General features: G+C 41.7%; 1 protein-coding gene across 7 annotated transcripts; it reads left to right on the forward strand.

Moving 5' to 3' along the window:
• The first annotated feature begins 19,738 nt into the window (after positions 1-19,738).
• AMIGO2 (adhesion molecule with Ig like domain 2) lies at positions 19,739-53,286 on the forward strand. 7 transcript variants are annotated; one of them, XM_061637829.1, is made up of 3 exons: positions 19,739-20,025; positions 28,470-28,552; positions 50,256-53,286. In XM_061637829.1, the coding sequence occupies exon 3, from the start codon at positions 50,326-50,328 to the stop codon at positions 51,886-51,888; it is 1,563 nt and encodes a 520-aa protein (XP_061493813.1). In that variant the 5' UTR covers positions 19,739-20,025; positions 28,470-28,552; positions 50,256-50,325; the 3' UTR covers positions 51,889-53,286. The 7 variants fall into 7 exon arrangements, with proteins under 7 accessions (XP_061493813.1, XP_061493815.1, XP_061493814.1 ...); XM_061637831.1 differs by lacking the exon at positions 28,470-28,552 and adding an exon at positions 39,094-39,293; XM_061637828.1 differs by lacking the exon at positions 19,739-20,025 and adding an exon at positions 27,123-27,244.
• Positions 53,287-70,901: the final 17,615 nt, after the last annotated feature.

Below are 70,901 nucleotides of genomic sequence, written 5' to 3' on the forward strand. Positions count from 1 at the left end.
GTTTAATGTCAGTAGGTAACCAACTGCTACAATTTGCTGGAATTAATACACTGACATCAACTGTAGGCTTTTTTTAATTGCACAAATAATGTTAGCAGAAAATCCCTGGGTTACACTTCTTTTTAAAAGAAAGCAATCTGGTGTGATAATTCAATGCTCTCCACTGAAGTTTGAATCAAATTATTTATATATCAGTTAGGCAAAAGGAATGCATACTTCAGTTTGCAGGTATTCTTCACATCTGAATAATTTTCTTCTTGCATAATCATCTATTTCTCCAATTATTATTATTATTATTATTATTAACAGCAACAAGAAGCAATCACATATAGCTTATGGAAACCCAATTCAGCAGGAAAATAAGGAGTAGCCTTTTGGGGTACTCTTTCCTCCTAGTTCTGGAAATAGTTCTGACAAATCACTGTAAACCAATCTGGTGTGGTTGGATGTTTTGGACAACTACATCCATCAGTTCCAACCAACAAGGCCAATGGCTAAAGGATGGGAACGTAGTCCAGCAACAGCTAGATAGCACCAGATTAGGAAAGGCTGCTGTAGATGCATAATGGGAGGTAATCTAATGGCACCAGTATACCACAGCGCCAGTGTAAAATACATGTGAGCCTATGCTCAATCAGCCAAAGAGTTCAACAGCATAATAGCTGAAGAAGAAAAAACCAAAGAAGCAACACTGACAAATATTCTGGGATCATCCTCCCTGGAAACTCTGTCACCCATCAGTCATGGTGCTACTAGCCAACAGTGACCCCACATTAGCCATAACAGAAGGTGCCATTCAGTATGTAGCACCAACCAAACAATATCATGATATCACAAAGCCAGATACATATGTGCACATCACAAAACATGCAGAAAGAGACCACAGCAACTCCCTCAGAACCAGCCATCATGGGCAGAAAGCCAGTACGGACACTTCATAAGCTCCCAGGAGAAGTGTTCAAGTACTGCTATGGGAGCAATACCTCCGACACAGAAGATATCTTTCACACTGTATAGTTTTCTCAATGACACTGAGTATATTGACAGAGAGAGGATCCACATGCACAAGGAAGAATAGATGTTATAACAACAGGCTCACATAGTCAACTGCTGTGTGAGCTACCTGGTACCTTAATGGAAACGGCCAACGCAATGCACTTGGAGAAGTGCATGTACCTGCACAGGGCGAAGCCCACCTCGGCTTTATCCAGTCTGATACCAACAATTATTCTAGATGAAAGAGGTGAATGCAACGGGTGATAAGCAGACTCTCTACTCTAAAAAGCAATGTCCTATCCATACAGCCACAGGAACAGAAAGAAGAGACTCATGATGGAGCCACTGTAGTCTTGCAAGCATTATCCAATGACCATCACCTCCCCAGTCATGTATGTACCCAAGGCTGTTTGATCCATTGAGCATAGGTTAAGGTCAGGTTGCAACTTGACAGGAGTAGAGAACCTCATGCCCAGGAACCAAATGTGGCCCTCTAGGCTTCTCTATTTGGCCCTCCGGACTCATCCCAGGCCACACACCCTACCAGAAGCCACACCCTCCTTGAATGCTTTTGCCTAGCTTGAACTGTAATAATATTCTTGAACTATAATCATGTATTTTGATTGCCTGGGAAGAGGATGGGTCTCTCTCTCTCTCTCTCTCTCTCTCTCTCTCTCTCTCTCTCTCTCTCTGTGTGTGTGTGTGTGTGTGTGTATGTGTGTGTAGACACTATGGATGGGGAAGAAATTTTATTCAGTTCACATTTAAGAACCTACCTAATGTGCACTTTCCAAAACAATACGCAAACCAAAACATACCAGGCCTTTGAAATGTGCACTTCTTTGAATTTTGCAGTGCAGCTTTCTGGCCAAGTAACGTACACAAAATGCATATACTCGGGTAAAGTGTGCATATTCTTGCATATATTAGTGAAAATAGCATACAAAATGCATTATATTTGGAGAAATTACTTTGAAAGAACATATATACTAAGACTGCATACAAAAATGAGTAAATTAGAAGAAATTCACACTAAAATGCTAATGAATTTTTATGAGGACTTTAAAAAAACAAACTGATGTGGAAATGTGGAGCACTGAAGAGCAGAAAAATGAGAAATTGAGAAAAACTGAAATTGACATATTTGGTCGTCCCTGATAAAAAAAACCTTTTTACATGGCAAGTATCAGTAGTGTAGTGGCAAATTCAGAAGTGCAGGGTCCCTTCGTGATAGTCATGCCACACACCCTCACAGCCGCACCCCCTTTTCCACTTGTCCCTTGTCTCCCTTGCTCTTCCTGTTGTTTCACAAATTCACATTCCACTACAACAGATCTCTCTAGGAGTTAATCTTCTCAGTGACTGGCTCACCTCTTTTCACTCTGATTGGTTCCAATCAGCATGAAAGGATGAGGACTCTTCTCAGTGGCTAACACCCTCCCTTTCATGTTGATTGGCTCATATACAGGGCTCATCCAGACGACTGTAAAATGTGTGACATGATCGCTTTGTGTTTTCATTATTTTTCGGTCGTCCATATGACGCCGCATGCTTTTGCGCATTTTCCCGTGGTTAAATCCGCTCCTGCAATACTGCAAATCATGTGATTTGCTTTTTTAAACTAGGATTCATCCGCTATACCTTCAGGCTCTCGGATGCAATACTGTGGACATTTGATGGGTGGTTCTAGGGCGGTTCCCCATATCCCTTCCCTCATTCTCAGCCAATCACATTATTTCCACTGTTGCGTATGTGCGCGAAGGTCTGGGGAAAGCCCAGGAAAAAGGAACCTATCAGAGCAATGGTGTGGTGTTGGGGGCCCCCCTGTAACTTCTAATGTGCAGATGCAAAAAAGTGCATTTGCGCAGAAGCAGCAACAGCGGTTAATTTTTAGCCAGCCTGCAAACTGGGCAGCCGTGCAGGGTGAGATCTGCAATTGTGGTTGTTTGTAAAGTTTTTCAAGGGAGAAAATATTTTTCTTTGCCTAACCTCCACCTCCCACCCCTCACCCCCGCATCAAATGCCCTTCTTGAACGTATTGGTCTTTGCTTCCAGGCATCCAGAGTCGAGGGGGGGGGAGAAGAGAAATAGAGGCTTTCCTCTTGGATTACAGACACTCACACACTGTTAGTCAATTTCGCTTTCCTGCCTGCAAGGCTACTCTCTTTGAGTCTTGTCAATTTCAACCACAGCCTGCAGTTTCTCCACAGCCCAGCTGAGCTGAAAAGCATACAGTGGCTTTTGCGAAATATTGCAAATACAAGCAAAAACCCCACAGGAATTATTGGCATATAAGTGGTTTGCTAGAGCATCTCAGCCACCCGCAACCATAGATACTAGTGGTCTACCTTCCTAGACATGACACATCGTTACTTGCTGTTCTGGAGAAATAAGTGGAATTGCAATCATGTGTATCTCCAGAAACGTTAAAGGTAGAAAAGCAAACAGTCGGTTTTGCGAAATATCGCAAATACAAACAAACAAAAATACAGGAATTATAGGCATATAAGTGGTTTGCATGTTTCTTTTATCAGAGGGAACACCGCAAAGCCTGTGCTGGTTGTTCAGCGCAGATTGACACAGCAGCACATGGGGCTGTTTGCCCGCATTCCCTGCCTGAGCCAAGAGCAGCCACCCGTAGGGGGGGCTGTTTGCTTCCCTCAGGGGTAGCATTCCTGCCGCCAAGCCACATAATGGTCCGTGCTGAACCCTGCAGTGAATGAGCCCAAGGGTTATGGGGGGATTCGCCCGGCGATTACAAGCGCTGATCCCTTGCACTGCCCACAATCCCCCTGGATGGTCAGGGGCACCTGGAGACAACCCCCCAGCCGGTGCTGCTCCAGAGTGGTGAGCGACAAGGAACTCCATTACAGCCACTACTACCAAACCATCAGGAAATTCAAACTTTCGCGCTCGTACGTTCAAGCGCATGTGCCTTGTTGTGCTTTGTTGCAAAGGGGGAGAGGAGCATATGTCATATTTTTGTGGACCAATTGGCTGATAGGGGGGAGTGTTATGGGTGGAGCTGGGAAAAAGTGAGAAGAAGTACGGATCTTCTCGCTGCGTGTGTGGGCGCAAAAAAAGCGGGGGTTTTTTATTGGGAAAGAGCGAACAAACAGGCAAAGTGAGGACTGTCAGATGACGAACCGGATATGGAAAATGTGGATTATCCCGTTCTGTCTGGGTGAGCTAATAGTGACATGAATGGGACCTTGCTTCCAAAAAACTAACAGGCCTACGACCCTCCACATCCCTGGACAACTACACCCCTGGCTGGTATACAACGTGCTATGGAAAGTTAAAGTCACATCCATTGCTCTGCCCACTTTTGCACTGGGGCCCTGCCCACTACTGGTATGCATCCCCCAGAAGGCTGTCCGCAAGGGAAGGCAGTTGTCAGGCTGAAAACGGTTCCCCACTCCTTCTAGATAGGTGAAGAATAACTGTTTTAATATTAATCTTGCCATGTTTCAAAAAGAGTTTGAAATAGCAATCACCTTACACCATTGTACACAGCTAACTCCTTCTCATTTGATTCAAAAGAGAGGGGGGGAAATCCAAACAAGACATTTTGGCAGCAGGCAAGGGAGACAATTCAAAGGGGTTTGTATAATGCCAGACAGCAGACTGTAAACAAGACATTAGAGGAGTCATAACAAAATCAGTTTTGAATACCACTTTTCAGACATGTAACTCTTATGCCTGTCTGCCTATGGAAACTTGCCGTGCACATTCATAATCTCAAAGGTTGCTCAAATAAGATCACAGTATCCGCAGATATCCAGAATTTAGTCACAAATCATTAGATTTTTCTATGTGTAAGTGTCATGGATGACTCATTTGCTGACAGTTTTTAATGTTACTCCAATCATGGGCAAAACTAGGGATGCTTCCAGATTGGGCATTTAAGAGAAGGGCTGTAACTGAGTGGTAGAGCGTCAGCTTTGCATGCAAAAGATCCTAGATTCATTCCCTGGCATCTCCAAGTAGGGCTGGGAGAGACCTCTGCCTGAAACCCTGGAGAGCCACTGCCAGTCAGTGTAGACAATACTGAGCTAGATGAACCAATGGTCTGACTCACTATAAGGCACCTTCCTGTGTTCCTATGCTCCCATACTATGCTTCATTCTCTGACTTTTTACAGCGCATCTATACAGCATCCTCATTCAATCATTTCCATCCTGTGTTTTCTGTGACAGTCTTCCACTTTTCTCAGTTCTGCAGAATAAATCAGTTCAGACAGAGCAGAGGCCAAATGGCAGCTCGTCTCTCATCTGACTTGATGGAATGAGGTCTGCTGTACATCTCTCCCCAGCCAGCTGGGCTTTCTGCGGTCAGGTGACATTTGGGGGAAAGGAGGAGCCAAACAGCAGCTAGTCTCTCAACCAAGACAACAGAGGAGAGGTAAACAACCCGGTTCCTCTGGGTGTGACTGGACTACAACCTCCAACATCCCTGACCATTGGCCATGCTGGTTGGGGCTGATGGAGTCTGGCTCCAATGCAATAGAGGAAGCCCTGCTATTCAGGTGGAGAAACATTTCTTCACAGATTTTTTTTCCAGGGAAAATTCTCTGCTTATCATTTTTTTCCATGTAAAGATGTTTGCAATAAATCATAACACAGATGCTCTTGAGTTATGGTTCGGCTCTACGCATGTTACAATATTCTTTGATAAAGCCTTTATTGTAATGTCTTGCATAAGAACAAAAAAGAATGGCTATCTTCTTAAAATGTTACTGTTGTTTAGGTTTACAAAACTTGTTTGGTATTTATGTTGCGTCCCCATTGTAGCCATTGTCCATACCATCTGGTGTGTGGGCTTACCAGCACAACCTAATTTGCCCTGAATTGTGCAAATAAATCTTCCTTTGTGTCACTTGCTTGCTTGCTTGAACGTTTGTGTTTACAAATAACCATCCAAAGTAGAAATTAGGTGGACATTTTCAACATTCTTCAGAAAGTGAAGAATATAGCTCAGTCTGGGAAGGTATACCTGGCTGCAATCCAGTGCACAGTTACGAGGTTTAATTCCCATTGGCTTCAGTGGGGTTTAAGCAGCCTATGTGCAGGACTGAAGCCCTGGTCTTTTATGCATTTATTTATTTTTAAAGTCCACCCTTTTTGAGATATGTTGATCATATATCCCAGACCCAAGCCCCCACCCCAGATCATTATAAGATCTTGCTAGCCTACTAATTTCATGATCCTAAACAGTTAGAAGTAAGCCCCATTGAGTTCAACAGGGCTTACTCCTAGGTGAGTGTATATAGGATTGGAGCTTTGTTCAAGGTGTTTTCTCTAGTTATGTTTAGTCTCTGTTTGCTGTATACTGGAACAATTTTTAAAAAGTTTGGGTTTGATTTAAAAAGAGCAATCACCTAGCACTTTCTTTGGCTCACAGCAGGTAGCAACAGTTTGACAACGGAAAAATTAAAATGTATTTAGCACCTTAGTCCATCTGGTAGTAGTAGGAGAATGAATGAATGAAATTCAAGCCACAGAGAAGTGTTTGCAACTAAAATACCTCCTAAAATACTTTTCTAGACACTTAAAGTTCAGTTAAATAAAAAGTCTTCTATCACTATCTAAGAATGCACAAGCTCATTTGTGGGTAGAAGCATATCTCCAGCAGGCAAACAGGTATTGAGAGCCCCTCTTTATATGGTTTCTGTTTGCCTAGGTAGAAAAGTTAGGTCTAGCCAATCAGTACAGATTCAGCAGGCTGAATACAAAGATGCATTCTAAACATCTCTACAAAACCTAATGTTAAAATATAAGGTTAATACATGCTGTAATCTATTACTCATGCACAACTACAGGGATGTTAAAAAATAAAGACATTCCTAGATCTGCTTTCCACCTCACTTTTATAATATTCACAGATGAAGAGACAGGCTGAGTGAAAATGTAACACTGCCTATGTGGATATTGTCATTATACAGTTTAGTCATTAGGTGGCACTGGACTTAGTTGTATCAGGGTGGAGTCAAGAGTTTCCTGTTGCTGCCATGTTCTTGTTTAAAGGGGACAGTATCTACTTTCCCAATTAATGTGTCATTTAAGGGTTCTGTGACACTGCCCAAGCACTGTCCTCTCCAGTCAAGCACATGTAGGACTGAAAGGGCACGTAGCTACCTATTGTCCACCTTCTGCGGTTCCACAGATATATCAAGATAAAAAATAAAGTGTGCAAATTGAGTGAGCATATCCAAAACAGAGAAAAAAATTAAGAGTTCATATAACTTGATTTTTTATTTTATTTTTTGCAGCATTGTGCTGCTTTCACTATTGAAGAATTTTGGGGCTGGCATGTTCATGACTGAAGCAGAAGCAAAATGATATCAAGGCACACCAGATGCAAACCCCTCAAAAAAGATGTCCTGATCCTCATATCAATACAACATACATGGCCAATGTGAACTGTCCTGATTAGTGTCACTGTGCTGGTAACATAGGCTATATTTAAACTCCTGGGGTGGTAGCTTGGACTTCAGACTAGCTAATTGGGTTCACAAAGACTACAAATATGAGCCTTTTAAAATAACATCCATGTGTGTGCTCTGGCATGTTGGTGCTCATTAACAGCAGTTGTTCTTGATGACCAGGAATGAGAAAATTAGCTTAAGTTGCTGGGGGTGGGGGAGAGAGAACTAGCTGGATACATCACTATGTTACACAGGTGCTTGCTTAACTTTCTTGTTAAGAAGTTCTTTTATTGTAGAAGCAAGCTCCAGAAATCTAGCCCAGAACTGGAGTTTAGCAATGAAAAGGCTGAAATGGTAATGGAGAGAGCAGGAAGAGAGAAAGAAGCATCATGATAAGTTAGACAGAATGGAGAGAGGCTCTAGTGCTTACTGGAAAAAAAGTTGTTTACTGTTGCATTGTCTACATGTTTCAAAGTCAAAACTCCTTCTTCCTTTTTATGCTTATGTGAAGGAGAGGACCATTCCAAACAGTCATAAATTGTGTGTTAGAACAGGAGTTGCCAACATGGCACCCATGGGCACAATGGCACCTTTAAAATCTTTCCCTGGCATCTAGAAAGCCCCTGAGCTCTCTTCTCACTGCCTCCTTCATCATGAGGTCATGAGGGTGGTTACCTTTTTCTCCCTTGAAAATACATAAAGCTGGAGGAGGAAATTGAAAGCATAACACTTTCCCACTTCCTCCTTCAGCTCTATGGCTTTTCAAGGCTCAGATTAATTCTACTGGATACGACTTTTACCCAGACCCTTTGGAAAAAGCAATGTGCATGTGCCTGCACTTGCTCCCTTTCTGTCTCGGGGGGGGGGAGAGCTGACATGGGGGAGGTGGGACATGAGTACTCTGTTAAGAGTACATGTACTCTTTTTGACATGGTGCAACAGCATACTCTTACTTTTCACTTATCGAAGCCAAATGTACTCTTTTTGAAATGACAAAATGATGGTAACACTAGACATGACACTTCCTCAAAAATACAAATATGTCCATGGGCCAAAAAAGGCTGATGACCCCCGTCTTACACAAAATATTGCAGAAAGATGTCAAAGAGTGAACAGGTAGTTTGTCATCCACTATATAATTTAATCTTGGGCTGTGAACACACTAGTTGCCTACAGCAAAGCACTTCCATTAGCCACACCTGGAGGGGGAACTGTTGATCAGTTGCAAAAGCTCTTTCAAGCTGAATTTTTAAAAAATGCCCTCAAGCTGATCCCATCAGGTTTTACAGTCCAAAGGGACAGGGTTTCACTAGTGTCATGTGTCCCCGCTTTCAGAAGAAAGAAGTGGAGAAGCACTGGAACCAGCAAAACAGTGACGGTGGTTCTGCCCTTGAAATGGAGCTTTATAGGGAATGGTTCTTAAACGTTGCTTGCCATGAACAAGTGTTTAAAGATGGCTATATTGTAACTGTGAAACAGTTGTGTTTAAAAGTATGTGTCAAAGACAGGTAAGCAATTTTGCATTATTCTGTTTTCAGAGGGCCACAGTTCTCATACAAAGTGCTAGAGCTCTGGAACAGGCCTATAATAATAAAGTTTTATTGGATACAAAAAGCTATTAAACTTTCTTGAAACAGCCTCAAGGCTTTGATCTGGTTTACAGAGGAAAATCATTACAGCCAATTTACTTAGCACTGACAAAGTAGTTAGTACTGCACAGAATGCAGAAAGGAACAGCCCAAATCATCCTATGAAGGACTAATCATTCTATCATTCTATGAAGGACCAAATGACAGCTTGGGAGAGGAGAAGCATCTAACACCAGCGCTCCCATATCTCTTGCAAAAGCTAATAGATGTTTCCTTCAGTAACTGTTTCCTGTAAAAGTGAGACTTGCCATAGGTCTGTCCATCTTGAAAACAGTGTATTTTACTATTTTAATTCAAAGCATCCCTCATTCTTTTAATCAAGCAATGTCTAAGTGACATTCTGTGAAAGTACTTACAAGACATAGACTGCCATGCTATGCTTTTATTTAATAGCAAATGCTGAATCATGCCAACACATTGTAACATTAGTTTGCCGGAAAACAGAATGTACTGGTAATAACTTAAGAGCTGTCAACATTCACCCTCATTTGAAGCTTTCCACTGTGCAACTGAAGTGAAATAAGTTGGAGATGCTGTCACCCACAAGCTGACAAAAGTTGCAAGAACTCATCAGAGCTTGAATTGTTTTCAAACATTGTCATTGTCAACGTTTGATTACAGGCCAGAACCCCAAGAGTTATTTTAGATATGTGGGGAATTGTTTGCTTTAATAGCAGATTCCCCCTGCTATATCACCATCTGTTTTCCAAAGTCTCTACTGCTTCAAAAGCTGTTGGTTGGGGGGGGGGGTCAGGGAAGTAGGGGCTGCTGTTCCAAGAAACAGAAGCCAAAAGCACCACCACCCCATTTTGGGTGTGTTGGACTACTTGTGTGGTTCCTTAGGTCCTAGTCTATTGCTTTGCTTTTCCTCATCAAAATTCTGGCTGCCATCAGATTCCTTTGGAGGATAGAGTGTCTTATACCCTTTTGGTGGAAGGATCTATTTGCCTACATATTTGCAGATCAAGGTGACTAAAAAAGGAAACAGAACAGGAACAGAGGGAGCTGCCTTATACTGTGGAAGGGCCATAGCTCCGGGGCAGAGCATACAGCATGTCCTAGGTTCAGTACCTGGCATCGCCAAGTAGGGCTGGGAATGTCCCCTGTCTGAAACCCCAGAGAGCTACTGCTAATCAGTGTAGACAAAACTTAGCTAGATGGACCAATGGTCTAACAAAAAACCTTCACATAGAGAATTAGCAGGAAGAATCTTCTGAGTTCGGGGAAGAAGCTCTCATTTAAACAACACAAAACAAACATGGACATTGTAGGATAAAAAAAGTCCACCTTCGGTCAAAAACAAGAATTAGTGTTCTTACGAATTCACTCATGCTCCAACAAGCATGAAACCTGTAAGTTAAGGCTCACACAGTAAGCAGGAAGGGAGTTGTATAGTCTCACATACTCATTTTAGTTATAAATAACAGAAGCCAGCATTTCATTTCCTGGTATACAAACCTTACATTTTAATCACAAAGCCAGAATTGCACAGCAACTGAAGAAATTGCTCTGATCTCTCTCTCTCACACACACACATACGTTAGGGATGGAAAGATCTGTCAATTTTGGTTTTATCAGCTTCTCATTTTTCCAATCTTAAATTCAGCATTTCTGCAGCAATTTGTGATTTTTTTTAAAATCCTCATTAAGGTTCTCCAGCATTTTAGTGCAAATTTCTCCTAATAAACACATTTTTGTAGGCAGTTTTGACAAATGTACACATTTTTGCAAGCCATTTCTCATTATATAATGCATTTTTGCATGTTATCTTCACTCATATATTCATTTTTATGCACACTTTCCACTGAATATGCATGTAAGCATTGTTTGGTTGGCGAACTGCATCACAAAATGCAAATAAGTGCAAATTTCAAAAGATGGCTGTATTCCAGTTCTCACATTGTTTCAGAAAATGCAAATTTGATAGATTTGGCTTGGAATGCAAATGAAATCAAAATTCTCACCCATCCCCAATACATACACACACACTTTTTTTAAAATGTCAAAGGGAAATATGATAAAAGGTAACCAGCAAATTGTGTTTTCATAGGTTGTCTCAGCCAAGTGAGGATTCTTCCAAATCATTTTTCTCAATGAAACCCTCATTTTTGTGTCCAACTTAGTCAGTTTAGAATAGTGGGTGTTCCTGGAAACATTATAAAGAGCAGCCAAGTGTTATATGAAAATCAGTTGAGTTGTTTGCCTTAGGAAAAAAAAACTTGATCCACACCAGTTTTCTGGAAAAACATTCTAAGAGTTATTCTCTAAACGGTGTGCCACATCTGCCATAAATTTATTTCTCCTGTTTTGTGCTCATGCACTCGCTAGTCTGCTGCTAGAAACCCTCTTCCAAAATATATTTACTTGAGGCTGCCCTTCTGCCTTCCACTGAACTTCCAAGAATCAGCCGCTTGGCAGTCACTTACAGTGAAAAATCCATTGTAAATATTACCGTGAGTTATGGGGGGGGGGGGGGAGAGAGAGAAATGACAGAACCAAATCTTCACCCTCCTGATGCATTACTATTTTGAACTACTATTTCAAGAATAATCTCTCTGTAAGACAATCTGGGTTCATAGCAATTATTCTGAAATATATCTTTTTATCATTTGATGGAGTCTTGTTTTGATAGACAGGCTTCGTTTATGGAGTTAGGACTCTGTTGATTGTCATCATTTAATTAACCAAAGAGAGCTTTTTAAGAAATTAAGACAAAATCTATTTTGTATCTATAGATCTTTGCATTTTATTCATGGCCAGTGGATTTTGTCTTTGCCAAGGGAAGCTGGGGGTGGTTGAGGGTGGGGACAGGGGGATGAAATCTGCACAATGGCATTATACTATCAATTCCAGTGCAATTTCCGGGATTAGAACCTTGCCTTTCCCTGTTTATATAACCAGAGCACTGGTTCCCTATCGGTGCCAGGGATTTAGGAAGCTGAAAAGCTTGCTCTGAATTGAGGATTATTTCTACATACTGAGGCAAATTTATCTTTATGGTAACTCAGATTCCTTCAGTGACGTTACCATAGGAATAGTATTGTCTCAAAGCATTTATTTCAATGTGTTCTTGTGGCTTAGGTTATCTGCAGTATTTGAGTAACAGCTTTTTTTTTCCAACATAGCATATGAAATCCAAGACCCTTTGCTCGTTTTCAAGGAATCTAAGGGAAACTAACACTTGCTCTATGTATTTAGTACAGATTGCTAATGCCTTTCACATGGTACATGGTGTGTGAATTTGATAAAAGCAAAATCTTTAATGGAAATATCAAGTTTGTTATGGGAATAGTGTAATGCCACAACCTGAATCAAAGTTAAATCCTTTCTCCCTGTTCTGCTACCACACGCACACACACACACACACACAGACACGCACACATGCACAATGTTTCTTAATCATGAGTTGTATTCCCTTAAGCAATTCATTAAATCTGCATACATTTGCAAATGCATTCTAAGAAAGAAGCATAACTTCTTTGTTTCTAAAAGAGGCACACACATCTTTTAGCTGGCACCATAAACAAGGTGTCCCTGTTTTCTCTCACACAGGAGGGAATGCTGCCTCTTTCAAGACAGAACTTGTCATCTGCAGTTTTCATTGGTACTTGCACTAAAAAAGATCTTAAATTTAATTGGCAGCCCGTTTTCATTCAATCACATGTTTTAATCAATTAATCTGCTTCACCAGCAAGAAATGTCTGTCTGTCCATATACTGTATGCATAAGAGATGGAAGTGCAACCAAAGGAACAGGTCAGTTCTTCTTCTATTGAAATTGATAACTGATAAGCTGTAGAGAAAAAGAGAGATCACCAAGTGGTGGGTAGCTATGCTACATGATGGTTTTCAAAACGTGAGAGGTGAGCCTTCTTATCACAGTACATATGACAGTGTCTAGACTGAAGTCAGCCCCACTGAGTTCAATGGAGCTTACTCCTAGGTAAGTGTGAATAGGACTGCAGTCTTTGTTGGGACAGAAGTGTTGTTCCCCACTGTGAGTCATGTTCAGAGGCCTAATCCTTAGCCCCAACCATTTTCAGTAGATCAAAATAAAAAAGAGCCATTTTATGAAGGAAATCCATTTTTCTTCTCAGAGATGAGACTGCTTTTAAGAAGGTTTTGCCTCTAATTGCTAGAGATATGAACTGCTGTTTATGGCAGAATGTTTCCAGTTAACTGTCCAAGTATATGACAATGTGGTTACTTTCCAGGAGATTCAGGAACTTTGCATTTGCAAATCTACCACAAAAGGAAGAAAATCCTCTCTTCCAAATATAATGGGCTGAATTCTGCTGCAGGGGAAGCAAAGATGGCACACAGGATGCTCCCTTCACTGAAAAGGGAATCTAGGCTGTTTCACCAGTAAAGCATAACACTCGTACCATTCTCTGAAAGCACCAAAACCAACAAAAACGTCAAGAGTCCCCACCTTCCTTTTTCTTGAGCAGAGGAAGAAATTGCTGCAGAACTCACAGTCTACAGTAACGATTATCTCTTTTTATAAATTACCTTAATACATGTGCAACCATGGCCGCAGAATGCAGAGTCACATGCAATGGCTAGAGACTATTTTCCATTTTTCTATATTTGGTTCTGGTTTAAGTCCCCACCCAGGAAAATCTGGACCCCCAAATTGGATAACTGCGTGGCTAAACCCAACACACCCAGCCCTGAATATAACCAAACAACAGTGGGTTTTCCAGATTAACAAACAGCATCAACAAAATAGTATCATAGATCAAAAACAACCACAATGATATACCCAAATTCAAAAACTTCCCACTTCCTCCCAAGGTTTATATGTGCTAATGAAAATCTCTGTCCCTTTGCCTTACTCATGGTTAATCCAAGGATGTAATCTATGAATTGGTATTCCTTGCTTGCTCTGCCAAGATGCAAAATATTGAGTGTGTTGCAAGACATGATGTTGCAAGTGGGAGCAAGCAGGATGCTGTCATTCCTCCCAAAACATTGCAGTATACCAGGGGTTCCCAAACTGTGGTCCATGAGCTTCATTCAGGTGATCCACGGCATGTCTATATTAAATATTCACATTGATTTTTAATTGTATTTTGATTGCTTCTTTCATTTCTTATATTTTTGTTGTATTACAATTTGAATTCTATGAAATGCAAACTGTAATACACAAAATACAATATACGACACTAGGGCAATTCTGTCCCCCTGCCTGCTTTGCTCACCAGCCCTCCACCATCAAACATACATAAACCAAACACACACACACACACAGAGGATCTCTCTCTCTCACACACACAGACTATGAAACATGCACACTCACAAATGTGCCCCCAGACACTCACCAACAACCCCCAAACACCTCACTCCCCTTGCCACCCTCCCACAATTAACTCCAGTGCCTCCAGGTGTTGGTGCATGGCAACCATCATGGGTCTGCTAATGCTCCTTGCCTGATCCTGCACTGTGTCACTAACCCTGCTGCTGTCTCGCACCACCACTTTTCCCTCAACAAATGACACTGCTGTGCAACTCCATGCAGCATACCAAGGCCACCTCCCCACCTAGAGCATTTCCTGCACCCCATCCAGGCTGCTGCAGCTGCTGCTACCACTTGCCTCCCAGCTGCCCACCCTTCCCCCCCAGTTGCTTGCCTGCTCATTCAACACCCGCCTACTCGCCTCACTTGCTGAACAGCCACCCACTTGCCTCGCACGCCCTACATTCCACTACCTACTTACTCGCTCAGTAGCCTGCCACCCTGCCACCCATCCTTGTTTCCCTCATGCTCTCACCTCACTTTCCGCCCTGCTGCACCCCCACATGACGCTGTGTGACAGCGTGACAGCTTATGCAAATATCATATAGTTAGATAAATGAAGCAATACAAATACAATTAAAAATCATACACCATCTAGCACAGAGCATTACAGTCACTACAACTGGCAGAAAAATCATTAAGTGGTATGTCAAGACCATCAGCAATTTTCAAGAGGTCTGTGGGGGAAAATGTTTGGGAACCACTGCAATATACTAAATCAGAAGGTGGCAGCAAACACGATCCTGTAATTTCCTTTGGTCTTTGCAGCTTCAGCCAACAGAAACACTAGACCTCCTGGTCTATCAAGACTAGAAAGCACTCAGGTATGATTGTAGCAAAAGATGGCAAAGCAAGATCCAAGCTGCCAGGGTTGCTCAACACCTCCCTTCCTCATGGGATGGGCTCAACTATTTGTGATGTCTTTTTGTTTTGTTTTTTAAGTATTTATTTATTTATAAAGTATTTATATGCCACCCTTCGCGCACAGGCCACAGGGTAGTTTACAATAAAACAAGTAAATAAAAATACATAGAATGTATCAAAAAAACAATTAAAACAGCAGTGACTAACAGCCGCTGCAATCATGTCTCTCCTCCAAATAAGATGTGTCCTTTTAAATAAATAAATATAGAAAACATTTTCATATCCCTGCTCAGCCATGAAGCTCACTGGGTGACCTTGGGGCAGTCACAACAGGGTTGTTGTCAGGATAAAATCAGGAGGGGGGAACCATGTTTATATGCCACCTTGAGCTCTTCAACATTTTATTAGGGAATAGGGAAGGGCAATACAGAAAACAGAGGAGAAACAAGCAAACAAAAGGTGGCGGCGGATAAGTAGTATATTAAAAATGGTATCTGAGAATATCATCAAATGTACAGTTCTCACAATTATTCTTGGAAGCGGTCCTTTAAGAGGATCTGACAGATTTTTGAAAACATAACTTCTAAAAGGGAAGTGTTGACTATTATTTCACAGCCTGCTTCTCTCAGCAAGCCTAGATGGAGTAGATGTAACAAGTTTCACTGAATTCAGTGCTACCTGCCTAAGTCTGCCAGTTGCATTCCGGGTGGTGGAGGACTCTGACCCTATGCTTGGATATTAGTGAAAACAATAAAATCATGCCATGTAGCCATAAATACATCACACCTACTTTGTTCATTTATAAGTCTTAGTTTATGGGTAAGATTTTCCAGTGATGCTCTATGCTACACTTGATGGTACCTCTAGAGTGACTCCTGAGAGCTCTTTCCATTCCTGACTATAATTACACTGGCTGCAGTGAGCAAAATGGCTCATTAGGTCCTTATTCATCAAATTCATGTTTCTGTCCATAAACAAATTTAGGAAGGCTAACTGAGGGGTCATTTGTGATTTCAATCAATAGAAGTTGCAGGATCCCTACTGCAATGTTTAGCCTAGCCGTGTATCAAGTATTCAGGCAATATGATAGCTGAGGACTGGTAGGCCTTGCGACAATGAGTTAGCACTACATTCTTCACTCCGTATAGAAAGGGAGGGATTCCACTCTCAGCCTCCTTTCCTGATGAGATCTTGGCCTTTCTGCAGAGCACTTGCTCCCTGCAAGTAGCAGCCTATTCATCTGGACCACAAGTGGGCAACCTTTGACATACCAGATGTTGCTGAACTACAGTTCCCATCAGTCCGAGCAAGCATAGTCAACAGGCAGGAATGCTGAAAGTTGTAGTTCAGCAACATCTGGAGGGCCAAGGTTGCCCTGACCTGATCTAGACCAGGGATGGGAACCTCCAGCTCCAAGGCTGGATGTGGCCCTCTAAGTATTCTCATCTGGCCATGGAGCCTATCATCTTCAGCCCTTCTCCTTGGCTTCTATGGTTACTATGGAGGGGAGCAACTTCTCTTCCTTTCTAGGCAACATAGAAATGCAGGAAATCCCGATTGAGACCCCGGTGGGGGAGCAATAGGGGCTGATTGGCAGTGGGTGTATGATGGCTGGACAGTGAGCCACATTTTGGCTTTTTTGTCCCTTCCATCTCTCTCATGTGGTGGCATCATGCACAGCTTGTAGTAGATAAGAAACTATTAAACTATTTTTTAAAAGCATAGCAAGATTTTGCTGTCATGATGGTAAGTTTTGTGAAACATGAATGTTTGCATACTTCGTTCCACAGCAGGAAGTGTCTGTATTTCAATTTCTAATGAGCTCACTAGGGAAACTGCTTGGGAAAATTAAGAGGCATTGCCCCTTCATTTAACTCCCAGGAATGTGGGGAAGCCCCTATCAGTGCAGGAGGCAATGCCTGAGTGGAAGAGTGACGGGAATAACAACAACAACCCTGGAAGAGAAACAGCCCACAAGACAGATGGTTAGTAAAATGCATCAACAGCACTGAAGTTCTCTGCTTAGCTGGGAAGGAAATTCTCTTGGCTTTGCTTCTGCCCTCTAGGATGACACTCGCATTAACAGTCAGAAGGCTTGCCAGATGGCCTTTAGTTTAAATGCTTGTACCTTCTTCTTCCAGAACAGTCACAGCCTTTGGAAACAACACGATCAGCCACCTATCGCTTGACAAAACCCTGTCACAAAATCAGAGCAGCTCTGTGGTATGCTGGGATCCGTTGTGACAAAGGGTGGTCTATAAATCTGCTAGAGAAATAATAAATAAGATTGTTTTAGCAATCTTGTTTTAAATCTGTCTTCTTACATACACTTATGTGGAAGTAGGGCCCACTGAATTCAGTGTCCCTCATTTGAGAACATCACAGTCCCTTACAGTACGACATATTTATTAAATGTGTGCAGCTTATTATTTTAAATTTTCATAATAATTTCTGCAGAACTTTTCCATGTACAAAGCAAACTGATCATGGAGTTAGTTACAGGTCCTACATACACAATGTACAAAGTCAATATGCATGTTGAATCTCATGAATTCTAGTGATATGCATGTCATCTGATTAAGGTCTAGTATATCCATGCTTCTAAGATGTACCAGTGCATACCAGTGTGGTGTAGTGGTTAAGGTGTTGGACTACAACCTGGAAGACCAGGGTTCAAATCCCCACACAGATGTGAAGCTCACTGGGTGACCTTGGGCCAGTCACTGCCTCTCAGTCTCAGAGGAAGGCAATGGTAAACCCCCTCTGAATACTGCTTACCATGAAAACCCTATTCATAGGGTCACCATAAGTCGTGATCGACTTGAAGGCAGTCCAAGGAGCAAACAGCAAAATCCTATACATGTCCACTCAGAAGCAAGTCCCACTGAGTTCAATGGGCTTTACACCCAGATAAGAAAGTGTAAGAGTGCAGCTTTCATTCCAAAACAGGTGGACACAGTGGGGGCTTCCTCCACAGTGGTGCTCCAGCGGCCAATGATGCCCAGCTCTCCATACTGCTTCCAACAGCAGAGGCAGCACACAGCCATGGTGTCTAGGAGCCACTGATAACCTTATGAATCTGTCTAATCCTCTTTGAGCAAGCAGAGCCAGGAAGTGAGAAGTGCCTGCTCCTAGAGAGTGGGCTACAGAATGGCTTCTCCCCCCGCCGTGTGAGGCACTATGCCTCTGCATGCCAGATGCAGGGAATCCCTAGCGGCGTAGAGTGTGGCTGTGCTCAGGTCTTGCTTGCAGGCATCCCATGGGCATCCAGTCGGCCAGTGTGAGAACAGGATGTTGGATCAAATGGGTCTTTGGCTTGATCCAGCAGGCTCCTCTTATGTTCTCAGGTGTCTGCTTGGGGGTTTTGGACTAGGCAGCTGCCACCTGGGACCAGCAGCGTAGTGGCAAATCCAAAGTGCAGGGTCCTTTCATGATAGTCATGCCGCATCCTCTCACAGCCACGTCCTCTCATTCACTTCCTTGGTCTCCCTCCTCATCTCCATACTCCTCAGTCCTTCCCCTGTGTGCCTTCTCCCACAATAGAAGTCCCTAGGAGCCAATCAGCATGACACGGGAGTGTTAGCTAATGAGAAGAGTCCTCTCAGTGGCTCACTATAATAATAATAATACAATTTTATTTTTAGGCCGCCTATCTGGCCGAATGAACGGCCACTCTAGGCGGCGTACATAGATTACCTCTAATCTAAAGGAGGCGTACCTCCTTTCACTCTGATTGGCTCCAGTCAGCAGGGAAGGACAAGAAAACATGTTAGAAGGTTCTTCTCAGTTGCTAACACACTCCCCTTTCATGCCGATTGACTCGCGCGACGCTGGAAACATAGGGATCCTGCTCCCAAAAAAGTAAGGGGTCTATGACCACAGAGACCCTGGACGACTACACTCCTGCCTGGGACCAGTCATCCGTGCGCGGTACCCAGAGCGGGTGAGCAAGTGTTAGGAATCAGGAGCGGCGGCTGCCTTCTTTCGGAGAGCTCAGAGGAGGCGATGTGTGGCGAGTTAGGGGCTGGTGGTCCTTTGTCACCTCCTCTTTCCCAGCCTCTGCTACTGCAGGGCAGAGGAAAGGAGAGATTCCTATTTTCTTACTGTTTGACTGTTTCTCCTTGCTAGCAACAGCTGCTGACTGGATGTTTTCCCTTCCGAAAAAGCCTTGGTTCTTTTCTCTTTTTCTCTCTCTGCTGAGACGCCTGCCGAGCATTGCCCCCGATACGCCTCTCCACGTGCGCACCCCCCTCCATGGACAATGGGACGGGCCACGAGATTCACCACTCAGGAAACGTAGGGGCCGGGCATTCGGCTAGTGGCTTTTGCTCCTAGCATTACACCGCATTGCCACTGAAGTATTGGGTCCTTGATGAGGAAATTGGGCGCGGGGGAGGGAGAGAGGTGTGCGCGGAGGATTGGTGGGGATAAAAACGCTCCCGCCGGTAGGAGATCCCAGCCTTTCCAGCTTGAGCGGTCGCCAGGGCCGTCGGAACCGGCTTAAGCCCCGCTCGCTCTTCCAATCCCAAGCCTTCTGGTTTCGATGAGCCAATCCGCCTTCAAGAGGTGGGCGGAGGCGACGGAGCAGATGCCCAGGGAATGTCTTGTGTGCGCTTAGAGCGCTCGGCTGCCGCTCCCACCGCTTCCACCCCAGCTCCCGCCGATCCCAAACTTCAGTTGTGGGCAAGGCAGAGGAACATGCACAGCGGTAAACTCCAGTCTCTGTCCATATGCCAGATCTTCTCTGGGATCTGCCATGAGTCACTGGTTCCTGCCCCTTCAGGATCAGAGGTAAGCTTACCAGAAGGGGCGATTGCTTGCAAGATCTGATGGTTGTTCATGCTGGGCTTTTCCTCAACAGTAAAATTTCACGCGGGGGGGGCGGGAGAGAGATGGCAGGGAGTTTTTACGATCTCATTCGCCTTAAAAAAAAGAACGAAACCTTAAGGATTATTCATGCGATCCTTTGCACGATCCTTTGGAAGCAAGGCCCCCCCCCGGTTATTTCAAAGGAATTTACATCTCAGTGTTCGGCACAGAAGTTTAAATCTTACGGGGGAGATCCGTTGCTCTAGGGCAAGCTTCCTAATGATGTGAAATTATGAATGAAATCAGATTCCAAGGAGAGTGGAATGAGTTCCCTGGGAAGCGGCAGAGAAGCGTCATATCGTCAAACTCTGGAATCTTGGGGGGGTGTTAATTACTTTAAGAGATGATTTATTCACGCTGGTCCATGAAGAGTCCAGCAGACGTCACAGCCTCCCGAAGCATAATGAATATGCTTCAGAACGTCGGGGCGCCACAATTCAGTAGGATCGCTTTCCTGTTGAAAGTTTGATGTTCAGGGCTCAACTGTGGCGATGACAGTGAAAGCCTCTGGCACCAAGGAAATGGGAGGGAGAGATGCAGGAGAGTCCAGGAGTAACAATGAAAGAGCAAATGTCAGGAAAGGAAACAGAGATGCATACTGTCAAGGACAGTTGGTATAGCAAAGAACAAAACCTCTAATAACCCCAAGGAGAACAATGGAGGGAGTAGGAGTAGATTTCAGTGAGCAACCAATTTTAAGGTGCAAGGTTGCAAAGACAAAACAGAAATGCAATTGAATCTCAGGTGGAAGCAAATCTCAGTAGGAAACTCTGTGAACCTGGCTAGGTAACTAGGAAGTGGTGTATTCCCCAGAGCTATATGTGAGTTAGGCAAGAAGGTGGAATGTCAGAATTCCATAGACGTGGGCTAATAATTGGACTCCATAAAGGAGATGGGTCTTCTCTAAGATGCTAGTTGGAAATAAGATTACGTTTAGATGGCAGTGGGTGGCACAAAGTTTGTAACAATTATACTGCTCGCCTAGGGCAAAATGAAGAAAGGCAAATATTAATTACTGACATATTTGCCTTTCTTCATTTTGCCCTAGGGCCTAGACCAACAAAATCATGCAAATGTCAGAATTGGCCTTTGTTATTTATGTAGTCCCTTTTTATTTATGTAAACCTGAATATATTATATTCAGGAAATATGGGGTTTATATCCATATATTGGTATAAAACTGGGAGGGATACAGTTATGAGTGTTTACATCTTTAACTCTCATCACTCACTTCAAAACTATTAGGAAAGATATCAATAATAATATAATCTTCAAACTCTCTTGTGTACATTGTGAGATTTCTTTGGTTTGTATCCAACTAAGTCATACTTAGAGAAAAACCACTGAAATCAATGGAACAATTAATATAAGTCCATTGCTTTCTATGAGTTTTCTCTGTATGACCCAGTTGGAAAACAGCCCTCCATTTCTTTGTATTTGTAAAATGTGAAATGATCCAAATTACTTCCTTTAGGAAACTTGCATGCTTTAATTAATTCTATTTGATAGATTAATCAACGAACACTGCGGAAAGCACATTTTCTTAGGAGCAGATCCCATAGATTCCAGTGGACCTTACTTTCAAGAAAACATGCTCAAGGTGCAGCCTAAAGTTTTAGTTGCACATTAAAATTTGTCCCTCAGTTAATTGGTAGGGCTGATACTGAAGAGCACATTACTGGGCAAACAGTACAGATTGATCCACTCTCTCCTGGTGCCAAAGTTAATGAAGGATCATCCACATAGATTTATTCCAGTTTTTATCCCAAGCTAGCAGACATTTTCTATCTTGGAATAAAACCATTGTTGCTTTTCTTTTAGCAAGAAAAATAGCAAGCAATTGAGTCTGACAGTACTCAGCTGAAATCAATGTCACTATCTTGCTTAGACCTAGATCTACCACAATCCTGAGATAAGGCAATGTTTTTTTATCCTGATCCCATAATGATGAAAAATAACATACTAAGATGGTCTTTCTTTTAAACATGGGCAGTAGCTTTTTATTTATTCAGGTGTAGGAGGGGCTTTCCTCATCAAGGTCCTAGCAATATGCAGCTATATTTAAATGTATTTGGTTAATTGATTAAATGCCATATGATTAATCAACTTGTGATTGCTTGACTACATTAAATAGATATTAAGGTTCCTGCATTAGAATAAAAAAAAATTAGAATCTTGTGGCTCAGCATCAATTTTCTATGTGACTGGATAACCAAGCACCTGGGATTTTTTCCATTGGGGATGATCACATCAGTATTCAGTCACCATATCAAGTGCAATGGATAATGACAACTTGAAAATTAGGGAGATTATTTTTCTCTCAACATGCTGAACTATTTACGTTATCATATATTATGATCATAACTAAATATACAAAAATCTGTCAAACCTTAATATTTGTCATGATCAACATGGGTACATAAAATCTATTCAAATAAGAACAAGTGGGACAGCAATCACTCTTTTGCAAAATACTTCAAATCAAACAAAATACAGAGTTCAAAGTAAGGCATAAAAATCAAACGTGCATGCAGAGTCTATGTGTGAGCGTATGTGCAGATAATGTATTCCTGAGCATAGAATTAAGAGATTTTGTAGGCATAGGATTTGCGAATGGGAAACAAAAAAAACTCACCATCCAGCCACAGCTAAGCACTTTAAGGGAGAGAGATTTGAGCATGTGCTTAATGCTCTTGTTGAAATCTATGAACTGATCTTTAACTTTGGCTGGGTCATGCTCAAGCTTGATAATGTATAGAAAATACTTGATTATCATTGCTACTGGCATCTGGTTAAATTCTAAATTGGTTCTATCCTTTTTAGAAGATGTCCCAAAGAGGAAAGTGCATTCTTATTGAGGCCTAGGTAGGGTGCATAATGATTGTTCTGTTTCCTTTTTGACAACATGAGATATAATGAAAAGAGCAGGATGGCTTCCTTTTGTTTTGTTAAAAGCAGTGGGTTCCTTTGGGAGGAAGTGCGGGATAGATATTTCATAATTATATAAATAAATAGGTTCCTTAAACTTCTGCTTATTTGTGAAGTTGGGTTTGTTTTGGGAAGTTCCCATCCAATCAATACTTTTTGGTAGTTTAATTCATTATAAGCGGTTGCCTTTCTGAATTTATGGCAAAGTGTGTGTGTGTTGTTCTTTTTGTCTCCTATGCTTTTTCCCATTTTGGTTATCACTGCATCTAAAATGTCATTTTTTCATCCATATCTGTCTTTTGGCATTTATTTAATATATTGGTCACTTTTCAACTAAAACCTCTCTCCAAGTGACTTACAAAGAAGAAAATGTGCTATTATTATTACTCTTAATTAACATTACTACACAGCTGGACTCATATCAGACATAGCTACTGAGGAACTTCATTTAGAATGGCTAGCTGATAAAGAGTCAGTTATTTGTTTTTCTACAAGGAATTGCAAAGGCATACAGAATATTTTGATAACAAATACATCACTGTTCTTGCCTTAGCATTGTCCTAAAATTATATTAGACTTTTCTTGCTGACTACTTAGGCCAGGAGAAGGCAACATGGTACCCTCCAGATGTTGGATGCATTTGAACTCCCACTAGCCTTAGCCAGTATGGCTAACAAAATCTGGAAGACACCATGTTGATTATATCTGCCCTAAGCTATTGGAAGCCTGTCTTTTGAAATCCATCTGTCTCATGGATGGAGAAGCTGCAGCCCTCCAGATGGTGCTGGATTCAGGGCTGTGGAGTTGGAGTCGGAGTCGTGGAGTCGGAGTGGGAAGCAATTTTGGGTGGAGTCGGAGTCGGTAGAAATGTACCGACTCCGACTCCGGCTTCAAAATAAGTTTTGACACATTTTTTAAAATATAAATTCAAAATGTCAAAGAAGCTTCCCATGAAGTCAGCTGTAGTTGAGCATTTCACCATAACTCAAGATGGAAAACATTTTGTGTGTCAGTGTATGACACAGGACCCAGATGAAGACAAATGCTGTGATGCCAAGATCAGCGCATATTCAGGTAGCGATAAAAATGCTCCTATGAGAGCTTCCAATTTAAAAAGACATTTACAGCCCTTTCCAGGGCTGTGGAGTCGGAGTCGGAGTTGGAGTCGGACAGTAGAAAAATAGAGGAGTCGGAGTCGAAGGTTTGTCGTACCGACTCCACAGCTCTGGCTGGATTAGAACTGCCATTATCCCTCATCACTGGCCATTGTAGCTGATGAGAGTTAGAAACCAACAACATCTGGAGGGCCACAGCTTCCCCATCCCTGATCTAACCACCTACTATTGTTCTAAAATTCAGCCACAGAAGTGGCTTAGTTACCTAACCCCCTGGTGCTGACTGATAATGCTGGGACCCTTGATTTACACTGGCATAGCAAAACCATGTACTTTTTCTCCTTTTTGTTTTCACTGCATCTAAAATGTCTATTTTTAAATCCATATATATCTTTCTTTTGGCATTTATTTAATAAATATATTGTTTTGTTTTGGCTACATGATGCCGACTAGTACAAGGGACAAAAATGGGCAGAGTTTGGAGCACTGCAGAATAGGAACAGGGGTTCAATTAATGAGTGGTCCCATCACTGATAACTGTGTGACATTATACCTGCAAACGTTTTGTGTAAAGTTGGGATAAGCTCCCATGAACCCCCCCCCCCAAATCACTGCTCTGCCTTTTTTCCTTCCCTGCCTCCATAGCCACAACTGAGGAAAGGATTACAACGTTGTCCATAGGCACAGACCAGGGGTTCCCAAAGTATGCTTCGTGAGCTTCATTCAGGTTGACTGTAGCAGTAACTCTGATTTTTCTAAAAGACGTTAGCATCTAACACAGCACATTACAGTTGCTAAACAACAAACAGAAAAATCATTAAATGGTCTGCCAACTCTCAGCAATTTTCAAGTGGTCTGGGGGGGAGTAGTTTGGGATCCACTGGAATAGACTAAATGCTTTTTCTGGGGGTTGCACCTGCTGGACTATCACCTACATGGTGCCCATCACTTTCCAAGTGCTGACAATCAACTGATTGTTAGTGTTTGCAGAGTGTTTTGTGCGGATTTTCACTGGTGCCACCAATTAGCAGTGCCTCAAAACTCTCCATTTTTTGGCCCAGCCACATCTTTACCTGCTCCACACCTGACATCATATAAGATGTCATATGTATTGACTTGGCCAAGCCTAATTAGAGTGACACACAAGCTGGATGTTCTCCACCGCTGCTCCACATTATGCATCCTAATTTAACAGACCCAAGCGGGAACTTGCCATCCCCCTCCCAAGATGAATAACAAATCAAGGATGAGCAGATCACTGACATTTGTCTCCTCAGAACATTTGTCCTCAGGGTTCCAGTTACAAACACCCATCTGGAATCCCACTGTCAGTCCTACATCTGGGGTGGCAAGCAGAAAGCACTCCACACAAAGAAGCCAGGGAAGAGAAGACAGTGCCACAAAGCCAGGCTCATACACACGCCCCACTCATCCCCCTTTTCCAAGCACCCAGGAACAGAACTCTCAAGCACCTATGGCAATGGAGTGTCTCACCTTTCCCAATCTCTATGACTAGAGGAAAGTGAGCATTAACTGAACAACTCTTAGGAGCAGCTTCCCTCACACAGAGAACATAGCAATAGTATGAGTGGTGCCATGAACTCCCAAATATAGGAAATAAGCTCCCACCATACAAGGGTGTTGTGAAATAAAGATCACTCCCCGCCCCCCATTGGTGAATGTCAAGTGCCATACTTCACATATTGCCATGGCTAGTCAAACATTGCTGGTATATTCTTCCTTTCAGGAAGAAAGCCAGGATATTTGAAGCAGAAGAAAAGCAGCAGAGTTCCAGTGCAACTCCAATGTGTATTGTTGTAATGGTGAACCTTCATATGTAGACATCAAGGGGACTACCAATGTGAAGAGAGTGGGCAGTTGGGTTAAAGCATGTGGAGCACTGAGATGGTAGCACCCTTTCTTGAGGGCACACTCAATAACTCCTAGTGGTTACATAGTCAGTGCAACTGTTGCAGCTGCTCCTCCTGAATCATCACCACCCGGTGTCTTTCTTGTCTCGCATTCAAGATGTGTGGGCTCAAAGATGCTTCATGCGTGTGATGCCATGCAGATCAGAAGTGAGATCTATAGCAGCAATGATCAATATGAAGTCAGCTGTGCCTCTGTGGGGTTTGCCCTGCTTTTGGTCTTCTGTTTGCTCCTGATATTTTCCAGGATACATGACAGAGAGCAATGTAACTGGTCTACCTCCACTGTTGGAGGCAGAATGCTGCTGAATACCAGTATCTGGAAATTGTAGGAGGGGAGAGTGCTGTTGCAGTCAGATTCTGCTTGTGGGTTTCCCATAGGCATCTGTTTGATCACTGTGAGAACAGGATGCTAGACTAGATGGGCCACTAGCCTGATCTGGCAGGTTCTTATGTTCTTATATTGTTAACTGGTGTAGCAGGATTGCCTGGAGAGGGCTGTGATGGAGGGACAGATGCCCATTATGCTGCTGTCTCTTGCAGCTTCTCAGGCACTGGGTACCTGCAGGGCCAAAGAGACTGGCTACCCAGTCCATATTGCTATCAAAACTCATTGAGCTATTCCTAAAGACCTCTTTAGGAATTCTTCTGCACAATTAACATTGTGTAGCAAGAGAGAGAGGTGTTGCATCCACTGGCCTCATGTGCTGTAACATCCTCTGCCATCCCACCTCCAGGCTGTCTTGATTATTCAGGGTTCCATCTCACAGGAACAGCCTACATATGTTTGGCCGGATTCCCCTCCATAGATATGCTACCCCTCAAAGTGTGGACAGTGTGAGTGTGAAGGTTAAGCTGGCAAGGGTTGTGGGGTGGGACCAGTGTGTGCAGGCCCATTGTCCATGCAGTGTTAATCATGCAAAGAGAGAAATGCCTGAACAGGTGCTAAAAGCTCAGCCTGTTTCAGCTGAGTCTCTCTCTTTTCTAAAAAGGTTAACAAGTATTGGCTTGTTCTCACCAGGCCCCCTAAGGAGATGAGGAGAAACAAGGGAGGGTAGCACAAGGGTATATTCAGGGTCAGTCTAAACTTAGAGTCCAGAGTATACATCAAAACCAAGGGAGTCAGACAAGAATCAGGGTCAGAAGCCAAGCAGTCTGCAAGCCACACAGGTAAGAGGCAAGGCAAGATACAAGTCCAGGGTCCACAGGCAATCTTTAGGTCACGTACACAGCTAAGTATAGACATTGTTCCAGCAGCTCTTCTAGCCTAGCTCTGGAGTTTTTATGCTGGAGCTGCTGAACCACACCCCAAACCTCAGCTGACTTCCATTGATTACCTGCAGCCAGACATTTACTCTAGAGGAGTCCTTTACTCCTGAGGAGACCAGGCCTTTAGTCAGGCACTCCTCCAGATTGGCAGGGTCTCCATCTGGTGTTGGGGACAGCGCCTCTCCCTTGGGCTCAGGGTCTGTTTAGCCTTGATGTCAGAGGATGAGCTTGCCCCAGGTGCAGATGACCCATCTTGGACCTTGTCATAGGACCCTGGCCTCTCACCCTCAGATGGAACCTGAACTAGACTGGAGCCTCCTGGTCTTCCTCTGATGGGGGCTTCTCTGATGAGCCTGGGATGGTATGGACCCTGGCTTATGCAACTAGTTGTTTACTTCAGCTGTCTTGATGAGGAGGCACAGAATTGGTGTGGGGAGGATTTAGTAACATTCATCCACCATCACACCATGCTTACATGTAGACTCTGCATGTTCTTCGTAGTCTAGCCCAGTCTTTCCCAACCAGTGTGCCTCCAGATGTTGTGGACCACAATTCCCATCTTTCCTGACCATTGGCAATGCTGGCTGAGGCTGATGGGAGTTGTGGTCCAACAACATCTGGAGGCACACTGGTTGGGAAAGGCTGGTCTAGCCACTGGAGCACCAGGCAGGCTCCAACAGCTCACTGTCCTGTTTTTCCCACCCAAGTTCCTACTGATGTAATGAACAACACAGTTGGACTCTGTTAAGGAGAGGAGAGAACTGGAAAACAAGGCCTGGTTGGAAGTTAACCAGAAGATACTGACAGTTGGCCAAAGTGTGGGTAGATAGGATGAAGGGGACTGGGCAAAATGAAAGACAGATTTGGATGAGAAAGCTACCAGAGGAAGACACTTGAGCAGTATTAACAAATCCTCTATCTCTGGTTGCATAAAACAATATTATGTCAGTACAAATATTTCTTCTTCTTAAATAGCTTGTCTTCTTTTGGCTAAGACATACATTTGCCAGAATTCAAATGGGCTACCTATAATATTTCTTTTTATTTGAAAATAATATTAGTGCTGAACCTGAAATAATTCTCGCCCTGTGTAAGGATAATAATCTAATTGAAATCTAATTGAAAGTCTGTAGGTGGATGTTCATTGCATAGCCCTGTTGTAAAGCCAATCTGGTCTCATCCTGTGGAAAAAATGGTTGCACACCCAGAGTAAGTATCATTCTGTTCCTACATTCTTGTCACTTAACCTTTATTTCTGAAGTCTTTTGGAGCTCTGGTATGAGGGATGCTGTGGGAATATTTTCAATAAATGAATCTAGATGTTTACAGAGAGTTACTAGAATAGAACCAGGCATTGAAAGAACATGTCTGGGAACATGTGTACCCTTCCCCTTCTTTTTTAAGCTGAATAATGATGATGAGGTAAGACAGAGTTCTCCAAATTAACACCCCCCGAATATTTTGGACTATCAACCTGCCCATTCATTATGATCAGCAAGTAAGGCTCTTTTGGTGGTCCCTGCTCTGAATTAGGTGAGCAGTGTGTGGGTCCATGAAAGAGCCTTTTTGGTGGTGGCTCTATGACTGTGAAATGATCTCCCTACTGAGGTGTACCTTGCCCCTACAGTGTTTTCATTTTGACAACAGGTGAAGATGCACCTCTTTTGTCAGATGGAGAAGTGGGATGGGTCTTTACCAATCTGTTTTAAGCAGGATGCTGCTGTCGTATTAGTTATGTATTTTGTGTGAATTTGGTTTGAATAGTGGTATTATATTTTGTTGCACACCACCCTGCAACTGTGAAAGGCAGTATAAAAATATCTTGATAAATGAACTTCCACCATTGGCCATGCTGGGTGGGGCTGATGGGAGTTGGTGTCCAGAATATATGGAGGGCACTACATTGTGGAAGATTAGTGGAGTACATGGACTGACTTAAATTTATGGAATTCCAGTGCCATCACAATCTGGAGTTTTGCCAGCATTATGGATGTAGGCTGCTTTCATACATGGGGCTTATTGCATCAAATTTGCAGATTAAAATGGTAGCACTTCTGTCCCAATTTCTAAAATTCCTTTCACATTGCAGTACCCCTTGTGTTAAGGAACTGTGGCTTTTTCAGCTGATATACCGGCATTTCATGCAAATGTCTTTCACACTGCTGCAGTGAACAATGTCTTGTTTTCATTCCTCACCCATTATACACATTTGCACTATGGTTCCTCCATATAGTTCACTGTGCAAGGTAGTATCTGGACACGGGGGGAGGAGATGTGGGGAAAAGGAGGAAGGAGAAGCCAGAGCTTGGAAGTAACTAGTTACAAGTAACGAATTACTTGTAATTCATCACTTTTTTGAGTAACGAGTGGGTAATTCCTTTACATTTTGATTGTAATAGAACTAGGAGTAATTTTACTACTTTTGTGGAGTAATTGTAACGTTTCCAGCATTACTTTTGGGCATTACTTGGGGGGGGAAGCAGGGGAAGTCTTCTGCTCCTCTGATTTGTGGATGAAAATCATGTGCCTCAAACTGGGCTTCTGTGCAGCGTTGCTCTTTCCTCATGCTCTGTGGATGGGTAGGAGGCGACGAGGGAGGAGGCGGAGAGTGAGATGGGGTGGAGTGGAGAAAACAATTATTTTAAAAAGCAGATAGTGGTGGTGAAGAATGGAGTGGAGGGAAAAAGGAGGTCAAGAACATGGATAAAAGAGGAGAAGGAGGCAGCAGCAGAATGGAAATAAAGAACTGTGGAAGTGAAAGATGACAACGTGTGTTTGTGTGTGTGAATACTGTGTTTGCACTCGGCACACAAAGTGGCCTCCACCACCCTCTCTGGCTGCTGTGCTGCATTTGCAGTATTTTAACTTTTTTGCATCTCAGGGGGAAATGTTTGCTAGAGTGAGTGTCCCTTAGTCGGTGGTAGGGCAGGGTCTGGGACGTGGTTAAGTGAGAGAGATTATGCTTGCTGGCTGAGTGGGGGGGGTTGCACTTGGTTTGACGTGCAAAGATCTGAGTAGTGGCCTCAGCCTCCCTCCCCACCACCCTTACCAGCAGAGACCACCATTGCTATCTTATGAATAAAAATAATTATTCTACTACCTCTGTATGTATTTGTTTATTTTTAATGTTGTTTCAGGCTACTTAGATGTGCAGCAGCCAAGGCCAGCACCTTGTAGGCGTTTTTTTTAAAGTAACAGAAATGTAATTGTAGTGATTACTTTGGAGGAAAAGTAAAGTAATCAGTTACTTTCAGAGCAATTATAATTGTAACAGTAATTACTACTTTTCTGGGCCATGTAACATTACTTTTTAAAAGTAATCTTCCAAGCTCTGGGAGAAGCTGCTAGCCATGCCTATGCTGGAATATCAGCACAGTTTTTGTCAGGAAAAAAGATGCGAGCCTAAAGGGCGGGAATGCATTGTGTGCTGGAATGACTATCACATGAGTGGCTACAGGTAGCATAAAACTCCCACCATTTTCCAGATACCCAAGCTTGCAAACAGGTTATATCTGGAATCATTTATCATGGAAATGACTACAAAACGTCCACTAGATTTCCAGAACTGGCTCTTACATCATGTGAAAGATCAAATAAAAATGCACGGATTACCAGGTAAGAAATTATTTGAATAAAGTGCAGTGTGAAACCAGCCTTAGTTGCAGCTACGGTGAGTCAAGAATAGGATTGCAGAATAAATCCCCTAACAGGAATCTTCCCATCAAACACAGCAATATTGAGGTTATTGACAGAAGGAGTAAATGTAGACCTAAGCAAATAGGCCCCATGTAAAGCTCTGGGCTTTTCTCAGAATAGGTGTTTTTCCTCTGAAAAACTAATTACTAACTGGTTTTAAATAGTGTCAGAAAACTAGGAAGCCCCTTTCTAAAACATTGTTTTCGTCTCTGAAGACTATTTTGCAATAGGAATGACCATACAGCTTGAAAAGGATGAATGAAGGATAATCTCCATTTTTCTATGTTAAATAGAGCCAGAGACATAAATCTTATACAGAGCACTGAAGCTGCAGCATTCAGCTCTTTGTGTTTTGAAGCACAAAAACTGCTTTACAGTCTCTGTGTGTAGATAAAACCATACAGGGAATTTTCTTCTGAGATTCTTTCCTCAACAATCATTAGCAGAGTTGTGCATGATTGGCTGTGAAGGATCAGTCTGTGTTTTTGTTTTAATTACACAGTGGACACTGCAGTAAAAGAACTAGATTGAAATCATGGCAATGTTGTTTGTTAAAGAGTGGGTTTTTAGAGAATACCTTAAATAACAACCAAATGTAGTTTGTGCTCTACACTGGTGTTCTTTTCATATTTGTTCCTAAAAATCCAGATTCCTTGAAAGTTTAACAGGGATTCCTCAGGGCCAGTCAACGCTCCACATTTATTATATAGTTTGGCCTTGAATACAGGGTTTTTCTTTCACAGATTTCCAGCTCATGGCCCCAAATCTGGATTGGGACCCAGATAGGGTAGGGAGGCTTTAACTTTTTTCCCTCACAGTTGTCGCTGTCCAGATCAGCCCTACACAAACACATACATGCAAATTGTATTGAGGAGAAGAACTCCCTATGGAGCAAATAGGATTTTTCCCAATGCAAATTGCAGGCATGGGTCCCCAACCCAGATTGCGACTGCTGCATCGAGAAAAAGGTTAAAGCTCCCCCCCCCCACATACACACATGAGCATACATAGATTACAATCTGAATTTTGAGCCCCGTGCTAGAAATTTGTGAAAGCAAAAACTTGCAATTAAGGACAATCTGAACGATAAAAAATCATCATGTGTAGCTTGCTCATTAATGAGAAAATCACTGATGGTAGACTTGTTTGGAAAAAACAGTCCCCAATTTTTATTTTTATCTTTATTTGTTTTGTACAACTATTCAGTTTTATTATATGCCATTATTTTGTTTTTATCTAGTTTTAAGAAATGTTATGGAAAGTAGTTTGCATTTTTATTGTTAACCACCTATTTTATTGTAAAACATTTAGAGATTTTTACTATATTGAGAGGTATTAAAATACCCCCACACTTCCTAGAAACATGCAGCTGCAAGGAAGTGTGGGCACATCTTAGTGAGACTCCCAAAACCAGGGCGTCCGCGTGGATTAGACATGTGTTCTAGTCTTCACACAGTAAGCAACACAAGTATCTGGGGTAGCGTATTTGAAAAGCACTATGAAAAATCAGACACTTGAATAAAGTTGCTTGCACCTTTTCTTCACATATAAATTAGCTTAACTATCTTCACAACTTGTGTGTGTTGTGCACACACACACACACACACACAATCATGAAAATGTTTAAATTATGGCCAATAGATTAGTCGTGGCACATTTTGATTCAACACTAAATGTTTCATTCTAATTATTTTGCTCCCCTTCCTTCAAATGACTTGAGGTGTTTAACTTACTAGTTTCCAAGGCAGTGGCACAAAATATTATTGCTTTACTCAATACAGCTATGACTCAGTCTTTGGAAGCATTATGGTAAATGATAGCAGACAAGCTGTGGGTTTCACCTGCAGCAAACATGAAAGTCTGATGTACTGAAGACCGATCACTGTTGACATGTAAACTATGCTAAATAATTTTCTTATGTTAGTTATCACATTCCTTTCAATATCTGGCTCTCCTTTCTGCATGCAGCTGTTAGAACCAGTGGATGAACCAGTGCATCAGTAGGTTACAGATGTTTTAAGGCATCATGTAAGATAGGTAAAAGGAGGGATTATCACCCCACCCCTAATTTGATTCATCTCTTTTTATTATTCAGACTTGCCAAGTTGTTATACTTATGGTTATGATAATAAATGACAGAATCAGAGCTGCAGAAACAGTTATTTTCAGGTTCCTAGGTACCAGCATCAAGTTTGTTACAGGGATGAATGACAGGCATCTGGTTTATTTTTAGGTCAGTAATAGATTTAAAATAAGCACAGACAATTTTTTTTTTTTAGTTTTGCTTGATGGGTATCATAAACTCTATTAATTTCAGTGCAACCTGTTTCAAGGTTAGCAGGTTAGGATCAGAAGTTAGGATCTTCATGCCTTTAGTAGTCTGTGATCATAAAATGCTTGTTGGCTTGTGGTTACAAGAGACAATAGGATACGTTATGAGTTGTTGACCTTTTGTGCTCTTTCACTTAATCACCAATCATAATCCCTATATCTTAATATTAAGCTAGTGTTTTCTGGTGTCTGAACATCTTGTTGAATAAAACCAGCAGTATGTCCTTGTGGAGTTAACATACTGTGACCAGGGAATTTGTAAAGGAGATCTGTCTTGCCTTTCATGACAGTTTAGTTGAACAGAATTGAATCTGCTCCTTTATCAGTTTCTGACATAAATTCATAGTAGTATCCTTAATCACTTCCCTACAAAGCCTTGTTCCAGGATTCAGTCATTCACTAATGCAGCCTTCGAGAAATAGCAGGCTGATTCTCCTGACCGAGATTAGTGTGTTCTAAACATCCGGATGAGTTTTCCCCCTCCCCAAACTTACTGACATTATGGTTGTCGAGGAGTGTCTGGAAAATATATCAGGCAAAAGATGTATGTTAGCCAATCCATTTCTGTAATGACATCTCCCATTCTCCTCAGTGACATTCCATCTTTTCCTCATAGTTTTACATTCCCAAATTATGCCTTAAATTCTCACTGTACTTTTATGTGCATTTTAGCATTCACCTGAGTAAACTACTGGAACCCCCTCGCTTTTCTCTTTGGTCCATGCAGGTGAGAGGAACACTTGGCCCTCCAGCTATTGCAGAACTACAACTCCCATCAGCTCCAGCAAGCATGGCCAATGGCTAGGGATAATGGGAGTTTTAGTTCAGCAACATCTGGAACACCAAAGGTTCCCCACACCTGATATATGGGGTTAGGAGACTGCTATTTAGTACAGTCTAGTGAAGGTACTGGCTTTCTCTAAAGTCTCACACAGGTATTGGTTTTTTTCAGCTATGGTATATGAGATGCTTTACCTAAGAGTGTGTTCTGTTACAGTCTTCCAATCCAGGTCAGTTTCATATGCATTGATTCGTGAACCCGTTAAGGTATATGTCACACATCCCTTTCATACTTTGACTACTTCATGATACTTTAACCCAAAAATGTGGGTTTTGTATGTATTTTAACCTAGAACATGAAGGTAAAAAATGGAAATGGACTGCCTTCAAGTTGATTCTGACTTATGGCGACCCTATGAATAGGGTTTTCATGGTAAGCAGTATTCAGAGGTGGTTTACCATTGCCTTCCTCTGAGGCTGAGAGGCAGTGACTGGCCCAAGGCCATCCAGTGAGCTTCACGGTTGTGTGGGGATTTGAACCCTGGTCTCCCAGGTCATAGTCCAGCCCCTTAACCATCACACCACACTGGCTCTCTAAATATACATATTTTGATATATGTTTTTGGCCAATAACTGTAATGCAAAATTAGGAGAAGTGAGATCTGAAGGATAATTGCATTCCAATCCATGTATTCGTCTGGGAAGTGCCTACCAGCTTGGCTCCACTTAAAAATGCCTATCAGCTGACATTGTCAGGCATCCCAAGCTCCATATTACATTTCGGTATACTTGTGAAGCTCACCGGGTGACCTTGGACCAGTCATTGCCTCTCAGCCTCAGAGAAATGCAATGGTAAACCACCTCTGAATACTGCTTACCATGAAAACTCTATTCATAGGGTTGCCATAAGGAAGTCCATTTTTCATACTTGTCAGTGGGTAATACCATGTGTTATTATCTAATACATTTACTGCCTACAGCTCAAACGTTCATTGTTTGTATCTGTTGAACGGCTATAACCTATAGAAGGCAGGGATGTAAAAGGGTTGCACCATGAACATGTTGGCGCGTGTGCGTCGGTACGGTCCAGAGAAGCGACTCTGGAGCTGTGCAGAACCAGAAATAATCCAGGCCAGGCAAAGTTCTTTGTAAGAGTCTTTTACTGACAATAAGTTTCAAACGCAGTCCTCCATACGACTTTTTCCCCACACTAGAGCTTCTGCGAGAGCTGCTCTTATCAGAGCAGTTGCCCTTGCCAACCACTGCTGGCCTTGACAACTCTGGCACTCTCCCTTCCTCTTGTTAACCCGTTTACTGCAGGTTTCCTTCTCCTCTGACAAACCTCTGTCTATGAGTCACATAGATAACACTACTGGCCAACAGCCCCCACCTGGGACTCACAGAACACAAAATACATTTATCTTATTTTCAGTTATACAATACAATTTCAATATACATATATATACACATCATTTTGTTTCTCATTACTCATTCTCATTACAGTCTCTATTTCCATTTCAGTTTTGTTTCTTTATTCATACAATTTATTCAGCATTAACTTTATCTTTACTCAAATTCATTTACATTTCATTCTTCAATACAGTATTTCCACATTAGATCCATAGTTTCTTTGTCTATTGGCCCTTCTTTTTCCCACTCTAAAGGATATTCATCTGTCTCATCCTTGTTTTGTGTTACATTAAATGTGAATCTATGTGGTGGTTTTCCTTTCGTTGATCTTGTAGAACGTCTGACGTTGTCAATTTCCATTGCTTCATCACTCTCATCTTTAATTGTTCCTGCACTTGTTCCTGCACTTGTTCCTGCACTTGTTCCTGCACTTGTTCCTGCACTTGTTCCTGCACTTGTTCCTGCACTTGTTCCTGCACTTGTTCCTGCACTTGTTCCTGGTACTTCTGTATCTTGCTTTACTATGTCCTCACTTCTCAGTCTTTTAATGTTACGTTTGCCACCCTTAATTAGATCAGTTAACGCAGCTCTTAAGGGTATTTGAGGACCAAAAGGAACAGCTGCTGTTTCCTGTTTGCTTGCATCATCAAGCACTACTGTTTGACTACTTTTCCATGGTTGGTCTACTACCTTTATGCTTCTGCTAAGTACTACCTGTTGCTTTGCAGGTACCCAGATTCTATAATACGAATTCTGAAAACCCAAAATACGACCTGCCTGAGCTCTTGGGGCCAATTTTCCATGTCTTTTCTGCTTAGAAACATGCACCCAGCATTTTGCTCCGAAACGCTCTATGTGTGTCAGCCTGGGCTTTCTCCCTGTCAGCTTCTCATAGGGAGACATTCCTATTATTCTGTGTACAAGGCGGTTTTGTATGTAAGCAGTATATAAAATACATTCACCCCAATAGGTATTATTCATTTCTGCATCTGCCAGCATGGCTCTCATTGAATCCTGCAGAGACCTGTTCCTCCTCTCTGCAGTTCCATTGGATGATGGTGAGAAAGGAGCAGTGAGACTTTGGATTATTCTCTTCTTTTCTAGATATGTTCTCAATGAATTACTTGTAAATTCACCTCCCTGGTCTGATTTTATATTTTTAATAACAACCCCATATTGTGTCTCTGTTCTCTGTATCAATGCCCGTAATCTTCTGTGCCACTCATGTATGCAATTTTCGTGTATGTTTTTATTTACTCCTATCCAGGCACATGTTGGTTCATCATGCTCACTCTGTACCATAAACATTGAGTCCTGCAATTTCCCCTTCATACATATCTCATCACCTTTCTGCACAATGCATCTATTTCCTTCAAAATATACTTTACAACCTATCTGAGTTAGTTTTCTTATTGAAAGAATGTTACATTTTAAATCAGGAACCAAAAGTACATTTGTTAATATTGTTCTCAGATTACTCAACCTGATCGTCCCCTTTGCAATCGCGTCCCGTGACGATCCGTCAGCTAGATAAATCTTCTCTTGAACAGGCTTTGAAGTGTAAAACAGGCTTGCGTCCGTAATTAGGCAGTTTGACGCCCCGCTATCTAGAAGCCATTTATAGTTAAGTGTTTTATTGTCCTCCTCAGTAATAAAATTCACACTGGATTTCTGCCATCCATAGTCCCTGTTTCTTCTTTTCTTACTCAAACACTGTTTTTGTATATGTCCTCGGGACCCACAAAAATAACATATTTTATTTTCTTGCCTGTTTCTTGGATACTTTTGTTGAGCAGCTTCAGCCTCTTTGAACTCAGTCCTTTTACTTTCTTGTCTTCTGTTCCATTCCTGTTGCAGTTTTTGCTCTACAAAGTCCAGAGTTAAAGTTCCATCTGGCAATGTCTCCATACTAGTAACCAAAGTGTCCCATTTTTGATCAAATGAAGATAACAGTATATAAACCATCTGAATGTCACTGTGATTCACTCCTCTATCTTGAAGATCTCCAAATAATCGACGAAATTCAGCAAGATGCTCACTCATAGTCATTTCATCAGTAAAACGCATCTGATATAGTTTTCGCGCTAAACACAGCCGGCTTCCTGCGGTTTGCTGCACATGAGCGGCTCTTAGCTTTTCCCACATTTGATGAGATGTCGGCTCATTACTCACTAGCAACAATTGTGTATCAGACAGCCCCAGAGTAATAAATGCCTTCGCTTTCTCATCTTTCTTCGTCCACGCTGCTGATGGAGCGGCCGGAGGGGGATTTTCCACCACGTCAAATAAATCCTCTTTGACCAGAACTGCTTTCATTCTCCATTTCCAACTGGAGTAATTAACCACATTCAATCTCTCCATTGGCATCCCGGATGACAGGTTTATAGCCATGTTGTCCACTCTTTACTTGCCTCTTTCTTGCTGCTTCTTTCCTCTGCAACCACGGATCCAAACAGCACCAGAACCTCTTACTTTGGACCATAAGCTGGGCCCATAACCCCTGTTGGCGCGTGTGCGTCGGTACGGTCCAGAGAAGCAACTCTGGAGCTGTGCAGAACCAGAAATAATCCAGGCCAGGCAAAGTTCTTTGTAAGAGTCTTTTACTGACAATAAGTTTCAAACACAGTCCTCTCTCCATACGACTTTTCCCCCACACTAGAGCTTCTGCGAGAGCTGCTCTTATCAGAGCAGTTGCCCTTGCCAACCACCTGCTGGCCTTGACAACTCTGGCACTCTCCCTTGCTCTTGTTAACCCATTTACTGCAGGTTTCCTTCTCCTCTGACAAACCTCTGTCTGTGAGTCACATAGATAGCACTACTGGCCAACAGAACATGACCCTGAACTTTCATAAATGTAATATGTTGACAACTACAAAGAAATCAAAGAAGTTATAAGTGGTTGTTTCTAATGCAAAAGTAATGTGTGAATTAATTTAGGTCATATCCACACCATACACTTAAAGCACATGGCTTTGTCAAAAGAATCTTGGGAAATGTAGTTTACCCCTCACAGAGCTAAAACTCCTAGCACCCTTAATAAAGTACAGTTCCCAGGATTCATTGGACAAAGCCATGTACTTTAAATGCATAGTGTGGATATAATCTCAGATTTTTGTTGCAGTTTTTCCTAGGGCCACAGTCAGGTAGAAAAGAATAAAAAAGCAGTAACCAGGACAATGAAAACAAAGTAACTTAATTCTAGGTAATGGAGTTCCTCCTGCCATAGATCATGCATATCCAAAGATTTTTAGCTTGAACTGGAATATCAATTGTTCCTTCTCTATTTTATTGTTACTCTTTATCCAGAGATATATGCATTGGTGATTTGTTGTGTCTTGGAACCATCAGTGGAGGTAGTTCTCAAAATTTGACCCATTTTGTGTTTGGTTAACATTAAAGTCATCCCTTAGCACTACTGCCTGTTTTCAGAGGGTGTTTAGGCTTGTTAGTATGGCTTTCTTCATATATACAACTTCAAGGAAATCCCCATAATCTTGATCCCTCTCTCTTTTCTTTTTTTATATCCACCATAGATCTAAATGAGTGTGAATTGCAGGCCTTGTTCATTGGCATTTTCTTAAGCAGTGCCAAAAATTGCATTTGAATTACCTGGACACCAAGTGGAAAAGCCATATTTATCAATATTTACATTTCCTCATCATTACTATCATTTATTTGTCTGCCACGTTTCCATAGTAAACGCATGCTCAAGGCAGTTTACAACATCAAAAAGGTACGTAATTCACTGTTACAGGACATAAAATTTAAGTAGTCCTATAGATAATAAACTAATGAAAACATCTTAAATAAATGAATATACAGTAAAATTAAACAAATCTATTGATAACTCATAATGAAGTCTAAGAATAAAAATACAAGAGCATAATCCAGATTAACAGAAAAAATAATGCATCTCCAAAACTAAACCTTGACCCCAGCAACAACCCTTAAACAATACCCCACCTGCTGGTCTCTAGACATCCTGACATATGCAATGTCCAGGATTCCCTGGGAAGAGGGATTTATTGTTAAACTACTCTGTGAGGGGAATAGGGTTCTCCTAACAACTCTCAGCACCCTTAAACTACAGTTCCCAGGGTTCTTCGGGGGAAGCCATGACTGTTTGAAGTGGAATAATAGTGATTTAAATGTATGGTAAGGATCTGGCCCTAATATTGCAAGGTGGAATGTTGTTGATCAGACTTCCAGTCACTCCATTCTCTCCCCCCCTTCTGATATTTTTAAAATATATGATTTTCCTCCTCCAGTTAGTCAGAATTTCGTTAACTATTGAGCACACTAAATCCTCACTGGATTTTTTGGAGGGTCCCCCCTCTAGATTTTTTTTTGTATTTCTGCCAAATGTGGGGTCATCCCCCCAACGCTATTGATCTCGCTCTCTTTTCATGTGCAGTAGGGCCCCACGCATACAGACCCCTGCTGTAAAGCGAAAACCGCTGTAAAGCGGAACCCATTGAATAGAATGGCGCACTATGCCCGAAAACCGCCGTAAAAGCGGAACAAGTGCCGTATGAGTGGGGCTTTAGTCTAATTGCGTCTAATTGAGACCGCTGTATTAGTGAAAGCGCTGTAAAGTGGGGCCCTACTGTATGTTGGGCAATTTGTCAGCCACATATGAAATGGCACTCACCATCTGAACATCAGAAATAGAGAATTATTTATATCCTACTTTTCAAGTATATAAAGTGGCTTACAAATAAAAACAGAAATACATAAGTGGTTGTTAGCAGTGTAGACCAAAGCTTGTGAAGCACTAACTACAATATTCAATAGTGATTTGTATTTTGTGTTTTTTTAATTGCTATGTTTCAAATTGTTTTAATTTTATAGTTAAACTATTTATATACTTTTAACTGTATTTGTTTTAATTTTTGTAAGCTGCTTTGAGTCCCAGTTCTGGGAAAAAGGCGGGATATAAATGAATAATAATAAATAATAAAAAATATTCAAGCCAGTGAAGGTATGCAGAGTTGGCTTTTGTGCTTTTAATATGGAAGATCTTGTGTTAGAAATATCACCTGGCTTTTCTTCATGAGTGACACTAAGAATGGTGCTTGAAATTCTGCTTTATATGCTGAATTTTAAAAACACATAATTGATCAGTATTTACATTTGATTTTATAGTCTCTACCACTTTCTGATTCATGTTAACATTCAGTGGCGGCATTTTTATTTTTACAGGTTGTAGGCAATATATGAGAAAAAACTCGTTATTAGAAATCTTATTGGGTGCTGTTGGGCTTGATTGTTGCCTCTTGGCTGAACCTATATTTCAGTGTTAATGTGACAATAAAATTAGACTGGAGATATATTGCCATCCTGAAACAATCTGATGGGGCATTAAAGTCATTTCTGAATAAGTACTCAGTATAATCTCGGTGCATTGCAGATCTGTTTTTCAGAAGTGGAAAGTATTAGCTCCTTGGTTTGAAATTTAGAGTCACATTATTGCTGAGTATGTAAAATAGCAACCTAAAAGGCCACAAAGCCACATTGTCCCCATTGGCCTACAGTTCACAGTTACTGGCAGTGTAGTTTTGAGAAGAGTTTTAAGCATCAGAACACTGGAGGCTGATCCATTAGGACAAGTGAGGCACTGCCCCAGCAAGCCCAATTTAACCTCAGCCAGCCTGCACCTGTGTGCCTCCTTACAACCAGTCTAGGTGGTGGCACTACCTGCCAGCCTTATTTACTTACTAATTTATTTAATTTATATCCCATCCTTGCTCCCAGAAGAAGCCCAGGGCGGCAAACAAAAACACTAAAAACAGTTTAAAATACCTTTTTTTAACAAAGATTTTAAAACAAAACATCCTTTAAAACAAATTAAAACAAAACATCTTAAAAACATATTTTAAAAAAACAACTTTAAAAACATCTTAAAAAGCAGTTCCAACACAGACACAGACTGGGATAAGGTATCCACTTAAAAAGCTTGCTGAAAGAGGAAGATCGTCAGTAGGCACCAAAAAGATAACAGAGATGGTGCCTGTCTAATATTTAAGGGGAAGGAATTCCAAGGTGTTAGTCGCTAGTGGTCCACTTCCTATGTTGTGTGGAACAGCCTTCCTGATAATTGATCACTGCGCTCTGCAGATCCATCTTGAGTATATAAGGAGTAAGATGAACTTTCAAGTATCCTAGTCCCAAGCTGTATAGGGCTTTGTACACCAAAACCTGAACTTTGAACTTGGCCTGGTAGCTAATGGGCAGCCAGCACAATTCTTTCAGCAGCAGGGTAACATGTTGGTTACACTCTGCCCCAGTGAGCAGTGGTGCCACTGCATTTGCACCAGTTGCAGCTTCTGGACCAACCTCAAGGGCAGTTCTACATAGAGCTCATTACAGTAATCCAGCCTGGAGGTTACTAGTACATGGACAACAGTGGTTGGGCTATCCTGATTCAGAAATGGCTGCAGCTGTCTTACCAGCCAAAATAAAAGGCACTCCTAGCCACTGAGGTCCCCTGGGCCTCTAGCAACCAAGATGGATCCAGAAGCACCCCCAGACTATGGACCTGCAGTTTCAGGAGTACGATCCCGTCTGTAGCAGGCAATTCACCTATTATCCGAACTCAGGAACTACTAACCCACAGCGCTTCTGTCTTGCCAGGTTTCAGACTCAGCTGTCTCCTCCTTAGTCTCAGTGTTGCCATTGTAAAATGCAGCAGGGAGGAGGATAGGGACAAAATCACAGTTTGTTGGCTCTGCCTTTCATTGGCTGTAGCTCTGCCAGATGTTTGCTTTGGCTCCACCTACCACTGAGCTCCTTGGGTTCTGCCTTACCAATCCCAGTGAGCATCAGCCTCCACTAGATCAGACATTTTAAAGTTCCAAGGCAGTGACCCTCCCAAAGTTGACCAGAGTCTTTTCAAAAGTAAACAAATCTGCATGTACATAAGCATGAAATGTAGCACTGATGGGACATATTGTCTTTTGGTACATGGCCCTAGATACTGGACAGAAGGGTTGTTAAGGAGTGAACATTTATGTCGAAATACGACCTCATCTCTGATGGGAATAGGAGCATTTGCAAGATTAGTTTTCCCTGCCATTTCCTCATTATACCCTTTCCCACAAATACACCATCAGTTTTTCCTCCAGCTGCATTAGAACATCAGAGGAAATCTGGACGGGGGATATTTAGCCGCTGCAAGGGATTCAGTCTGTAGTGTGGGCGACATAATTCCTTGGAACTGTGGCCTAAAGAGAAATCCAGCAAGCAAGCAGCATGCAAAGCCTCTCAGCCTGGCTTGGATTCTTCTATTATCCTACAAGATCAGGGCAGCAAATGGGCTGCTTGGCTGGGTGAATCACACTGGAAGCCTGAGAGCACATCACAACTTATGGGACTTTTTGATTTGCAGCCCTGGGTGATTTGCCACATGGATCAGTAGAAAACATACCCAATATGTTCAGGTTGTAGATCTTGCTGCTAAAAAGATAGCCTATGTCCTCCACACAGTTAAATGGTGAGCAGGGCGAGTCTTGTCCTTGCCTTCATCTTGGCTGCTGTTTTTCTGTTTTGGTTTGAATATTGTGCCATAATGTTTGTTAGCATGTCTTAGCATTATGCACATCTGTACAGTATTGCTAGGCAATGTAATGGCTTGTGTTGGCTGTCTACCACCACTTTGTTCAGTGTACTCAAAATTGGAAGAGAGCTGGTGTAGGTGTAAGGAGAAAAAAGGACCAGCAAATCATTGGGGAATTTTGATATGACCTACAGGGTGCCTGTTAAACACTAAAAAATGCTGATTTTTTGCATAGCAAACTAGCAAACCTAATCCAGTAACAAGTGGTACAAAAAATGTACTGTCAGTTATGGCATGTTTCTTATTGCACCCCGTACCATATATGTTGGTAATCAGTTTGTACCAATGAGTGATCCAGGCGGTGGTGGTGATGATGATGATGAATTGATAGTCTGTCGTTCCTCCCAAAGGAGGTTATTAGGGTATGGTTAACCTAACTATCCAACTAAAAACTTTCATCCTTAGAGTGATGCAGAAATTGTTGTCTAGGAAATTTTCTATCTTAGTTTTTGCCAGAAGCATAGTAACAGTTCAAAGTTAGCCTGTCGCACTGAATTCTCCCAGACTGGTTCATAATCAGAACACCCAGAAAGCTCCATTTGTACCAAAATGCTCAGCTCCAAGAGCTTGGTGCCCCCTGAACTGCATAAACTGGAGGAAAAAACTAAGGTGGACTACATTCTCTATAGCTGCCCAATTTCCCTGCTTTTTAAAGGTTTGGTAGAAATATCTGTTGCTTATAGGTATGTTCTTAAACTGCAAGGTTTTTTTGCCTATTAGTGAATTCACACCTACATTGTGGGGAAGAGGAACACATACACACACAAAACTTCCTAATTATAGTGCAAACTAAAACCCAAAGATTATTTTACTTGTATTTAACTTTACTAGAACTCTCAATCCAAATATTCTCTAGGTTTTACAACACTTACAGAAGGTAATTAAAAAAACAACAGGATCTGTTGTATTGGGCTTTCATCTCTCTCTCTTTGTCTATTTCAATAATCCTTCCATGACATTGTTTGATGGGAAGTGTATAATTATTGCTTTTATTATTATGACTATTTTTGAAAATGTTGTTTGGTTGTAACACCTACAGTATTTATCTGAAAAGAACTGCTTGTAAAAGATGGCTTTGTATCCTCATCATTATTAAATATCTGGAAAAACTCCTGATACATGTCTGAATCATCTAGGCCCCCCCAACAAAGCATTGAAAACAAGTCATAATATTCCTGATTCTTTTACAGTGCAACTCAAAAAAATTGCTTTTGATCAAGAGATAATTCTAGCAAAAGATTTCCATGTTTTCCATGAGTCATAAATAAAATAGCAAACATTTGGTTTTTTCCCTCCTTTTTTGTATTAGGATATGAAGAAATGGCTCCTATTTTAGACTAAAAACAAAATTTCTTTATTACCTATATAGATAATTCAAAGCAGATGGAAAATATAACCATATGATGTCAATACTTAATTATTCTCATTTGAAGATGATTTAAAAAGGGAAATACAGAATCTTTGGGCTTTGGACAAAATGCAGAAATGTAAGACTGACATTTTGATCCTTTCTGAAAATATTTAAGGCTCTCTTGAATTTGAACATTTTAGTTAGAAGTGCATCTCTGATTTATTTTAGTCACAATTATTTCAGGCTGCATGATGCCTAGAGTGCAAGTGGCAAAAGACATGCTGTGGGAGTGATCGGGCATGAGTAAAACATCATAACCGTGCCTTCTGTGTGGCTATGAGGGCGGTGAAGAAGTCCACTTCTTTGCCAGCATGGCATGCTCAAGTAGCCATCCAGTAGAACTTTTCTGTATTGTCAGAAGCCTGTTGACATCAGCTCCAGGAAATTGAGATTTAGACCCTTCAGAAGCCTTCTGTGAATTGTTTGCAAGGCACTTGGAGGGTAAAGCTGCTTGCCTCCATAGCTATCTTGATGCCCCATCCACATCTACTGTAGGCCCCAGTGAGGTGTCCATTGCAACGTCTACTGCAACTTCTTGGGATTGGTTTCAGTTGATGCAGCCTGATGACATGGACAAGGTGCTTGCGACGATGCGGCCAGCAACATGTCCTCTTGACCCTTGCCTTTCTTGGCTTATTACAACTTGCTGAGGGGGGGTTGACCAAGTGGATCCAGGGTGTGGTCAATGCGTCATTACAGGAGGGAGTGGTTCCAGCTGCCCTGAAAGAGGCGATGATCCTGTAAAAGCACACCCTGGACCCATTGGTTTGTGACAACTACTGACCAGTTGCAAATACCTCCTTTTCAGGGAAGGTGATTTAGAGAGTTGTGGTGCAGCAACTGCAAGTACTCTTGGATGAAACAGATTATCTTGACCCATTCCAATCTAGGTTCAGGCCTGGTTATGGGAATGAATCAGCCTTAGTTGCCCTTATAGATGACCTTTATTGGGAGAAGGAAGGGGGAGTGCAACCCTGTTATTCTTACTTGATTTCTCTGCGGGTTTTGATACCATTAACCATGGTATCCTTCTGGACCGACTTGGTGAGATGGGCATCAGTGGCACTGTTTTACAGTGGTTCTGATACTGCTTCCAGGGTTGTTTTCGGAGAATAGCACTGGGCAATTGTCTTTTGGCCCCCTGGCAGTTGTGCTGTGGGATGCTGCAGGGTATCATCTTGTCCTCCATGCTGTGTAACATCTATATGAAACCTTTGGGAGCAGTCATCAGGAGATTTGGAGTGAGATGTGAGCAGTACGCTGATGATACCCAGCTCTATTTCTCTGTAACATCTAAATTGGGAGAGGCCATGCAAGCCCTGGACCAGTGCCTGGACTCAGTGTTGGGCTGGATGAGGGCCAGTAAACTGTGTATGGATCCTAGCAAGATGGAGGTGCTGTGGGTTGGTGGTTTCTGAGTTTGGATAATTGGTCAGTTGCCTGCTTTGGATTGGGTTGTACTTTCTCTGAAAGAGCAGGTCCATAGTCTGGGGGTGCTCTTGGATTCATCTTTGTCACTTGAGACCTGGGTGATCTCAGTGGCTAGGAGTGCCTTTTACTAGCTTTGGCTGGTAAGACAGCTGTGGCTGTTTCTGGAGTGGAACAGCTTGACCACTGTTGTCCATGCACTGGTAACCTCCAGGTTGGATTTCTGTAAAACGCTCTATGTGAGGCTACCCTTGAGGTTGGTCTGGAAGCTGCAGCTGGTGCAAAATGTAGCAGTACAACTGCTCCCTGGGGCAGGGTATCGGCAACATTTCACCCCACTGCTGAAAGAATTGCACTGGCTGCCTATTAGCTACCAGGCTAAGTTCAAGGTTCTGCTTTTGGTGTACAAAGCCCTTTACAGCTCAGGACCAGGATACCTGAAAGATTGTCTTACCCCTTATATACCCAGTCGATCACTATGCTCTGCTGGTGAGGGCCACCTGCAGATATCATCTTATCAGGAGGTCCTTTCTGCACAACATAGGAAGCAGACCTTTAGTGTAGTGACACCTAACCTTTGGAATTCCCTTCCCCTTAAATATTAGATAGGCGCCATGTCTGTTATCTTTTCAGCACCTACTGAAGAACTTCCTCTTTCAACAAGCCTTTTAAGCAGAGACCTTATCCCAGTCTGCATCTGTGTTGGAATTGCTTTTTAGGATGTTTTTAAAAAGATGTTATTAAGGCTGTTTTGTTGTAATATATTTTTCAAGTCTGTTTTTATGATGATTTAGAGTGTCTTCAGTGCTTTTGTTTGCCGCCCTGGGCTCCTACTGGGAGGAAGGGCGGGATATAAATAAATTCATTCATTCATTCATTCATTTATTCTGGAGTAACAATTCACAAGAACACTAATATCTCAATATTTGCTGCTTCTTGTTTCAAGGTTTTTAACATTAAAAGAAGCATTTGTCATTTGAACAAAGATGATTAAAATGAAGGGGGAAATTACGTTTTATATATAAATGTAGCATTTTGTGAGGGGCTGAGAGGAAGCCAGGCAATCTACAAACAGAAAAGTTTTCAAACCAGAACTTCAGCTGCTGGCATTATTTATACTTGGCTTTGCTGAATTTGGTATTGTTTTTTCATAACCTTTTTTCCCAGGATCAAAGATCATATACCTCTGAAATCCAGTCGCTGGGGAACAATAGTGTGAGAAGACTATTGCAGACATGTTCTACTTATGGGCTTCCCAGAGGCATCTGGTTGGCCACAGTGGGAAACAAGATGCTAGACTAGACCTTTGGCCTTATGGACATTCTTATTTAATCTGCTGTTGGGTTCTGAGGATATCTTGGGAATCTACTGTCTTTGGGACATACTAGACAGACCTGACGTGGTATTAATTGTGTGATTGCAATGAATGGGCCCATTTTTTGTAATGAAAATAGAGGAAGCCTAAACAATCTTCGGTCCATGGTAGGTGGGAGAGAAACTTAATATGCACCATTACTAGTAAATAGCAAGCACTGTGAGAGTGTAGTCTGACACCTAGAGAATTGGAATTGAATCTGAGAGACCTGGAGTCAAGCCTCCCATCAGGCAAATTGCAATTTCTTGCCACGGTTTGTACATCACCAACAACAGTGGGCATCCCCCCCCCAATCCCCTCACATTTTCATAAATCAGGTCTCCATGCTCACCTACAGTTGCAGAGAGACTTCACTTATATAACTTCCTTTTTTGTTAAAGTAGGGAGAAATTGTGTGAGCAGGGACCTCTCCATGACATCAAACATTGGTGTGGAGGTCCTGGTGAACACATTCTTGGCAGTGCATATGGGGGAGATGGAGCAGCCAGCCATTTTATCAAGTGAGGACCACTACTGGTAATGGATAAATGAGAGCTCAGTTTCCCACCTGTAATATGGGAATAATAGTGGCCCATGTCACAGGATTAATTTTGAGGGTACATCTATGGGAATTAAAAAGCAGCTAGTAATAAATTGGTTTACCAGACTTTGACAACTTGCACAAGATGAAAAATTAACTCAAGAGCAAAAAAAAAGCTTGGTGGGAGACATCATCCAATAAATTTACTCCAATATTGTGATAGCTGGCTATCAAACTCTAATCTGACAAACTCCATAAAGAGACACTCCAGTCTTGCATACGGGAAACAGGTTTTAATGAAAAGCTCAAAACATACATTTAAATAAGGAATGCTAGACAAAGCACTTGGCTGATTGAATACTTCTCACCTGTACTTAGCAAGCAATTCAAGTATCTTAAAAAGACATTATACCACAAATATGACATCCCTTTTTATGTTATGCTATCAAAGATGGGGAAGAAGTGAGACCATCCTCATCATTAACTTCCTTTTGGTGGGATGTGTATTCTGCTTTTTAATACTATTATTCTGCTTTCTGGTATTCTTTCTATTTTATATATAAAGCTTCTGTTGCTGAATGTACTCTTTTTATTTTATATAGAGTGACAAGTTTACTATACTTTATAGTTTTACTTGTTTGTTATATTTACTAGAAATCTCAATAAAACACTATTCACAAAAAGCAGCTAGTAGATTAAATACACAAGATAGATGATAAATAATAATAGCACTTGAGTGTCAGGTCTCAAAGCTGCCTAAACAGATGCTAGAAATGTTATGGATAATTTAGACTCTAAGGATTAGGTGCCCAACACAAATGGATATGTGAGATTAGGCATCCAAAGTAAGTTTGTTATATAAAGAAATGTTCTCTGTAGAATGTAGATGGCCTGGTTCACTATCTTCACAAGGTGCAATGACAGTGTTACCTAATCGGGAGGTGTCTTTTGCTCATGATATAAGTTGCTAGGCAATGAGGAAAATTGAACCAGCTTATTCTGTGTTTGTGCTACATAATAATATGGCATTTAGCAGTGCAGGCATATTTAATAGGGACCCCACCTAAAGACACCTAAACACACACATTTTTTTCTTATTCTATCAACTCACATTTCTGGTATCTTTTGAAATGAAGCTATCTTGTCAAGGTAATCTAGAATGTTGGTCCTTCACCCTCACCCCCCAATAACCCTTATACCATCAAACCCAGAGGACTGCCTGTGATGTTCAGTTTTCCTATATGTGATAGTAAAAGAATATAAAACGCCCAGAAAATGGTAGAAAAAAGTCTATCAAGAATGTGGAAACCAGTTGCACCATATGAAAGATAGGGGAGGGCAGCAGAATGGTACCACCATGAAGTGGGCTTTACAAAACTACAGGATTGTACAAACTCACTTGCCTGGAGTAGGCATCAGTAAAGTTCCAGCACTGGATCTTCCTGGGGTCTGGCATTGCACCAGCATTTGATCCAGGCAACCCAAACAGACACACCTGTCCTGCGGAGGGCATTCCATAAAGGCGGTACCACCACTGGAAAGGGCCTGTCATGGATCAGCACCAACCAGACAGCCCAGTAACAGCACCACTAACAATGCCTCACCTGCCAGTTGTAGGGAGACCAACTGAAATATGCCCACAAGTTACATCATTTGTAGGAGCACTAGCCTATGGATGTTTGGCATCTGATGATTCATGTGCAATAGAATGCACATTCATGTCCATTTTTGGCCATCTCCCATAAATAACATCAGAAGTCCGTACCTAATACTCCATGAAATGAGTTCGTATAAAGGAGTCTTATAAAAGAACATCGTGTCAAGCACTATGATGGTATACACTATTATTTATTTTTAAAGTATTTATTAAAGTAACCCGTTTTACTACTTTTCAATATGTGTTTTTGACCTGCCTTTTCACCAGAAGTTGGAAGAAAAACTGCATATCGACCCAGTCAGATGTTTTGCACTATAAGACACTGTGTATTCAGCTCCACATTTGAGAGAGGCCATATCGTTTGAGAGAGCAATACACAATGACAAAACCTGTAAGATTAGGACTTGTACAGAGATGGAAAATCTAACTCGAGAGTAATGCAAAATGGTAAATATCAAATTTAGAAATAATTGTGATTTATAAAAGCCAGCATCATAGACTAAAACTGCTATATAGTTCAGGGTGGCTGTGAGATAGCTAGTTCATGTAAGAAAACCATTGAAATTTTCTGCAGCTACACAGACACCTGTCACCCCCCCAACAACACAATAGTGCTTTCTGCTGACAACTATGCCACTGAAAGACACTGGGTTTGTAGATCTTAATACTCTTTATCTTTCTTTTAACAGTGATTGGCATAAAGTTAACTACATGTATAGAGTGTGGCAAGGAGCACTGGGAGACAGCTAAAACACAGTCATGTCTTCAGTTTGGCATACAGTTTCAGCACTTCATGTGACCTACAAGAAACTGATATGCCTCTTGGTCTTCACCATAAGCGTATGCCACAGTGCCTCTGGGATGTGTCCTACAGCTTGCATTTGTGCCAGTGACATTGTGAGTTGCACCAGCAAGAACCTCTCAAGGGTGCCATCAACACTGTTCAAGCACATTAAAAGACTGGATGTCAGTCACAACCGAATTGGGATTTTGGATCACGACTGGATGCCCATACTACTCGACAAGCTGAACACCCTCATCATCAGTCATAACAGTATCAGTAGCATTTCCACTGGCAGCTTTTCCGTGACTCCAAATGTCAAGTACCTAGACTTGTCGTCCAACAACTTAAGGTCACTGGGTAGTCCTGTCTTTCAGGAACTAAGAGTGTTGGAGGTTCTGTTGCTGTATAACAATCATATTGCACAGATTGATTCTGCTGCTTTTGGAGGAATATACAAATTGCAGAAGCTGTATTTGAGTTACAATTCTCTCTCCCACTTCCCAATTGCATTATACATTGGGAAACATAAACTCTCAGAACTTGTGCTGCTAGACATTTCTTACAATCAAATCCAGTCAATACCCATTAACTATATAAGCTTAGTGCCAGCCAGACATCTTAGTGGAATTTATCTTCATGGGAACCCATTTTACTGTGACTGTACTCTTTACTCCATGCTGAGCTTCTGGTATCTTAGACACTTCAGCTCAGTGGAGGATTTCAAGACTGAGTACACGTGTGTGTTGCAATCAAACACCAAAGGCTCTAATATGAATAAACTGCCTTTACTGCATGACAACTATTTGAATTGCTCAGAAAGCACCATTAATGGCTCCTTCCATGCATTTGGCTTTATTCACGAAGCCCAACTTGGAGAGAGGCTGATTGTACCTTGTGACACTAAAATCAGTGATGCAGGCACCCACTTTATTTGGATCAGCCCAGACAATCAGTTTCTGGAACCCGGCAAGACAACCAAACACTTCAGAGTGTTTCACAATGGGAGTCTGGAAATCGACGAGGCCCAGTATGAGGATGCTGGACTTTATTCCTGCATTGCAATAAACAGGAAAAGACTATTGAATGAAACTATAGAGGTGAGGATAAATGTAAGCAATTTCACAGTGGACAGGTCTCACTCGCCTCACGAAACGTTCAACACTGCTTTCACTACCCTTGCAGCTTGTGTCGCCAGTATTATCTTGGTGCTGCTTTACCTCTATCTGACACCATGCCCTTGTCGATGCAAGTCAAAGAGAAGGAAAAGGCAGCCGAGCCAAGGCAACACTCATGCCTCCATACTGACCTCCAATTCACCCCTTGAACTTCCAGCTGATGAGAAAAAAGCCAGCAGTGGCAAAAGGGTCGTGTTCCTTGAACCTGTGAAGGAGCCAAAGCCAGGACAGAATGGAAAAGTAAGGGTGTTTCCCAATGAGAACATCATTGCGGAAAGCATCTTAAAAACTCCCCGAACAAAATCAGACTCGGATTCCATGAACTCAGTGTTTTCGGACACTCCTTTCATGCCATCCTCTTAGTTTCCTGCCTGTGTTCGCATTGTATGGTTAACTCTTTCAACAGCTGCCCTGCCTTTAGCCAATCTTGAAAGAATGGAGAATCTTTTTCAAATAAAAGATGAGGAGGTGTAAGAGGTTCTCATTCTGATGGGTGATGGGCACAAGCCATCAGTCCCTAAACCTGGACCAATGCTGGGGAGGATCACTTTGCCAGATGGCTTTTGCAGCTCTCTGCTGTAAAAAGGTCATATTATGACATATGCCACTGCCATTTTAATTCCAGTGCTTAAAGACATTTGGGTATGGTCTGATAAGTGATGCTCCCATTCACATCAGTGGAGCTGACTTAGGCAAGCTTCCCATCATATAAGACCCTTGGCTGCTTACCTATATAGAATTGGGGTAATCGTAATTATCAGGGATGAGAATCATAACTAATATGTCTCTTAGAGCTTAGATTGATAGGGAAAGAGAGAAATTGCCATTTACAGAACTTCGGGTTTCTGCTTTGAGGCACTGAGCACATAAAAGAAACAAATGAAGTTATACAGACCAAAATATTCCAAAATGGGGTTTTGCATAAATTATGTCCTAATTTTTAGATTTGGTGTTTGATTATTTTTATATACTGGAGATTTAATAGCCAATAATAGTATGTATGCTTACCTGGTTTAAGAAAACTTTCGCTATATGTAAACTCTGACAGAAAATACTCACCCAAGTTATGATGTCTAAACCACTTAAGCCTCAAATGTTTTTATCCCAAAAGGCACAGCACTTTGATCCTATTAAGAAATCTGAGCTGAGGCAATGTTCAGCCAGTACAGTTTTCTCACCAGCACACAGTGATGGGAGAAGCTGCACCTTTGGCATGTCTGTCTTCACAGTTTTTAAAGGGACAAGAGCCATGTTGCTTCTGGAATGTGGCCACTTCAACCTACCTATTTATACTGAAACTTGTATAAGTGATTTGTGGCTTGAGTAGAGAATAAAAGAGGAAAGCAGAGGATGAGTTTTGTAAGTAAAGCAACCAGGGTTTGTGCAGTTAGATGTTTTGTATATGAGCTACTGCACTTTGAACACTTTTACTGACTTAATGAGAGCCATAATGGAAACTGTCGATCCCAAATTGAATACAGCAGGTGCAGCCAGGCCTTCTCATTATCAGCAATGAATTGGCTTGCGTGTCTGGACATTGCCTTCTACAGCCGACGGTGGAACCTGGTTACATGCAGTTTGCTGGATTGCAGCCTTATTTAGAAGATTCAGAATAATTCAGCAGGTTTTTCAAAATGTGTTTGATGTATCAATTTACAGGCATATAAATGATGATTTAATGAAAATTGTGTTTTGTGGTTTGATACAGAAAGTGTCAATTAAGTACTTAACAGGTATTTCCCAGTTGTTCAGTTTCAAAAATTGTCCGTTCCTATAAGAACTACTAGAATTTTGTGGGATTAGGACTTTATAGTGATTTGCATTTGCTTTAGTATGGTTTTTGTTATAAAACAAAGTACCAAAAATGCTGTGTTATTCCTACTAACAAAGTATCCCAGTATTATTAGCATTGTGTATACTATTCACACTCTCATCAAATAGATATACCTAGCTGCTATGGCACACAGAATAACTTGTTTAAACTAGACTTCAGAAACATCCTGTCACTGGAAACTGGGAGAAGCTGGACTTCATATTTTGTTGGCCAGTTGCAATCTTCTTATGAAGGTTTCTGTCAAATGTTAATTATGTTTGGTTCTCCATTGTGCCTGAAATGTCTTTTGGAAGACCCTTAGATCCGTTCTTTCCAATCCTCCCACACCGCTTCCACTTCTGAGCCAAGAAACAGCATTCTATCATGCCTCTAAGTTTTGTATGTGACAATGAAGGCTGTGGCTGACATAGTTTCACTAACCCTATGATGGCTGTGTGCCAAGTATGGGTCCGACATCCTGGATCATCTCTATGCCCTCAGCTATGCTGCACTCATTCGGTTTAAGCCTTGGAAACATTCATTTGCTGGTATTGCAATTCAGAAAATCTGCAGCATCCATTCTATTCACCAATAGCTTAGAATCTCGACACTGATTCTCTGTAGTCAATTTATACAAGTCCTCATTTCTTTGCTGCAGTTCTCTCCCTCTTGTAAATGAAGATGAGAGTGGTTTAGAAGGCTTACACTGATGAATGGGATTAAGGACTGCTTGTGCTATAGGGCATTTTATAAATCTACAGTAACTGCATATAATTCTAAACATCCCCTTTGCCCAACGTTCCTTCATCTAATTCTTGATTAAACAATAAAGTATCCTAAAATAATATTTTGACTCACTGAAGTCTCAGATTTGGTGAATAATAAATGGATTAAACTGAGGCCAAAGGAAACTGAAATAGGCCTTCAGTGATTAAAGGTTCTTGCATTGGCCTCATAGGGGATGCAGCTGGATGCAGTTCATTTGGCATAGAGAAGCGTTGGGCAGGGAAAGGCTTAAGCTTTGCACCACCCACCTGTTTCTTTGTTCAAAAATTGTCCCTTCCAGAAGCTGCATTTCTGCTGTAGAAGCATCCATCAAGCTTTCATTACTTGCTCTTTATTATTTATTTCTTTATTAGCTTTATCTCCTGCCCTTCCTCCCAGTAGGAGCCCATTGCTAGTCTTGCTCTAACTTGTGTGTATTCTTGATGCCAGGCTAGAGAATTGTGACCCTCCAGATGTTGTTGTGCTCCAGCTCCCATGAGCTCCAGCCAGCATGGCCACTGGTTAGGGATGATGGGAACTGTAGCCCAGCAACATCTAGAGGGCCACAGGCTCCCATCCTTGCTTGACTGTCTTAACAAGCCCCATGTCATTTTACACTTAGGTATATTATATATATATATTTCTGGCTGAAAATCAGATTATCCCAAAGGTTGGGTTTACATTTGCACTGTAAATACATTATTTTGCTCTCATTCCTCAAGTGCCCAACTCTTAGCTTACCATTTCAAATCAAAACAATTATTTAAATAGCAAAGTACAACCTGGTGTACCGGGTGTACATAGGAACATAGGAAGCTGCCTTATACTGAGCCAGACCAATGGCCCATCTAGCTGCGTATCATCTACCCTCTGACTTGCAGCAGCTCTCTGGGTTTCATTCCTTGTCCTAACTGGAGATGCCATGGATTATACCGGCAATTTTCAGCATGCAAAGCAGATGGTCTATCAATGAGCTGTGGCCTTTCCCCCAGAATTGGCTCACTTACTCTCCCATCGTCATTTCAGGAAAGGTGTGAAATGGTTGCCATCAAATTTGTTTGACAGAGTTTGGCTTCCTGATACTTTTTGATGGTCCATGGGCTCTGTTGTGTTAACTCCCTGAATCCTGTTCTGTATTCAGAATGTGAACTTGCTCATTATTTGACAACCCAGCCCTGTATCATAACCTGCCTATGGAATCATGGCCTAGTATATATGACAAGTGTATAGATACAGGCCTTTCCTGACCTTGTGCCCCCCTCCATGTTTGCAACTCCCATAATTCCTGAGCATGACTGTGTTGGCTGGGGCTGATTGGAGTTGTAGTCCAAAGCATCTGGAGGCCGCTAGACCAGCAAAGGCCAAAGATCTTCGTTTTGAGAATGAAAGTTGGGTGTTGAATTTCTAAGCATAAAAAATATGTTTAACTATAAGCACTATTCAACCTTCAATGTGAAAAGCTTTGTGTGTTTTACTTAACTCCCTTTGAGAATGTATTTACTTGTTTATTTGAAAAATTTGTATCCCACCTTGCCAAACCAATGGTAATTAAATGCAATAAAACACTAATTGAACAGATGAAAGAGAAAGAAGCAGCATCCAAAAATGCTAAAAGTAAATAAGGGAAAGTAAAGTCAGCAACTCCGTGAGGTCAAATGACTGCCAAAATAGAAAAGGTTGTTCTGCAACAGCAGCAGATCATCAAAGAAAGGGGCAAAGTGGGCTTTTCATGGCAGAGAGGATGTGGCCATGGGAAAGCCCCTCTCCTGTGTCCCAGCTCAGATCACAGAACCATATAATAGTAGAGTTGGAAGGGCCCATAAGGCCATCGCATCCAACCCCTGCTCCGTGCACAATGTTGGTGGGATGCAAAGAACAGCCTTCGTAGGGGATCTTCACTGATCAGCCTATCCAAATAGGAGGAAATGGTCTGTTAAGTTTCAATCAATCAAATTTTTATTACAGTCGAACAGACCATTGAATCATCAGATAAAAACAGATACTGTTAAGTTTAGGGAATGCTATTTTTATATCATCATCATCCTCTCTCTTAAGCAATTACCTCATTTTTTTAAAGTCTTCTTTATCCCCCAGTGTTCATGCTAAACAGTGTTGGTGAGAGAGGAGGGAATCTCAGCATCCAGCATTCCATACTAAACGTTTGACCAAGGCCCCATCTGCACTATACATTCAAAGCAGTGTTAGTCCACTTTAAATAGTCATAGCTTTCCCCATAGAATCATGGGTACTATGGTTTGTTAAGGGTGCCTAGAGTTGTTAGGAGACAGAGCTACAATTCTCAGACTGGTTTAACAATCAGTCCTTCTTTCCAGGAAACTCTGGAAAGCGCTGTGTGTGGGAAGGGCTACAATAAAGGCCAAACACTCCCTTCTATCATCTGCAGGTGATCAGCACTATCAGAACAGCCATTATGGATCATTTGCCAAATGGAGGAAAAGGGGTGAAGTAAAATTCTGCACAGACAGTAGTGGAACAGGTTGTGATTCTGTGGACTGGGGACTGGGGACTGGGGAGATAGAAGTTTATCACTTCCCTTAAAAAATACTTGTGAAATCTAATGTTTTAAGTATATGGCTGGCACAAAAAACGTGCCTTTGATATGGTGATAAAATGCGAGACCTATTTTTTTAAAAAAATATATATTCCTGTATTTAAATGTTGAACTGGGCTGACTGTTTTGTTGTGTCTGAACTGTGCAAGACATATTGTAATTGCTGAGAACTTTAACTGTCATGTTGTTGCAATGCATTCCTGAGGCAAATGAAACTATATTTCACATTTTGGCTACCGACTTGGCAGATCATCCCTTTTTCTAGTTTCCAAGGTATTTTTCCTAACCTGATAATCTTCCCTACCATCCTGCCCGAAGTCTCAGATCATCAGTTTGAGGCACTCCTCCTGTTCTGTCCTTGTTAGAAGTGAAGCAAGTAAAAATCAGCTAGAGTTTTTTTGTCTGTGGCACCCTTGATGGAAAGCCCTCCCCAGGTAGGCTCGTCTGGTGCCAACGTTGCTGTCTTTTTGGCACCAGGTGAAAGACTTTTTTAATTTTCCCAACCTTTTCAATTTAAACCATTTTAATATCATGCCAAACGCTTTGATTCATTCTGGGTTGCTGTTTTTGTTGTTTACCGTATTGTTTTATAGTTATTCAGTGCAATCCTATGCATGTTTACTCAGTAGCAAATCCCATTGTTTCCAGTGGAGCTTACTCCTGGGTAAATCTGTATAAGATTGCAGCCTTTGAAATTTTAATTTGTAAACCATCCTAGAACCAGTTTCAGTGAAGGATAGTATAAAAATATTTACTGGTTGTATTCAACTGAGTCCTACTCAGGGTAGACCCATTGAAATTAATGAATTATAGTTAGTCATTTCCATTGACTTCAATGAGGTCTACTCTGGGTTAGACTAGCGTTGAATACTACCCACTATAAATAACCAACTCGTGACATTTTGCATAGAGATGACAATCTTTTGACAGAAAAGCATCAAGGAAAATCTTCAAGCCAGCTCACTAATTGATGAAGAATTTTGCTACTGATCTTCAGAAGAGCATGCCCTAGCCTTTTAAGAAATTGTTGCTTAAGGAATTTAATTTTTGTTGGATAAAAAAAATTGCAGGATTTACTGCTGTGTGCCATCTGTGCATGGACAAATTGGACTGTACAAGGAGGAAATGAGTTATAGGAAAAAACATTTTGTGTTTCAAGTCATGGAATACTGGTGGTAATAGCAGCATTTGAGCTTTTAGCATTTGCTCTTTTCCTGGTATGATATTTTAGGTGGACAAGTCAGCACTTCATAGAGTTTAGGCACAATTGTACATATCCCATTAGAAGTCCAAATCATTTCAGTGTGGCCTGTGCATGATGAAATGATCCCATTGCTTTGAGCCACCAAACAAATATACAAAGTAGCAACTGGCTCTTGCTGTAGTCGAGCTAATCAGAAATGAATCTTAAAAATCAAAATGTTATGCTAAGCATGTAGTTCTGGTTCTCAAAATGTGGAAGATGAATTGTCACTTAAATAACATAACTATGTATATCGTAGAAGAGACTGATCCTCAAACCATAGTCAGACCTGTAGGAACAATTAAAGCTTTGGTGGGTCAGACAAATATGGATGTTCAATTTGTTTTTAACTTCTGACTTTTGACATTTTAATGTATATTTTAAAATTAATGTAAACTGCTTGAAGATTATTACAGTGAAGCGATATACAAATTCTCCAACCGTGTTGAACACAGGACTAATGGTGGAGCTGTTCTGGAAACACATGTTCTTTTTTCAAAATTTCAGAGAAATTTTGTTCCACCAGTTTGTCACAGAACCAAACTAATTTTTTTTTTTTAAGAATGAGGGGACTAAATGGCATTTGACTGATTGAATGTACATACAGCCCTTTTTAAAACAAAGCTGGAGAGCTCACCTAAAGCATACAAGATTGATCACACAATCAGTATTGATTAACTAGCAAGGACACTTGACAAATATATTGTGAAGGTGTGGAGAAACCACGCTCACCACAAGAGAGACTAAAAAAGCAAAACAAAAGACCCCATGGTGATTTCTATTTCAATGTATGCTTATGCACAGCCCATGTCAGCTTACTATTAAAAACCCAGTAATTAGTGCTGTAAGTACTCAATGTCACTATTACTTTTAGCTGTTGCTTTTAAGTGTATAGCTGCACAGGTATTGCCTAACAAAGTGGTAAGTTTGACATTTAGGGGGCCGGTAATACAACTTGTTCATGATATTTGATTAAGATAGCTCTGCAAATTAATGGTTTCAGCTGCCCATGCATTTTAAATTATATTTTAGTGGGAATTGTCTTACTCTGCTTTTTTCGTTTTATGTTTTCAGTCTGCCTCTCATCTTGTTCTTGGTTGTTTTGGATTATATTCAATTAAGGCATACCCAGAGAAGACCTATTGAAATAAATTGGCATACGTTAGCCAATGGATCAACTTAAGTTCATTTATGTCAGTGAGTCTATTCTAAGTACGACTGAATCAGATAAAATCCTATGTTTATTTGTTGTTTTATGTACAGCTGGTATAGCACGGTGGGAGAGCCTGGCTGGGAGTCCAGAGTCTCTGCGTTCAAATCCCCACTCGTGTCTCCTGGGTGTCAAGGGCCAGCTAAAGATCGCCCCACAGTGAGTGGCTCAGGGGTTATGTGCCCTGCCACCTGTGCAACCGTGGGCAAGCTGCATAGTCCCAAGGAGCCTAGTTGCCCCCCAGCTGGCAGTTGTGGACAAGGAAGGGGCTGGCTTGTGTAGCTGTGGCAAGCTGAGCAGGCCCTAGCTAGCTGAGGAGGACTAGCCTCAGAGGGAGGCAATGGTAAACCCCCTCTGAATACCTCTTACCATGAAAACCCTTCGGGATCGACTTGAAGGCAGTCCATTTCATTTTCATACTCGATTTCATTTATACAGTATGTGAATAGTTTTATTCATATTTTTGTATACCACCTTGGAGTCATTTAATGAAGTTTGATTAATAAAAGTTTTAAATAACTAAAATAAAATTGTAAAACTCCATTAACAGATAAATCCAGATTTTTCGTCTCTCAAATGTCAAGTGAATGAAACTTGTCCAGCGAAACAGCACATTTATGCAACTGATCCCTCCAGTGGTCTGTGCCATGTAGTAATCTAAGTTAGCAAAAAAGCAGTCTAAATAGCATCTACATTCCATCTCCATGATAATTGGTGATGGCATCTGAATTAATAGAGAGTATTTAGGCAATGCTGCCAATAAATTTCTCAGCGGATGCTGAAATCAGTTTGGCTTACATTCTTGGACTTTATAGATCTCCTGTAAAGTGTTGGCAAATCAGGGTTTTGCTCTTTGGTGTAATAACTAGCTGTATGTATTTTATTATATATCTGAAGCATCTATTTAACATACTGTCTGAAGACTTACAGGTTTCCATAGAATTTTGTCCTACTAATGCAAAATCATGACGTGTGATCTCAATGTTCTGCTGTTAAATTTTTCTAAAACATATGGAGACTGGGTATTCATTCAGAAGACCTGGACTGCTCTATAAGTCCTCTGACGTTAAGACTAAATGTGCAAAAACAAATAAATGTGTCCATTACACACAAGAGAGCAAGGGTGCATCCATGCTGAAAGTGTTCAGCCGTACATACATTCAGGAATTATGACATTTGGTATGGGACAAATATGACCTATTCAGTGCTGAAATGAGAAGTGCTGAGTTTGAAACATAAATGAAAGCCATAAAGTCTGACTTTGGAACCTTTTATCAAATCTCACATGGCGTTTCCTGAATTAGTTACAGAAATGCATTCTCAACACACACATTAGGAAATTGTCCTTTATAATACCATATGATCTGGGTCCAAATCCTAACCTTGAAAAGAGGTGCTGGAGTTAACGACTAGCAACCTCTGGTTCAGATTAAGTCCTGTTTCCAAAATGCCAAAATAATTTTGTGTATAAAGTAAGACATTATTAGTGAATTGACACTTGGATGAGTGGCGAATTTTGATAATGCAAGCAAAACATTTATTTTCCATTCCAATGTGCTTTCAGCTGCTTAGTTTTTTTAAAGGACCAAATGGCTATATGCAGAAATTACAGATGTGTCGATATTGTCTTCACAAGTTCTTGTGTTTATATTCCCACTTTGTGTGGCACAGTTCCTTTTTTTCTTGTACAAACTTCCTATTTTTTGTATTTCTTTGTAGAATGATCTAAATGGACTGGAAATAAATATTTTCCCATTAAATCTCATGGATGTCATGACCTTTTGCTGAGTGTTACAATCTCTGTAAATAAACATTGACCTCATCTGTCAAGCAAGCAAAATGGGAGTTTGTTACCATACAAGAGGGGTATAACAAACTGTGATTTAGAGATGGATTACCCGAAGTGATCAGTATCCAGTCTGCACTATGTAGATTGATTTGTGGTAGGTTGGTGAGCAGATGGCCCTGTCTTGACATTTGGAAGGGATGGTTTTGTCATGCTTTCCAACCCACTGTACAATGAACAAAAGCCCTTTCTATGAAATGTGAAGAAAGGTGTGTTTTCATCCTGCAAAAGAACAGTGAGAGTAGTTCCTCCTGCCTAAAGTAAATGTATTGGGTCTGTATCTGGGTGATGAAGCCATTTGTGGTTTACACTATCCCTAACACAGTGGTTCCCAACCTGGCAGCCGGGACCCCCAGGGGGGCCACGAAGTAATCCAAAGGGGGCCGTGAATGGTAAAAAAATGAATTATTTATTAATTTTTTAAAAAAAGTCTTCACTCCCTCTACACTGTCTGCTTTCTACTGTCACTGCAGATGACACCTCCCCCTTGCTCCAAACGAGAAGGGAGGCCTTTTGCTGAAGCACCAAGGCGTCTTTCAGGAGCACTAAGGGCAGGCATCTGCCTATAAAATACATGGCAGGTGCCAAAGGAGGCTGAGGGTGGAGCAACCAGGAAGAACAGGGGATTAGTATCACTGATTCCCATCTCCTTGCACTGCCGCTACTGGCAACGCCCTTACTTAGAATGTGAGCAGAGGGCTTTTTGTGAAGCAAAAAGAAGCAAGCCTGCAAAGAAAGGCTGCTTTCCCCCTTCCTTCTTGGCAGCCAGCCTGCCTCCCTAGGGGGAGGGGGTCACAATTTTTTTTCAGCGTATAAAGGGGGTCCCGTGCTCATAAAGGTTGGGAACTACTGCCCTAACAGCTGTGAAAAGTGTCCTTCCCTTGACAGGCTAATCTTTCAATACAGTAATTCCAGATTTCAAATATCTCTGCTGATTCCAATTTTTTTCAGCAGTGAATGAAAAAAGCTCCTACAATTTCCATAATGAATGACTAAAAGTAGAACACATTTATGAACAGTCATGAGGGCTAATTGCTGTAATTTTGATATTATCCTTTGAAAAGTCTCAAAATAAATGCCCTTTCTGGATCACAGATGCACTTTTTAAAGCTGAGGTCGTCTGCATGGTGTCCTCCACATATTGTTGAACAACAAATCCCATCACGTCCTGCCAGCATGACCAATGGACTAGGGTGATGGGAGCTGTAGTCCAATTAGTAGTGTAGTGGCAAATTCAGAAGTGCAGGGTCCCTTCATGTTAGTCACAGCTACACCCCTCCCCCTTTTTGCTGCTGAGTTGCGAATGAGATCCTTGTTAATGCCTTCTCCCACAACAACAGATATCCTTAGAAGCTAATAAGAATGAAAAGTCAGAGTGTTCAGTGCTGAGAAGCTTCTTCTCACTGTCTGACTCACCTCCTTTGATTGGCCTCAGTCAGGCGGAATGGACAAAGAAGCATGTTAGAAGACTCTTCTCAGAGGCTAAGACACTCCCCTTTCATGCTGATTGGCTTACAGGAAGCTGGAGACATAGGGACCCTGTTGCCCAAAAATTAAAGGGTCTAAGACTCCCTGAGACCCCAGACAACTGCACCCCTGAGTCCAATACATCTAGATGACACTACACTGGCTACCTGTGTTTTAAAGAAACCCAACATAATTTTGCTTTCCATCTAGATTAAGAAGAGCCATCTTCATCAGAAAACCTGCAAATGTACACATTTGTCCTCATGCATGCTCAGATGCACACATATATCTTTTTGGAAGCAAAGGAATTTCCATTTATGTTTATTTCTTTATTCATGTTTATTCTCAATTCATTAGTGTTAGAGAGACCAGAATGATTGAAAGCCCAGTACCTCTTACCTCACTGTATCACTCTCATACTGAGAACAATAATGTCTCGAGAAGCTTCTAGGTGATGGGTAGAGGGAGGAGGGGAGAATCTATTTCTCCTTTGTTGTAGATGTTATCTCGGTGGTTACAGTAATAAAAACATCAGGGATTTGCATCTGTCTTGCTTCACAACCTGACATTTTACTTTAACTCATTTCATGCCAAAGTTGTGGCTGTTGGTACCCCTTATCTTAGGTCCAAACAGAATTGATGTTTTTGGGTTTTTTACCATCGCCTTCCTCTGAGGCTAAGAGGCAGTGATTGGCCCAAGGTCACCCAGTGAGCTTGACTGCATAGGGATTTGAGCCCTGGTCTCCCAGGTTGTAGTCTTAGGATAGGTAAAACTGACCATGGGGGAGGGGAAGGGGAAGGAGGAAATTGGAAGGGGAGGGGAAAGGATTGGTGAAGGAAGGGAGAGGAAAGGGGCAAGAGAAAGGGGATAGGAGGGAGGAGGAGGGGTGGGTAGATTTGATTGTTTGCATGGTTTTTTACTTCAGTGGGATTTACTCCTGTGAAATCATGCTTACGATAGGTGAAACTGACCTGGAGGAGGGGCAGAGGGGAGGGGAGGGGGAGGGAGGGGGGAGGGGGAGGGAAGGAGATTGGGTGGATGGGCATTGGGCAGAGGGGAAGCCCCTTTTCTTTCCAAAAGGAAAACATTGTGAACAGTACCATCCTTTTTCAGGGTTTCCCCCACCTTTTTATTCTACAGCAGGCACGTGTAGCCTCCCACCCAAATTTAAACCAGAGCTGACTCTGGCCACATCCACACCAGAACTTTATTTGCCTTTAGACTGTCATGGCTTCTCCCAAAGAATCCTGGGAAGTGTAGTTAGTGAAGGGTGCTGTGAGTTATTGGAGATGCCCTGTTCCCCTCACAGAGCTTCAGTCAGAGTGTCAGCTCTGCACTGAGACAGCAGTGCAGGTGGGGCTGGAAATTCCTGGGTATTTACCAGGGCAGGAAAGTCCTTAGCTGGCAGCCTGGTTGTAAATCTGCCAGACTAACAAGGATGAAGCGTGATAAGGACAAGGCCCTTTCCAAGCTTACGTGCCAAGCCAGAAGTCCAGAAGCGAGGTCAGTAGAGGTCCGGGTTCAATTGCCAAGGGGTCAGTCCAAGATAAGGTTCAGGGAATCTGGAAACACATGAAGCCACACCTGACGTTGTAGTCAGCAACAAGCTGAAGCCAAGGTTTGACTTTTAAGGAGCAGGTTTGTCAGCAGGTGTGAGCCATCAGCGTTTTGGCCTTAAGTGGACAGGCCTGCCCCTCTTCTGCCTGACCTTCTGCTGTCTATGTTCTGCAGGTGAGGGGGGAGTATCCTGTTCACTGGCTGCATCTGGCTGAAGGGCTTCAGCTGTGTCTGGGGTGCTCTGCAGCTGAGGGGGAGAAGGAGCTGGGTTCTCAGGAGTTTCCTCCGTTTCTCCTTCTGGGTCTGCTGCTTCTGGGTCTGCTGCTTCTGGGTCTGCTGCTGTTACTCCCAAGTCATCCTCGTCTGATGAGTCCTCCGATGGGGCCATGACACAGAGCGGCTGACTGTTAAACCACTCTGGCCACTGGAGCTCAGTCAGGGGAATAGGAGTCTCCTCTCAGCACCCTGCATAAACTACACTTCCCAGGATTCTCTGGGGGAAGCCATGACTGTCTAAAGTGAAATAAAAGTCTGGTGTGGGTGTGGCCCCCTGATTAGGCAAGCCAAGCAACTGTGAGTCTGGCATTTAGAACACTGACATTTGGTTCTTACTGAGCATGCCCGACATTATCATTTAGTTCAATGCTAAAAAATTTAAATTGATTAAAAATCAGCCAGGCATTTTTTTTGAAACTTTCAAACTGCAGAAGTTGAAGGTCAGAGTATGGGGCAAGGTCAGAAATAGGAGTACAGGAACAGGGCTGAGTTTTAATTAATTTCAACAGATTATGACAACTCTAACAGAAAAATGTCCAAAGGGGTCTAGTTTTTTTCTCTTTTTTCTCTCTTTACACTTTGAACTCTTAATTCTCTCAGACTGTTTTGTGTATCACCACAAACATTTAGAGGGTTGTTAAGGAAGCACTTCTGAGTTCAGGACTATATGTTTTGTAATGTTTTGTTTTGAAATGAGCTTATGGGAAGCATCAGAATGGAATGGGCGGAGTCTTTTCAACTAACATTGCAGAATGCAAAAAATCCATGCTGAGTATAGCATACAGCCAATATATAAACAGATTTCCATAAAGATACCCTCCAGTATTCTTTTGTCCAAGGCAAACTGTCCTTGATAAACAACAAAAAACTATAGTAAGATTAGTACCTTTACAAAAATTAATAAGTCATTTGAGCAATAGTTTTCCAATATATTTTCATAGCCATTGTCCTGCACCTCTTCTTCTGTCACTTCAATTAAAAAACCTTTGGTGCCTTCAACATGTGCTTACGTCTCCCCCTGTGCCGTTCAGAGCCGAAAGAATGAGGCTGGAGTGTGTGTGCAAGTAAATCTCGTTTTATTAGAGTAATGGTTACATCAAAGGCATTGCGCTTCATAGGAAACCCTACACTAACTCACTAAAGTCCCTAACTATACTCTAGACATGCTCTGCAGCGTGTGAAGGAAGTTGACTCAACGACCCCCCACTGGGAGCGGCAGGCTTATATAGGAAATGTTTTTGAACGTAATCTCTGACTCCTTCGTAATTCCTGTGTTTGCCCTGTCCGTTTCTCGCGGCAACGGGAACGAGGAGACAGGGGACACGCATCCAACAGCTCATCTGAAGACACCTGCTCCCGAGTAACAGGCTCGAGATCAGGGGGCGGTGCCACGCTGGAATCCTCCTGGGAACTGCTTGGAAAAGGAGGAGCTGGCACTGACTCTGAAGCTTCCTCCCCCAAGTCCTCTGCATCAACTGGGGGTGGTGCGCTCGGCTCCTCAGAAAGGGTGTTACTCGTGGGAACTGGCTGAAGAGCAGGCTGTCCCCCTCCTGCACGATCCTGCTCAGACACAACAATCCCTAACTCGGCTTCTTCTGGCTGCGGAGGTGCCTGAAACTCATGCCTCCCCCCTTCCTGTCCCTTCTGAGTTGGCTGCAGCGCAACACCCCCTGACATCAGTGGGACGTAAATATGTTTAATTTTGAATGCATCATGCCCATTATCTATAAGCAAATATTATCTTCTTGTCACAAAGGAGGGGGATATTTGATCCAGCTGCGACTGATATATGCTGATGTGTTCTGTTTATTTTCAGGCATAGTAAAATAGTTTGGGTATATTGTTGCATTTACTGTTATTATTTAAAATTCAATATGCACAATTCACTGAATCCTATCCACCATCCATATGCACTGCAAAGATAAGCTGCCTTCATTAGTGGACTGTGTCATATATTATACAATTACTTTTTTCAAAAACACACAACTGCTTGTGTCAAATGTTTTTTTTTTAATAGTTTTATCCTAGTCTAGGAAAAGGCACTATTTATAAGAAATTGTGATCATTGGAAGACTTTTATCTTGTACATAAATCTCTCTCCAGTTTTCACTAACTTAATTTCAATTCCAGAGAGGCCTTATGCTCAGACTTGTTTCAAATCAGTAATGAAAATAACAAGCATCTTCAGCAACAATTTGAGCAACCATATATTCAGAACACCCCTGTCCTTCATGCTCAGCAAAATCTGGAAGAACAGATACTTGATCAAGTTACGATTATACATGTCAGAAAAATTGTGTCATTTTTTCAGATAAACTGCATAATGCAGAAACTATAACCATCTACTCTCAGAAGTCTTGCTTATAGGTTGTTTTTCTCCTTCACTGCTGAGAACGGAATTATCATATAATATTGGATATTGTTAATTTGGGTTTTCATCTGGTATTGGATGACTGATAACTCTTTCTAAACAAACTCAATAAAATGGAATTGTTGCACAAAGATTTTGAAACAATAACCACACAAATTATACAAATGTCCTTTCTTCATTATTATTTACAATTTAGAAGAAACTTCTCTTTCTTGGACTGTTTCCCTTTCCCCCATCTCCTTCTTCCCTCTGTTTTCTAAAGTACTCTCAAAGACTGCAGTCCTGCATGCACTGCAGTGAGGTTATTTAAATCCCAAGGAACCTAAAGAGATTTAATAAAACACTTAATGGAGCTGTAATCTTGGATGGTGCTTTGCGTTTAGAACATCACCTGTAGTACTGAATCTGTAAAATTGAATCAACAATGACAATGTTGGACAGCAAAAAAACCCCCACAGTTTTCAAGAGTTCTAAAACTGACTCATAATTGTGTGCTTTAGAAGAACTATGTAACACTTCATCTTTTCTATGTAACACTTCATCCTGGCCTAAGTTCATCAACCTTTTTAGTGTGAAAGTATGCAAGTATAGATCTTGAAAGGATACATAGGCGAAAGATTACAGGGTAGCTAATAGGACTTTCCATCTGTCTATGCTAGCAGTTTCTTTGCCTATGAAAGATACAGACCAAGCATTTGTCAAAATCATGTCTTGTTCTGTTTTATTCTATTCTATCCAAAGGATGTTCTGCCATGCTACAGGCAAATGGTAGGTGGGGAACAGCTGGCTTACAGGCTGCTTATCTTTCTAAAGGTGATGAAGTCAACAACCACACACAAGACCGACACCGCTAGTTTTAAAATTATTTCAACAACAGTGATTTTAAAGAGAGAGAAAATGTTCCTTCTCCTTACCAATGGGAAAGGTACTGACACAGAGCTACTGTATAATTAGAAAAGAAGAGAGGAAAACAATAAACCAGCTTGTGCCCTGCACTGAAGAGCTTACATGCGCTGTATGCAAAGCCTTTGCTTTTACTTCATAAAGAAAATCAGAAAGAATTGCAGTTTCAATAATGTTCAGTCATCCTAAGAATAAAGAGATGGTTTATTTGAAAGCAAAAAAAATTGAAGGGGAGGGCAGGTTTGATCATTTGTGTTCAATGGGATTTACTCCCATTCAATCATGCTTAGGATATGTGAAACTGACTAGGGAGAGGAAGGAAGGGGAGGGGGGAGGAAGGGGAAGGAGAGAGCAGGGAGGGGGAGGGGTAGCAGGAGGGGAAGGGAGGGGAAGAGATTGGGTGGGTGGGAACTGGGCAAAGGGAAAGCCCCTTTCCCAAAGGAAAACATTGTTAACAGTATCATTATTTGGGGGGTTTCCCCCCACCTTTTTATTCTACAGCAGACACACATAGTCTCCCGACCAAATTTAAACCAAAGCTGTCCCTAGCCACATCCACACCAGACATTTGTTCCACTTTAAAAAGTCATGGCTGCCCCCAAAGAATCCTGGGAAGTGTAGTCTGTGAAGGATGCTGAGAATTGATAGGAGCACCCTATTCTGTTCACAGAGCTATAATCACAGAATTCTCTGAGAAGAGGGGCTGGCTGTTAAACTACTCTGGCTGCTGGAGCTCTCAGGGCAATAGGAATCTAACAACTCTCAGCATCTTTGACAAACTACACTTCCCAGGATTCTTTCAGGGGACCATGAATATTGTGGAATAAATGTCTGGCGTGGGTGTGGCCCCCTGATTAGCTGAGCCAAACAGCTGTTAGTCTGGCTTTTAGAACGCTGACAGTTGGTCCTTACTGAACATGCTGCGCTATTATAGACTTCAATGTTAAATTTCTTATATTAATTAAAAATCAGCCAGCATTTTTTTAACTTTTAAACTGCTGAAGATGAAGGTCAAAGTATGGGCCAAGGTCAATAATAGGATTACAGGTACTCTGTGAACATGGTTAATTTTTAATTGATTTCAACAAATTATGAGACCACTGACAGAAAAAAGTCCAACAGGCGTCTGGATTTTTCTTTTCTTGTTTTACATTTTTAACTCTGGATTCTCTCTGAGTGTTTTGTGTATTGTCGCCCTGTAGAGGGTTGTTCAGCAAGCATTTCTGAGTTCAGGACTAGTCTTGTAAAATTTTGTTTTGAAATGAGCTTATGGGAAGCAACAAAATGGCATGGGGATATTTTCAATTTAACATGGCAGAATGTGAAAAATTCATGCTGGCTATAGTATATATATGGCTGTATAATGACAATAGAAAAGGGTAGGGGTTTTTTGTTTGTTTGTTTTGGAGGGGGAATCGAAGGGGCAAAGTGCATTTCAAGGTTCATCCCACATGTCAGATTTCTGAAGTAATAGTATATTTCAGATTAAGGGTAGAACACTTACTGTTCTGCCAATTCCAGGGCGTCTCCACCTCTCTTTTCTGAAAATGGAGGCACACAACGCTAGTCAAACCCCACCCGTTTACTGTAAAATCTGGTGGGATTGGCTTGAGTGCATTTTTTTAAATTCAGCTTCAAACAGATTTCACACCTGATTGGCAGATCAACCTATTGCCCCTCTAAGTGTGACCAATGGAAACTCTGTAGGTGATAGAGTGCTCACAGCCTAACACTCCCCTCCTAAACATATTTTCTCTCCTGTTGATGAGAATCATGCTTAGGATTGTATCCTTTATTATATGATTCAGTTATAATTTGTATGTGAAAAATATCTTTCCTTCAAGTAACCACAACTTTATGGGTTGAGCAGTGGGGAGGGAAGGAGATGGGGAGGTGAGCAGAGACAGTCCTACCATTAGGCAGAGTGAGGCGAATGCCTCATGCAGGGCAGCAATTTGTTAGTTATTTCATTATTATTATTATTATTTTCTCAGGGTAGGCACTTGCGAAAATGTCTGCCTCAGGTGCCAAAATAACTTGGCCAGCTATGGGCATTGTACAAAAGGGACGGGCTCCACTTGAACCAGAATGGAACCAGACTGCTGGCACTTAAAATTAAAAAGGTGGCAGAGCAGCTTTTAAACTGACTGAGGGGGGAAACCCGACAGGAGCTGAGAAAGGTCCGGTTCGGAATAAACCTCCCCCCTGGGATAAAAACCAAAGAAATTATGAAATTTTAAAAGGGGTAGGCCTAGAAGAAGGCATTGTGAGAGCAGGGGCACAGGATATAAATTCAGAAGAGCAAAATTACCACAGGCCTAACCACAAGTGCCAAAGACACTTGAAGAGAGACACTGCTTACAAGTGCCTGTACGCTAATGCTAGGAGCCTGCGAACCAAGATGGGAGAACTGGAGTGCTTGGTCTTAGAGGAGAGCATTGATATAGTGAGCATAACGGAGACCTGGTGGAATGGAGAAAAACAGTGGGATACGGTTATTCCTGGATATAAACAATATCGGAAGGACAGGGAAGGACGTATTGGTGGCGGAGTCGCTCTATACGTGAAAGAAGGCATTGAATCCAGCAAGCTCGAAACCCCAAAAGAGGCAGACTCCTCCACAGAATCGTTGTGGGTGGTGATACCATGCCCCAGGAGGGACTTAATACTGGGAACAATCTATCATCCCCCTGATCAAAATGCTCTGGGAGACCTTGAGATGAGATATGAAATTGAGGAAGCATCCAAACTAGGAAATGTGGTAGTAATGGGTGACTTCAACTACCCGGACATAGACTGGCTGCATATGTGTTCCAGTCATGACAAAGAAGCAAAGTTTCTAGATATTCTAAATGACTATTCCCTAGACCAGTTGGTCATGGAACCGACCAGAGGGACGGCAACCCTGGACTTAATCCTCAGAGGGGACCGGGACCTGGTGCAAGATGTAAGTGTTGTTGAACCGATTGGGAGCAGTGACCACAGTGCTATTAAATTAAACATACATGTAACTGGCCAATTGCCAAGAAAATCCAACACGGTCACATTTGACTTCAAAAGAGGAAACTTCACAAAAATGAGGGGATTGGTAAAAAGAAAGCTGAAAAACAAAGTCCAGAGGGTCACATCACTCGAAAATGCTTGGAAGTTGTTTAAAAACACTATATTAGAAGCTCAACTGCAGTGCATACAGCAGATCAGAAAAGGTACTGCCAGGGCCAAGAAGATGCCAGCATGGTTAACGAGCAAAGTCAAGGAAGCTCTTAGAGGCAAAAAGTCTTCCTTCAGAAAATGGAAGTCTTGTCCGAATGAAGAAAATAAAAAAGAACACAAACTCTGGCAAAAGAAATGC

This window comes from Rhineura floridana, chromosome 8 (assembly GCF_030035675.1).
Source record: "Rhineura floridana isolate rRhiFlo1 chromosome 8, rRhiFlo1.hap2, whole genome shotgun sequence".
Lineage (NCBI taxonomy): Eukaryota > Metazoa > Chordata > Lepidosauria > Squamata > Rhineuridae > Rhineura > Rhineura floridana.

Excerpts from the sequence above, each read along its gene's own strand:
- AMIGO2 (XM_061637829.1), top strand. The coding sequence starts at position 50,326 with ATGTCTTCAGTTTGGCATACAGTTTCAGCACTTCATGTGACCTACAAG.